The 72,089-nt window shown below is 40.2% G+C and overlaps 1 protein-coding gene across 1 annotated transcript; it reads right to left on the bottom strand.

Annotated features, from left to right (window-relative positions):
- Positions 1 to 31,252: 31,252 nt before the first annotated feature.
- ajap1 (adherens junctions associated protein 1) lies at positions 31,253 to 54,047 on the bottom strand (the record flags this gene model as incomplete). The annotated part of the gene is made up of 4 exons (XM_042492678.1): positions 31,253 to 31,325; positions 35,469 to 35,711; positions 35,847 to 35,934; positions 53,273 to 54,047. Coding segments are annotated over 4 exons (1,179 nt in total), but the record flags the coding sequence as incomplete, so codon positions are not given.
- Between the last annotated feature and the right edge of the window lie 18,042 nt (positions 54,048 to 72,089).

The following is a 72,089-nucleotide window of genomic DNA, read 5'->3' as shown; positions in this document are numbered from 1 at the left end:
TAAGTCGTGCTGCAGAGCACTACTTTCAGCCAAATGCTAACACCGGCATGCTTTACTCACAATGAGGATGCTAACATGCAGATGTGTAGCAGCTAGATTTTTTTTTTTTTACTATATTCACCATCTTAATTTAGCATGGTAGCTTGCTGATATTTGATAATAATTTCGAGATAAAGATGAGTTTGTGTACGAAATTCCATGGCAATCTGTGGAACAGTTGTCGAAAAATTTTACTTTAAACCACAGATGTGAACTTAATGGTGATTGAATATGGCCTGGAGGAATAGCCAGTGGAGCATCAGAGTGATTAGGATACATCATCTGAGCACCATACATTTTTTTACCAAATCCCATGGCAATCGACCCAATAGTTGTAAAGATATTTAGCTAATACCCCAAACGTCAACCCGCTGGTAGCGACACAGGGTATAACCCTTTAGAGATCATCCTCAGCTGGGCATGAATGTCCAAACCAAAGTTCACAGCAATCAATAGAATAGTCATTCAGATATTTCTGTCTGGACAAAAGTGTTGGAACGACCAACGCACCAACATTGCTGTTCATAGAGTCGTGCAGCTACAGTAGCGGGTGGGTGTAATGTAACAAAGAACATGATTTGCTCTGACTGAGAGAGGTCTCTTTCTTTGAAATCCATATAAGCCATGTAAAATCAAAGAAGGCACCGGATTACTTCCTCCCTCTCGCTGACTGAAGAGCTGCTCAGCTGCAGCACTGGTGGCCTGACGATATAATACAGCAGTCCTCCGGATTCCGGTCTCACTTCTGTATATTTCATTTCTATGTCTTTTCATCTGGCACGATCTTTTCAACATTTTTCCTGTAATTAATTTTATGAACCCCTGAGTGACTTAAATGTCTGGGTTTTGTGTTCGCTTTCATTTCATGGTCCTAGACCACGGTTACATTTCATTTCCAATCAACCAGGTTTTTCATCACACTCTGTAAATGTCAGACTGCTGATAAAACAGCCATGACCCTCCAAACTATCCCTCAATTTTTATATGCATTTAGTCTTTTTTTCAAATACAGCAGATTTGAATCAGATGGTTTTAGTGTTAACTTTCTCTGGGTGGAATTATTACCACTGCCTTTATTGTAGCAGAAATCTAACAATAAGAGTAATGCACACCCCTGAATCTGCAACTGCTATAGTGGATGGAAGTGCAGAGGAGTAATATAAGAGGTCTGTTATCTCGTGTAACATATTATGGCTAATATGGAGTAATTAACAATATCATTAAGCAATGTTTCCGCTGAAAACCCAACATTTAGAGCAATATTTAAATTTCCCCGTATATCTTGCCTAATATTCTGCAAGTGTGTAATAACCACATCCGCTCTACTCTTTGTTGCCCCCGCAGATGCAGATCATGTTATTACAGAGCTGAGGGTGTGACAACACAGCTGCAGCTTGGAGGATGGGCCGAGTATATGTATAAACACACACATCTGAGTGTATTAAAAAAAAAGATGCTGCCAACAGAGCATTCAGCTCCCTCTAAATTAGACGCTGTCGATTTGCACTATCAGGTCGCAAATATTCTCGAAACACTCGAGGTGACAGTGAAACCTCAGATTGTGACATCTGAAATCTCCAACAGCAGTGTGAAGGTGGAGCACCAGGAAACACTGCCCGGGGCATGAGTTCTTTCACATTTCCCAAACCTCAGACAGCTATCTATCTCTGACGCTAAAAGATTTCTGAAAGTTAGGAGAGATACTTTACTTTCCATAGTTTTCTCCTGTTTTCCAGGAATTCAAAGAGCAACTTCATCATTCTCAGTCATACTTGGGTCTAGGAATATAACTGATTGATTAAGTGGAATGATAGTCTTGGACACAATACATGCTGCTTTGTATTCTAAGCCCATCAGAGATGTATGGTGCATTGATGCTAATGTTTTCAACCTGCAGAAGATGGATGGGTGGTTATCCTGAAGCATGGTGAGGATGAATGAATGGCTTTTCTGTGGTGCAGAGAGAAGGGATGGATGGTCAGACTGTGCCCGGCATTGAGGAAAGGGGCTGAGGATGGATGATTCACCTTCTCTGTCTTTGTGGACTTCAGGACAGACATGACAAACATATTTAGATAGCTTCCAAAAGACTGGCACCTGTGTGACAACTATTCCAAACCAAGCTTTGTTACGAGTAGTCGTGCAGTTTTGTTACGCTCTGTTGCTGATCAGCTAAAAAAATGATGTTCTTTGTTGGCTTCTGCTTATTATTTGGTTGTAAAAAAAAACGTCAAAGCAAGAAATACTGTACACTGTTAAGAAAGCACTGTGGAAGATGTAGCATCAGACAACAGAAACAGTGAGACAAGAAAATAAGGGGACTACAAAAGTTGTGTTAAACTTTAAAACTCTGAGCAGGGTTGCAAGGAGTCTATAACGTCAATGACTTTGTCAGCTTGACTTGACAAAAGCCAGATTTATGTTATTTCTGCAAAGCTGTCTTGAAAATGTATCTGAAGCTGTTGCCAGATAAGCTGATGCTCCAGATGGTTTGTTACACAAAACCATCTGAGCAGCCTTCATTGGAAACTTTTTGGGAAAGGGTAGACACTTGAAAATAATACTTGGCTTTTGATTGAATGAACCATCTGTTTATCGCAGTATATCATGGGCAAACTTCGGCTAATCAGATCAACTAACCACCAGCAGAGCTAGCTGGAAAATCAAACTTGGCCAAAGCCAGTCGGGAGAAGAGCGAACATCTTTTCCATCAAGAAAAGCCTTCACAGTCTGGTTTTTAGCCTGTCTTTTAATGAAGAAATGCTCTCCAGTGCTGATATAACTGATGCTATTGTAGCATACACTAACGCCTTTAGGAGCTGTCATTGTTCTTTTGAATGAACAGTCGCCTCTCCGTGTCGTTACACACGCTTAAAGCATGCACGTAGCTGCAGTGAATTAAGTTATTTGATATTTCTTTAGGGACATTAAGAGATGTTGATATGACCAAAATTAAAGATGAAAAAATGTTTATGCAGAAATCATCAAGCTCTTTCAGCATAATTATCACAATCTCATTTTCCAAAATGTGATCCAGTAGGCTGTAATACAGAAAACATATACACTTTGAGCAAACTTAAGTCCTATGCTCCCCCAAGGAGCATAGGCCATCGTTGAATGACTTCCATTTCACTCGGCTGTTAGAAGTTTTTTTTTAGATTTCCCCAGTTGAGCCCACCCCTCGACATTTCTGCGTGGACCCTAGCTTGCTGCTAGCTCTTGTGTTATACTTCCTGTACAGACATGACAGTGTCATACATTTTCTTACCTAACTCTGAAAGAAAGCAAAAATGCCCTATGCATAATTTCCAAAATCTTAACTTTTCCTTTAAGATAAGGACTAGTTTGGGATAATATAATCGATTTATCGTCTTCCATTCAAATATATTAAAATAAACTCTTATTGGTATAAACTATACATACCCTGATTGAAGCAATGAATCGGTTTGGGTTCAACTAGTGTGTTTCATCAATTATAGATATCTGATCTATGATTAATTTGTAAACTGCTGAATTTTTAAAATTGAGACTCTGCCTTTAATCTGATGTTTGCAAAAAAAATTGTATATACTGTATGTACATAAAGATACTGTAGATTCTTTAGTTCAAAAATAGCCAAATTTCTATAAAATCCCTCTGTCAAAATTTCTCCATGTTCAGTTTTACCGTTTCACTATAAAACAGGGCAACCTTCGCATAGTATCATGTAGTCATGCATCATTGTAAAGCTTCCTATAATCTATCTACCAGTCACATTTACATGACGTGGGCAGCAACATTTGCCCTTTAGACCTCTGAGGCTGCAATAGGGTTATTCTGAATGCCTCTGCAATTGCTCTCAACTAACTTCACATTGATCTGCTGTGCCCATGAATACTTCCATCATGAACAGCACAAAATATCTCTAAAATGATACATGAATAACAACATAATTTCTTATCAGAATAGACGTAACTCTGCAGCTTGTTTCTGATTAAATGTTCAGAACCTTGCACTGTTGTTGGGGCAGCTATTTAAACGTTTAAACAGCTATTTAAGCAGCAGAAATACATAATAATACAAAAAAAAGCCATTATGTTTTTTTATTTTCCCACTCCATTTATTGTCAAAATAAACATATTACTCAGAGGATTCAGGGACACTCAAATCCATGTTGTAACTCAGCAAAGCCTTTCTTTTACTGTCGGTGCAATACTCTCTGAAAAATCCAACTCAGAAAGCAAATATATCCTTTACGAAAAGAATACAAAAAGAGCTTATTTGTGTAAACAACAGAAGAGTGTGCTTTAAAAGGGGTCAGCCATGATGTTTTATGCACAATTTGTCTTTACTGGGAAATATGGAAAAGCACCAGTATGGTTGTTTTAATTAAGCGAACACATTCTGCATTCCCTTTCATTCCAGCGTAAGATCAGAAAGATGTTTGAATGATTTATGGAGAGACGTTCAAACATTTGCATTGAGCGGCTGTTAGCAGCGATGCAGGCGGGCAGGAGAGCTGGTGAACTGTATAGCATGTGAACTCTCCAGGTTCCAGGCTGATAAGCACTAACAAGAATCTTTAGTAGGATGAAAGCTGCCTTCGGCCACCGTTTGGATGGGGTTGACGTCTCTCCAGTGGCTCTGGCTTAGTACAGCTGCCTTTTAGCTGCATTAAATAATCCACAACTTTTACATTTCCACTTACGCTAAAAGAAAAAGCAGGTAGCAGCAGCTTCAAACGGTTGCTGTAAGTGTTTACACAGCGGGTAACGGCGTGCTCGGCAGCAGTCATCTCATCACCAATCCATAAAGCCTGCAACGCTCCTGCTCAATTTGGTGATACAGCACCACTGGGGAGGAGGTGGCAATGTAGGTGAATTTAAAAAGGCTCCGAGTGTTACAAGCTCCGGGCATGGAGTCAACACTGCAGAAATAAATGACTTATATGTGTTTTTAAAGTCCTTTAAAGCACAGATCTAGGATAACAATTTTCTCTGTAGTGTTTATGATCTCTCAGGTGCTTACATAGCCTCTATGCTTCAGAGCAACTAAATTACAATGTGTTTGGTGTGAGTACAGGAGGCTGATACGCCTCTGCCGGCAGGCATTTGTATAATATGTGCAGGGAGCCGCTTCACTGGATCCAAACTATTGGGGGAAAGTGCCAAATCATTAAGTTATTTAATAGTTCATTGAGTCTCTACAGTTGGCTGGTAATTAAACAACATTCGATCAATGTGAGGAGGGAGAGGCAGTGGATGACATTAAGTAGATGAGATGGTCCTAACCCCTGCAAACTGCTAGGATCAACTGATTGGCAATTAATGTTCTCACCAGCTGCCACCGATGAAACCTGCCGAAATGACTTTGAAAGCTCAAACTTTCCAACAATAGTGACACTGGAGCGCTCAGGTTTTTTTTGTTATACACTGACGGCGCCGTTCTGCAGTGCATGTGTTAATGATGCTCACATCATTAATGTCATCATTAGAAGAAACAGATCACTGATTGGTTTCTTATTCTCCTCATTTTAACAAAAAGTTCCTCCATAAAAGATCCTGCAAATTGACTTTCTGTCATGTCAAGTGTGTTCTCTCTCTAAGTTGGACTCGCTGTGCCAATTAAAAGTATTTATTCTTCTTTAGTACTCATTCAAAAAATAATAGGCTATTTTGTTGAGAGCAGTGACTCATTCTAGCTTTTTATCATTTTTTTCTTGAAGTTTTTTTTGTCTTTATTAGATAGTCTGAATAGAGAGGAAAGTGAAGAAAGAGAAAGAGAAAGAGGACGACATGTTGGCGAGGATTTAAACTACACGGGGCACGTGCTCTATCAGGTGAGCTACCACGGTGCCCCATGCTCCTCATAATACATCACTGCCTTGAATTATACAAATGATGTCATTGTGCCTGCAATTTTAAAACTCTCTCACTTGTTGTTCTTTGAACTCTATTGGGCTTGGTGTTTTTTGTAATTGCAAAATTGTATGACACACCATTTGGTAAGAAATGGCTCAAAATTCAATTTTAAGACCTTAGTTTACATGGACACAGTCATAGTCCCATTCTAGGTCCAAAGTCTTCAAATAGCTCCACTTCATCAGTAAGTTCAGCACAAGACAACAACACCAAAATCCACTTTTTGCAGCGGTATGATATGCTGCTGGGAGGCGTTAGTTTGTAATGCAGTCAAACGGAAACCGTCGCAGTGTTATGATATGAAGCCAGTCAGCCAGATGGCACCTGGCGCTGCAGTGTGAGACGCAGACAGGCAGCATTAGTCGATGATGTGGCTGGACAGAACCTGTCACGTGTGTATGATATGCTGCTGGAGGGCGTAAGGTTGAAATAATGCCTCTGATGAAGTAACATAAGTAGCTGGAAGTCCCTGTGGGGTGGTTGGGAGGGGTGGTGGAGCCTGGTGATCGCTTCCCATATGAATGAGCCAAACCATCATGTTCCTTTCCCAAACCTAATCACGTGCCTTTGTTTCCTAATTTTGACCACATGTTTTTGTTGACATCCCAGCATTGCTTGTAGCATCCTGGATTGTCAACAGCTGACGCAGGAGGATTTAGAGCGTGTAATATTTAGACACAAAATTTCAACAACAAAGTAGGGATCTGTGACGACTTGGGGTGAGAATTTGTTGTCATAGACTGTATAAAAAAAAGGGACGTAGCCACTGTGATGTCATTCATCGGTTTGTAGAGTCTGGTTTTGAAGCTTTGAGTTTGGCACTCTAGCTGTCGCCGTCTTTGATTTTTGGAGCCAGAAGTTACCATGTTTGGATCAGACGGTGGAGCCCCCCAGTGAGGGGTGAATCTGACTAAGAGTACGAGGACACTATCTGCAGACAGCCTGTCACCATTGCTGGTGTTTGGTAAATTGCACAACCCATTGGCTCTTGTCTTGTGATGATGAAGCGTCTCCACACAGACTGTTTATATGCTGCTCAAACGTAATTGGTCAATACCATTTCCAAAATCTTGTCCCGTTTCCTAGATTCTGCAAACACATGCAGATATCTATGAATAGAGACGAGTGTCTGCCAGGTTTAATAACCTCCACTGAAAAGCATGGTGTGAAGTGTTTTCACTCTTTCATTCAGGAATATCAGAAATAGGATGAATATCACTGTATTAGACTTCGCTGTGACACTTTTGACCACTGTAGTGGGATTGTGAAATTTTGACACAGCCACATCACTAATGGGACTAGAAAGGAGCACAGAGTGCCTGTTATCAAGTCTTTGGTAATGATCAGCTGATCACAGTCAGTGTAAAGCCGATCAGAACATTCACAGCATGGTAAAAAAAAAAAAAAAAATGCTCTGATGTGTAAATTCCAAAAAACAGAGCCTTCTAACACACCAAACAGACTGTAAGGCTCAGTTTCACAATGATGATGATGATGTTGTAATGACAGTAGAAGTAGGAGACCGAGAAAAAAAAAAAAAGTTTGCGTGCACATGGCCCAGCCCTCAGCAGGGCAGCTGCTGTATTGATCATAAGCAGGGCAGTCCCATGAAAACAGCTGAAAGGTCAAGCCGGCGGGACGCTGTCTGCAAAATATTAAAATCTCCAACTTATCTGTGATTATAATCACAGTGTGCCACCTCATCTGTTGCCTGCAGGCAATTAGCATCTGGATGGGAATATGTCAGACGGAGCAAATTAATTTCATAATAGAACATGATACACGGTGAAACAGTTCCACTCAGAGACATGCAAGAGACTGACAGAGGAAACTGTATATCTTGTTGTCTATTTACTGCATGTTCCTTATGTAAAGCGGTATAAAACAAATCAGCATCACTGAACATGACAAAAAAACAAACATCTAATTTGAGCTGCCATGTTTCATTTAATCTGTAGACAGTATTTGCATCTGTACAGGAATCCTTTTCTCCTCACTCATCCACTTAATGCCCTCCATAGTTTTACAATGCTAACACACATATGCAATGTTAAGGATTTGTTGCATCAAAGTGCGCAAGTTCAGTTTGCTTAATTCTATCATCCCACAGGATCAGGAGCAGGCGTTACAATGAACAAAACCGACAGGAAAGCTTTCGGCTCATAGCAAAGTGCAATGTCTCTTCCCCGCTCTATAAAATATTAACATCAAGACCAGCTTTGATCTCGTTTACCCCCTTAAGTTGAATCTTGGGTCAACTATGTTCTTTAAAAAAAAAAATCAACCTGTAGACTTTGTTGGATAAGGATAAGGTTTTGTTGTTCTTTAAAGTTCAACCCCTTAATACCGCATGTACATTTCTGTAAGGAAATGTAAAATGTCAAATAAACAGTACATTTTTGCATCTTACATCTGCCCCAACAAATGCTCAAAGGTCTATTTAAATGTGTGGATTAATGTAAAGAAAACACAGTTAGAACGATGGGAAATCCTACTGCCCTTACCTGTCTGCTTAAATAATGACAGATAAAAAGAAATGTATAAAGTAGGTGCTGCATAAACTTTTTTTTTAAGTCAAATCCAAAAATGAGTTTCACTCTCGCTGTCACTTCTGCCTCTTTGATCTCCTCCCACCCGGCTGAAAGAGAACTCAGCCAGAGAAAAAGAAGTCATCTTCCATCAGCTGAAAGAAAACAAGCCGCAGATGGCGAACAAGTGAATCTAGCAGGGAGCTCTCTCAGTCGGCCCTATTCTTCCCCCACTACCCGGCATTGTTAGTTGCACTCCTGACCTGCTGGTCCGGCCATTCAAAGCCACTGGGCCGAGAAAAGGTAATCAAAGTTCTGTGTGGACGAGAGGAGAGGGACATGGGGGCCATGAGGAAAGCGGGCTGTGCCCCGGAGATAGATGGGAAAAGGCGTATCTGGGCTGTCCTGAAGTCAATCTGTGTTTGCTCAAAGGGAGAGAATGAAGTGGTGTTGGTGGTGGGTGGATGTGGGGGGAGGTAGCAGGGAAGGCTGGGGGAGCAGAGTGAGAGGAGAGGATATCGCCTCTGGGCAGCCCGCCTCTCCCGCCGCTGTTTTTCTTTTAATAATCATTTAACATGGGCAGGGAGATAAATCAATACCCTCAAGAGGCGACTTCCCCGTGTTCCCATAAGTTGCTGCCACTGGCTAAGAACATGTTAGGGTGAACATGTAGCAGCAGAAATGTAAGATATTGTCTTCACAAAGTACCAAACTGTCATGGCATATTCACACAACTATGCCTTCTATGTGCTAAAGACAGAAAACTACATGCTGTAATCCCACGTTTATGCTTTCTGGCAGAAGAGCAGACTCTGCTCGTGCAGGTGACTTCACACACCCTCTGGCAGCCATATTGGACGTTACCTTAGGCAACAACAGCTGAAAACAGCTGATTGTATTGTTCAACTAGCATCATAAACCTCCCACCAGGATGAAGTAGACAGCGATCATTTCTGTGCTCTCTGTGCTTCTCCACTAATGACGGGGCTGCAGGATAATAATCATGACATGATATCTCTGTAGACTGAATCACCATGATGTTGCTTTAACAACAATAGTCACTTCCATGTAGAAAACTGGCTACCATTTTGGGAGAAATGAAAATTCAGGAAACTTGTTTATTTCTGTTGTCATTTTCAGTCACAACTGAAAGATATAGAGTTAAACACGGTGGCCGGTGTTGTTGTGCTTCTTTTATTGACTGTGTTGCTCTGTAAATGTCTCTGATAAACGAGTATACTGGCACAGAAACTAAACAATGCACGGCTGTGGATGAGGCCGCAGCAAAACATATTTTAGCCACCAAAAAAATCAATATCAGTTTAACTATTCCGCTTTACCTTACACATAGCTGATTGAGGCAGCGGTGGACCAGCAGCTTTTTCTGTTGGGTGGAGTAAACGGGAATCTCAACAGTCTCAACGATGTTTTTAATGTAACAGCTTCAAATCCTATGGCAAGGTAAAGCAGTACAAAAATATTTGAAATACCGCATATACTTAAACTGAGATTTTTTAGGTGGGCCTTTTTGTAGCTGGCTTAAACTAATCACTTAGGGCAGAGTTTGCTTTGCGCCATTTGAGTTCATGTACATGACGCAGTAGTTTTCTACCAAAAGATTATTGCTAATAAACATTGTGATGTGGTCGAAAGATTCGGGGAGCACTTCAGTTTTCTCTTCTGTGTGACTATTTAATTTTTTTTTCTTTGAAACTTTAATGTTACTTGGTATTCAGGCACAGTCATCTGGATAACTCAGAACCCTAAAGATTAATGTTGTGGCCACCAGTTTGAATAATTTCAACTTTGTGTGTAAGAAATCATATTTTGCCTGTCATTTTAGCATTGTGGACAGCTCTGACTGCTATCGTGAGCCTTGGGTGCCTTTGCTTCGGAGGAGAAGCCAGTAAAGCCAAATTCAGAGCCTTTGTTGTTGGAGTTATTTAACAAAACATGGCGTGAAATTAAAAGTGAAATGATTAAAGCTGCAGAAAAAGAGTACACATTAAGAGAATTTCAAGCTTAGTGAATTGATGTGTCTTGCTGAAATGGACCTCAGGAGTCGTACGTAACTTCTATCCCTTTGTACCATCTAATTTTGTACCTGTTTTTAATGGTAATGAACCTTTCAGTCTATTGGCTGACAAGCTGGAAATTCAGACATTCAGTCTTAATGACAGGCAGCTCTCCTCACCACCATCACATCTGACTTATTTTGTGAAATAACAACACATTGCCTGTACACATGTGACCATTTAGGGCTTTTTTTGTTGTTGTGGTGGTATGTATGAGGCATTCTGGGGCTTTGCGTCTGGGGAGTGGGATAAAATGTGGCATTCTTGTCAACTGCACCCTGGCAAAATCTCATTTTTTCCTTGCCTGTGCTCTTTCGGTATTTTGGTGACTCACCATGAAGGCGAATAAACCTGACTGAGGTGGGACAACAGGCTCAGTGGGAGGTTTCTAGGACGATCAAGGAGTCAGAGCACTTTTGTGTTAAGCCGCAGCGCTGTCTTCTTAAAGAAAATAAAGGTTTAGTTTTTTGTATGATACGATGAAGAACCAGCAGGTATGGTGAAGATAGGTTTGTCATTTCAGTGTAAATAAAGAGTAGCATATCTGTTATTGACGGCTCTGGACTACAGATATATTCAATCAAAAAAATTGCAAACTGGATGTGCCCTTCTTTTGTGCAGAGGGTTCAACAGTCATCTTCATATGACCACTTTTGAGTGTCGGTTAACAATACCAGACAAGATGATACGAGCACTTCTAAATCTCAGCAGAAGCTCAGAGCAGGGTCAGCATTTTGAGAGTAGTATTGAACATCAGTGGGCATTCACACAGGTGCCGTGTAAGATATGTTTTTTAGACCACTTCTGAGTGGACCTTCAGAGCAGAATCAAAATTTAGACTTTTGGGGCAGCATTCACAAAAACATCCTGAGGCTAAAAGTAACTGGCTGAGTTAGCAGATAATCTAATTAAATTGGTGCTTTACGGCTTGTAGAAGATCAGCTCAGTCAAAAAAAAAAGAAGTTTTTGCCTGGATAAGTCAATACTTTGTGTGTATGAAATGTGTAAAACGCAGTATAAAATATTGAAATCTGTCTACATCTAAATTTAAATGGTTCCTACAGCCATATGTACTTCATACAAGGGTTGCACCACCCTCCGATATAGTGTAATCAAACACCATCACAAACCACGGCGTCAGAGTTACTTACATTTATTGTTCGGTGGCGCCCTCTATTAGCCGTCGTGATTAGTAGAGGAGGAAGTAACAGTGATGTAGCATATAGAGCAAAAGTAATGTTCTACAAAGATCAAATAAGCCACTATAGGGTTGGTGGGACAGATGGGGGATGGGTCAAAAGGCACAGGACTTCCATCCGGGAGACCTGTGTTCATGTCGGGAATTCAACATTGACTTCTTTTAATAACATAGCCTAGTATGCTACTTCGTGTAGCATGGTACAAAAGTGTTGTATGTTGCAAAAGTTACGTGACATGAAGTTAGTGAAAAAAAGTTATTTATTACTGATACTTATGTGATGCCAGACCATGATGTTTTTCCTAAACTGAACCATTCAGTTTAGCATGTAGGTGTAAAAGAGACAGAAGCCCCAAAAAAACTGAAATGAGCACTAAGCTAACAATGAAGTGTTGGGTGAAAAGAGAGGCAGTTATGGTAACGATTAGCGTGAGGGTTACATCTCATTATAAGGCAAAATCTGCTGTATGGGGTTTGTGCTGATGCACAATATTAAATGCAGATATGCCGATTTATAACAACTCACATAACCGGTATCGATATATCCACTTTTTTTCTTCACCTAAAATAACTAATTAAGTAATTAGATTAATTAAGTCTCTTCTTTTGTGGAATTATCATCATATAATGCATACTGTTATTTTGATGGCCCACCAGCAGATGGAGACATGAAAAAGCCAATAATAAGCAAAACAATGTGCAAAATCAGAAAAATACTTCAACTCGATGTCTTGTAAATGTTCACTTGATTCATATTTATTCACCACAAGGTCGTGTTGTACTGGGTTCAACAGTTACCTTGGTGGGTTTGTCTTGTAGTTGTGGTGGATGTGTAGAGGTGTGTTGTAGTAGGAAGGGGTAGGCTTAAAACATAACGTGGCTGCAACAGTACATCTCTCAGTTTTGGAGCTGCAACCTTTTATGAAGTTAAGGATGTGTAACCTTTGGAACGTTAATATATGTCGTTTTAGGGCTGGTGATATCAGTCATTTTGGAACTCAGCTGGCAACCTTTTCTGTCATTTAGGTATTAGAGACGGTTGCATACCCAGCTGACCAATCTTTTTTTTTTTTTGACAGTTAGTTATTCATATCCCTAAACATCAGTGAGCAGGTGTGTCTTTATTCCTCAACCTCTGAGCCGTTCATTCCTGCAGCGACTGAGTTCCCCGAACAGATGAGGATGGACCCTGTTTGGTTTCCGTCTGTCTGCTGCATTTACCGTTCTGCTGGATTTAACTCCATGTGATTACCAGTCACTTTTGGTTGGTTGGTCACTTTTATTTTGTTGATCCACACCCTGCATGTTAAAGCACTGGGTGTTTTCTTCTAATGACAAAAAAAAGAAGAATCTATTGATTCAAACATTTACTGATCCACACATCAATTTATTTGACAAATGACTCCGGCAGCGTCAGACACATTCTCAGCCAAAAATCAGAGGCACCTTCAGAGAGGAGGCTCTGCCAAACAGGAGGAGCGGGCAGCTGCTTCGATGTGTTCACTGTCAGCTATTATTATCAGCCACATAACACACTACCAACTTTATTTCTGCTTAATTACATGGAAATCATTGCATTTTGCTACAAAACTAACAGCATTTCCATTGTCATGTACATCACTGTCTCTCATTTGGTGCTTTTGTGTGTGTTTGTACATTTCCGTTTGTGTGAAACTACCAGCAAGATAGAATACCGCAGCTCAACAGTGCAAGTAGTGTGTGATAAAGCTATTCTATCAGCCAGCGAGTCGGCGGTTATTGCATCCGTTCTGCATCTGTGAGCTTTCTCCTTAAACTCTGCAAAGAAGCTCTTGGAGAAGCCCATTTGCAAGGAATTGAATCACTCTTTGGAACACAGAGTGGCCTAGCCCCAGCAACGATGGCAAAAGAAAAAAACTGAAGTTGTTTCGCTTCGGTTTAGAACTTGTGCATGTGTTGTTTTGCTGTATCATGTACAGGTAGTGTTTAGGAGGCTGCCGCGGAGACAGAGAAGGAGCGAGCTCATGCATGTTTAATCAACATTTTCAACGTGCAGTCAAAACAAGCATTTATATTCCTCGAGTCGATATCCAGTGTGTGGATGTGTGGAGGCTGATCTATGTTTAGCCATGCAAATGTGGGGATTAAAACTTCAGGCAAGGCTGGAGAGCGGAGATGCGCTTGCTGCTAAATTAGTCATTCCCACAGAAATGCTTTTCGCAGGCACATGGAGCGCACGCACGCTCACAGACGTGCTCTGACTGAGACCCAATTTTTTATTTTATTTTTTGTCGCTGGTCTTTGACAGAATGTAATGTAAAATCACTTCAACAAAGCGTTTGATGTCAAGAATAAACTGCGAATCTACTGACTTGCCGTGTTTCGATGACAAGCCGCCCAGCATGGTGAGTGATGGCCTCTGCATCTGACAAACAGCATCGCAGAGACATCGCCCATCCGCTTCAGCATCAATCAGCCCCAGGCACAGAAATTACCCCAAAAAAGCCCATTCGAGTTTTTTTTATTGATGTGTTTCCCTCAAAGGTGAGTCATTTGTTCCACACCCAGACACTCTCTAATTGGATTGTAAATCTTTGGTGCCGATTAATCATACGACCTGCTTCAGAGGTGCTAATGAGGAGCTATTTTAGCTGGATGACATCACCACAAATCACCTCTGGCGACTCCAGGCTCTGGGTTTTAACCTGTTTTGGAGAGTTTCTTCCAGTTGTGAGAGGAATTAAATTGTCATTTTTATGCTTTCCCGAGGCTGCCTCTGGTTTCAAGTTTGTTGAAGGAATGGTGAAAGCCCAAACTCTCAGATCTGTGCAGGGCTCTCTCTCTCTCTCTCTCTCTCTCTCTCTCTGTCTCTCTTTCTCTCTCGCTCTCTCTCTCTCGCTCACTCTCTCTCTCTCTCTCACCCCTTGGCATCTCACAGCTCCTCTAAGTGACATATTAAGTTAGTCTGTCACCCGAAAATGTTTTGCCATTTGCAGACTTAACAATGCATTACTGGAGGCGCTAAGGATGAGTGTGTTTTTACTGCATGGCATTTGACCATAAGCGCTGTGTAATATTCTGGGGCTCCTTGTCCTTTTTTAGCTCATTATCAAGGGCTATGAAATATCTTTTTGGTCTCAGTTGGAGGATTAAGCTCTAATCACAGATTTTTGAAAAAGATGAAAGTGGCGACCGTGATGTCACCTCTAGGTTTTTCAAGGAGCATTTTGAAGCTTGAATTTGGGTTTACTGCAGCCATTTTTGCACTTCAAATAGCGAGAAAATCCAAAACTGGTTAAAGAAAACAGAGGATGAATGGACAAGCAGCAGCCAGCCGGCTGACTCTGAAAGGTTGAGATATCAATCATCGTATTAGTTTGCAGCCCCAATTAATATTTAACTAGCTGATCAGTTGTTTCACTTAATAACGGGGCACATAACAAACACATTCTAACCTAACTTTAGTATTTCAGTTGCCTAAATCTCACAACAAAGGACAGAAGGTGTGAAGCCAGATCTCCAGTGTCAGTTGTTTTTGACAGCTTCAGAATGAGATCGGGCTGGCTGTGCTTCGGCATTTTGTCAAAGCAAACATCCTTTGCTACTTTCATCATTTTATTTGTGGGGACAAATGCATGTGTTCCAAATATTAACCTTTTTTGCTAAGGTTTGGTTAGTTTTAGGAACATAAACGTCTTGGTAAGGGTCAGGGAAAAATCTTGTTTGGGTTCAAATAACGATATGTTTCAGGTTAGTTGCCACAGTCATGGTTAAAAGAAACCAATGTTTACTGTCGGATGGAAACAGGAAACAAGCACTCGTCTCCTGTGTTAAAGTATGCGTTTTGTTGTCCCATCTATCCATCCTCTGCGGACATTATGGGTCTCTGAGCCATAATTATAACGGCTGCTAGAGGCCTTTGTTACTTGAGCTTGAGTAAATGTAATTTGGGGTCATTTGCTGAAGCAACTGTGGCTCTCGTTTTTCTTGAGCAGACAGTGTCTAATAAGCATATTCAATTTTTTCTCACTTTTCTCACACTTGACAGCTCCCCTCCTTTTTTCTTTGTGTTGTTAGAAATAACGGTGCCAGTGAACATAGTCCTGGCAGCAATAATATTTTCTCCCAAACGAATTTACAAATGAGTGGTATAAATGTATTTAGCGTGAGATGATTATGTGCTGGAAACCCTTTGTGTCTTTTTGTCCTTTTAAACAGAGAAAACCACATATGTATTTTTAAAGGAAGCTTCTGAGGTTAGGGCAGATTTGGTAAGTTTTATCTGGGTGATAATCAGTGTGTCACTCACTGTACCCTGTGACCTTCAGTCCCACTCTTGCATCGGTTTTGGTGTGAAATCTGTAAACGGGGGAACGGCAGAAGTGCAGCCTTGATGCTGATGCAACACTGTTCAGCTTTGCCTTTGAAGTTCACCCTCTCACAGCAGCTAGCTATTGATGCTTTAGCCAGTTTTTTATTAGCTTTATTGATAGTAAAGGAGAAAATATGATACACACACACACACACACACACACGCAAAACACGATCAAAACATTTAACATTGGGGCTGTGTCTAAAGCATCTTCCTCCTCACACTAAACAAGAGTCAGGGTACACCCTGCACAGCTTATCAGACTACTGTGGGGCTCACACATAAATTATGGCCAATTGTTTTTGGGCATTGGTAAGGTGTCGAAAAAACACAACATTTAAACGGGAAGCAAACACCGCATCAAAGTCCAGGATTGTGGAAGTCACTGGATATAGTCAGTACACAGCGACTGTACATAAATTGCATTACATTACATTAAAACAACATTGACTTTTGGTTTAAAAAGTGACAAAAACTGTGATCTTATAGACGGAAATCTGGTATATCCATCATACCGACATTGACTGTTGGTTTCACACAGGACACAGACTTTGATCTTCTGGATAAAAGTTCAGTTTTGTTTGACCCATCCACTTCTGCTCTCTCCTGCTCTATGCAGACTTTCTGGTTCCTCACACTATGACCATTTTTAGTGTCAAGTTTTCGACGTGATTGCTGTGGAGTTAGACACTAAAGGTTGCCTTTGGCATTGATGTCACACAGCGAGGGGCATAACAACACGTTGGTATTTGAAAATTTGGAAATGAAAATGTGCCGATTCCTGAGAAAAGTAGAGTAACCAGATAAAACCCGTGTAGAAACAGGAAATAGTCCTTAAAATATGACCTGGGATAGGCTTAAAGCTAAGGAAGATCTGCTCTAGCCATAGGCAGAGACACTGCAGTCTGCAAAGTCTTTCATGGAATTCAAGGCCAGGAGAACAATGTTAAAAAAGCATTGTTATAGGGCAAAAGGGCAGATGATATTCTCCCTACAGGGTACTGAGGGCATGAAGGAGAACCAACTGCCCAACTTTACAATCCCTGTTGCACAGTTCTCACACTTCTCTGAGAAGGATGTTACAAAAAGAAGGAAGAGGAGAGCAAGGAATTATCCCCTCCTGCATTAGCACACAGCTGCGAGACACAAGCAGTCTGTCTTTTAACTTTCTACCGGAGAGCGCACGCTACCCGTTTTCCCTGCAGCTAACCCAATTCTTGGACCTGGATTATCTGAATTCTGCAAGCTTACTAGGCAGAGATCCTGCATGACGCTCTGTTAGAGAAGGACAATCACCACAGGATACAGCCAGTTCCATCCTCTGGCTTTCTTGCTATTACTTTAGGTAAAGGCATGACCACGCTATGACTTAGTAAGCCGCCTTAGTCATAAGATTTTGAATTTCAAGTTGTTGAAGTGAACTGAAGTTCGAGGTGTGCTTTGGGCTGAATCTTGATCAGCTGCTATCAGAGAAAGAAGTGTGAGGGGCTATGTGTATGAGTCTCAAGACTTTTTAATGTGTGACCCCAACGTGTCTAGATATCAGGAGTATATTATGAAGGGCACGGGATTATGGGATCCTACTGTGTCTGCTATTTACGTTCCAGGATGCTGCAACCATGATGTTAACAAATGCACATGGTGGGATGATGCTGCACGTGTTTATGTTTAGGCAACAACAGCAACCCATGCCAGAACGTCAACACATGCATATACTGGTATAATTGGTTAAAGGCACCTCTCGCTCCTTTATATTACTTTGTTTCCGGTAGCATTTCAACCTGAGGCCGTCCTGCTGTGTTTCTTGGGCACTTAAGCGTGCGTATCAGGTGGACACGCCATTTGTCGTCCAGCCATCCACTGGCATGCAATATCACCGTGGCCGGTTCTGTCCAGCCACATTCTCACCTGACGCCATCCAGCTGCGTTTCATGCACATGCAAAAGGTGCCTTTCGGTGCCATGCACTTTCAGCAAAGGCACGCACAGAGGGGAGCTATTTTACAAGTTCAGGATAATAACAGGCTGTCAGCCCAAACCTACTGGAGTTGCTCATGCTCTCTGACAAAGAGGACTACTTTATGGCACAAAGCTATTTTTCCAGCACAAATGGAAGCAGCAGAAATTTGGAAAAATGTAATCTTGATCTTGGAAAGGCACTAACAATTCCTTGACCTAAACATACACAACCAGTTACCTCCACCAAGGCCGTACACTCTTAGCTGTTCCATACAAAAAAATGGAACTTTCAGCGGGATAGTTTGGTAGTCTTCTCAGCCCTGCCCACACCTGTTTCAGCTGACAATCAAAAGGTTGCCCCTCCACCCCGCCGCAGACAACCAAGGAGCTAATCAACTTTGACTGTGCTGTCTGAACTTAGTGGTGGCAGAGTCTTTGACAGGTGCAGGTTCGCAGCAGGGATTAATCTCACCGCACTAAAGTATCTCCCTGGCAGCTGTTGGCATGTGTCGTCCATCCCATTGATCGGGCCCGTCTGTGCAGGCAGGGCTGCGTAATTCTATTTAATGTATGAGGAGCGAGGGGGGCTTTAGGCCTGTCACAGTCAGTGCGGACCGATCCAACTGGCCTCATGCTAATGCGGGCTGCCAGGTCTCCCTGCGGACAGAGCCTGGCTTTAGGGAGCACAGAGGAGGACTCATTCTGCCCATGCCGATTCATCAACCAGGAGAGGAGAACTGTATCTCCAGGTGATCCCAAAAACACCCAGACAGCACGAGAGAGGAAGCGAGGGCGAGACAGAGAGAATACGACAACCCAGAGACAGAACGGAAAGGCACGAGAGAATGAGAGAGATGTCTCTGATCTGAAGATAGGTTGTTAAATGGAAAAACACTAACTGGCTGCTTGGGGAAATTAACATTTATTGTCTCATCGATGGAATCAGCTGACTGTGTGTGTGTGTGTGTGTGTGTGTGTGTGTGTGTGTGTGTGTAAGTGTAAGGAATTAGGAACTGTCTCTATCCATTTGTTTGTTGTTATAACACTGGGGAAACTGTGCATCAAATGTTCCAGCATTTTAAAAAATACAGGAATTAGGGATAAGTAAAAAATAAAAAGGGACCTTATATGTCCAGGTCAAAACAATTAAAACAAAATGAAACTGCCTCACTCATGCAGAACAAGAATTACTGTTGAGTTGAAATGAAATATTAATCCATCAAAGCAGTAAGGCAGTCTACTGGAAAACCACTTCACCTCTTTTACATGATACTTTCACATGAAACTCTGAAATGCTCAAAGTGCATGAAAGATTAAACAGTTCTTGTTAGTTTTGACCGCTAGATACATCGCCAGAATCAAAATACTTGTGTTTGCTGGAAGACCAATTTGTAGTGTGAGCAATTCCCTGCTAAAGCAAGATCAGAGCATACGTCACATCAAAGTGAGTTATACTGCACTAAAACTCTTGTTTAAATCGTATTGGACTCCATTTTCATAGATTTGGATCTTCAGATCGTCTAACCCTGAAGTTTCTTTCCAAGTGGCCTGTCTTTCTGATTTATTTTTTCTGCAACGTTGCGGTGTTTCCATATCTCAGCAATTACTTTGATGAAAACACTCAGCAATTACTTTGATGAAAACAATGTCATTGTGGCCAAAACGGATAACTGCATAACAGCATGCACAATCTGTAGACAACGGTGGAGAGGTGCATTGGCAGAGATGCAATCTCAGAACCAGCAACTATTGTTTGTCAAAGCTTTATATTAGCTTTTTGGTAAAATGCTATGCATGTGATATAAATGTGATATGTCTGTTTATAGATATTAGCCGAAATGACTGGTTCGTGGAAGAAGAAGTCTTGGTCCAGATATCTGCTGGCTAAAGTAGATCAGTCTAAAATATTGGCATATATGCCAGAGGCTTTGTTGTCGTCAGATAGTAGCCTACGGATTACGAGATTTGTTGCAAAAAGGAATTATGTGCAATTCTGCAGAAATAAGGTTAAGATCGTATTACACTGCGATTATCAAAATTCAGACATTACCATGGTGATCAATAAAAACTAAATTTGATCTGGTTATAGCTGGTTACAGCTGATGCTGATGGGAGATATTTAGTCCAAAGCATTCAGCAGTCCTTTGACCTGCTGATGGCGTCACATGAAAAAGTCAGGGGATCAACAAAGTCATTATAGTTTATCCTTTAGGAAACCTTGAGTGTGTGTATTAAACGTCACACAAATATATTTAATGCATGTCAGGATATTTCACTCTGAATTACAAATGTCGAACTTGTGGTGTTGCTAGGGGGAAATGTCAAGGAATCACTAAAGTTAGTAGGATTTATCCTATTGGGAACATGACTGTGTGTACAAAAAAAGCAATCTATCAATCAATCTATCTATCTCTATTCAGTATTTGAGGTTGTGCATGTGCCTGAACTTTGTACCTTCTTTTGAGGTGAACATCAGCATGCTAATGTGCTACATGCTAATGTGTTACAAGGACACATTACAATTTTGACCTAACAGTGGTGTTAGATAAGAAGCTATGGAGTCTTCAAGGTTATTACAGATCATCCAATGGGAAAATGACCGTCTAACAAATCCCATTGCAATCTCTTTTCAAGACATTTGAGGCGTAACCAAAATGTCAATGTTATGGGCGTGCCTGAAGAAAAGTAAAGAAATCGTGAAAGTCAGTAGGTTTCATCCTCAGGGGACCATGAATGTCTGAACCAAAAATTAATGAAAATCCAGTAGATTTTGAAATATCCCAGTCCATCCTTACAGCCATAGGGCTAGATTGGCTAAAAGTGTACCATCAATAAGAGAAATAACAAAGTAATGAAGCTCCATGTGAAGAAATCCACTTGGTGTTAGAGATGCCAGTGGCTTTTTCATGTGAGCTGGTCGGATCAGGTTGTAACTTTGAGCGAATGTTAAACAGGATTCTCCACCCAGCCTGCAAAAACCATTGTGAAGCGAATACTTAACAAACAGGGGCTGTGCAGACAAAGCTTTAATCAATGCTATTATTAATGGTTGACTGCTCTAGATAGGAAGAAAAGCCTGCTGAGAAGACATTTCACACCTTAATCAGGTAGAAAAATAGCTATTGCAGCACTTATGGTTCTCCCTACAAACATGTCACTGCTCATTTTATCCAGACAGACTCCTGGTGCCAGAGTTATTTTTGCCAGTTAAGAAATAAACAGTGCATCAAAGCCAATAACTAGATCATAATGACCGTATTAACACTGACAGCAACACAGCATATCATTTTGTCAGATGTTTTGCACTTATTTCTTTTTAAAACGTCATCAAATGTTTCAGTGTCGGTGACCTCTGATTGCTTCTCATTTGATCACATTTATACCCATGAAGAGATAATCTTACATTTACAAGAGAGAATCACAAATTAGGAAATAAATACTGTCAAATTGGAAGAATTTAACTGAAGCAATATGACACTTACAGCATTTGAGCAATGCAGACCTTAGGCAGAGAGGCACGGCAACTTATACCCTTGATATTTATTGAATAACCGTATGATGATTCATATCCTGGGAAAGTCATGTGTTTTATAAGACACACTCATACACACATCCGCTTACACGCACATAAATAAAACTGTAATTATGCAGACAATTATTACAGTTTTTCTTAAGCTGCAGTTTCAATAAAACTATCATGACCATTACATCAAGGAAACACCACCAGACCAGACAGAAGGAGTCTCACGTTAAGAACAGGTTTCATTAGGAATAGCTCCGGTTTAACACAGCTTTGGTCTGATTTTCATAGTTTTGGCCAACATTTTTGATGGTTATGGTAAGAATGCACTCAACAAAGTTAAATTCTGAGATCGAGGAATCATGGATGCATAAAGAGAATTGGATACAGTGTTGGAGGCCAAGCCTTGTTCATTGCTATGAAAGTTGCACAGTGGGACATAAAGCGAAAAAATGGTTGTTGAAATTCCCCGGATCTTCCCCATCGTGAGGCCCACAGAACAAACATGCCAAACTTCAGTTGGCTTAGCCAGCTTACTTCTGGTTGAGCTCTCTGCTAACTTAAATAAGGATAAAACTATTTAATCTTACAGCTCTGCAAGACTTTCAAAATGTTATCAGACTGAGGGGATCAAATGTGAAACAATTTAAATCTTAAGTCTTTTTTGGCCCCATGGCATCACAAACTGACCCCAAACTATAGTTTGGCCACTATTTATTCCTGCACCATTTTTTTGTCTTTCTGCATCAATTTATGGTAGAAATATCTTTAATTCCATTAAAATAAAAGCTCTCCTTCTTCCTTGTATTTGTTGGGTGGGTCGACTTGTCCCGTGCGTACCCTCTGAAATATACACCTATGCCAAGCTTTGAGCAGTTAACTCTGTAAGTGTATCGCTGTATCATATAGAAATGAAGGCCAAAACTTGTTAAAATAGGAGCACGGTTGTAACAAAATGGAATTATCCTTAATAATTATTTTGTCATTTGGCGGAAGCACACACCTTCGGGTTACAATAGTGGTTTCCTGTGAACATGACTTACAGTGATTAGATCTTTTTAGATAATTATAAGAAGATTATAAGAGTCTTGTGTTTATTTTTTGGGGCCGTTAGACTGACATAAGTTTGATTGTCTTGGGACTCAGTTTTATTACCTGAGAACTCCATAATAAATGTCATAACTGTAATATCATAACTGTTTATTTATCTGACATTTATACTTTGCTCTGAGAACAATGAGATTCCATCAAAGGAGACATATTCAATTTGATATCTCGAGATAACATTATATTTCAAGTTTTAAAAATGTTGCATTTTTTTTATTTTGCCCATGGTGTCTTTCATCAGATCTCCACTCTCTTGGTGTTGGAGGAACCATGATCCAGTGTCGCACAGAGTAAAGGCCAGTGCACGATGGTGCTCTCCTCAGTGCTGGCTTCATTTGTTGGCAGTTATAATTCCAGCATATCAAATTTAACAAGATGATTATTTATCGTTTAAAATGCTAACGAAGCATAGCAACTTTAAAATTAGCATGTCATTTGATTTGACAAACGCATACAGAACCCAGCTTGAATTCATATTCAAATCTTTTTATTTTGTGCTGTTGGCCCTGATCGACGCCCTCCCCTCTGACTCACTCCAAGAAACTCCCTATAGCACAGGCCCGTGTTGTTTTACATTTTATTAATAGCAACATCAGAGTACTAAATGTACAGAGGACGAATCCAATGAGAATCGCATTTACAGTGCTTGCAAATACAGAGCTTAGTAGTACAAGAGTAACCAAATCAAAGTCACCTGGAAATCGAAACGTTTACCAATAACTACAAAAGGAAGAGATGTGGTTCATAAGACACAAAATAAAAGTTATACAACATTTAGCCGTCACAGAGACAGACTGGAGTCCCTTTTGTGGAGGTGTGTTGTGTGTGTATGTGTGTTTGTATATACTATAGTCATAGGTCTTATACAAAAGTTAACAGAGGTACTCATTGATATATTAAACACAAATATAAAAAGTTTTTAAGAGTCACAAAGTACAAACTCTTCATTTTTATGGCAACAACACAACTCGAGTCAGGTTCTTTCATGGTAGGTATGGATTGTGATTGTAAGTCAGCTTCGATGAACAGACCACTGTGTGCCCTCATGTGAAAACGCCCTCCCCTCCCCAAAAAACAAAAAAGAAACAAAAATCCTATACAACTTCCTCTAAATTGATTCTGTTCATATAATATTTCTGTTTTTTTGTGGTTTTTTTTGGGACACCTTCGTCCATTCTGATTTTAATCAACTCTCAGGGAACAAGCAACAGATCTGTATTTTCCAATTTTCCTCGCCGTGTCACTCATTCCAGCCCTACGCTTTTGTTTTTTGAAGGCATTGTTCAGCATTGGAGGCCTTCTATGCAAATCAAATGCCGCAACGGCAGATTTAGGTCACGCTGCTCGTCTCCATCTAGCAGAGGGATTATGGGAGAATTGAGATGTCACAAACAAAGTGTTGTTTTCCTTTTTTCAAGTCTTTGACTGTATTGATACGCACTACAGTGACAGTGCCTTAGCTCTTGTGAATAGAAAAGTAAAAACATGACCCGAGAGGAGAGTCGGAGCCCTCCGCTTCAGATACAGTAAGCGCACAGTATGTGATTATCTGGAAACGATGAGGAGAGGCAGAGTGAGGAGCTACAGTTTTCTAACGAGGCTAAAAAAATGGATTCAGTAAGATACATATCAGTCTTGTAAAGATAAACTTTATCTTTTCTCTGAGGTTAACTTATCAAATATTTTCTCCTTCCTTCCGAGTCTCATCTTGCCGTTTGAGCAACCTGCGATCTTGTTTTTAAATGAAAATCACCACCGTCACCATCTGTGAAACATGTTTCTGCGTCTGCACACCCAAAGGCCGTGATTAAACAGAGTCGATACATTGATCCATCTCATCTTGTGAAAGCTTCTGCTGATATGGAAAAAAGCAAACCTTGGCCTTGCAGATGTCCAGCCAACATCTAATTCAAACACATATGTCAATAGGTTCCAATCTGCATGTCTGACATGCAAACAGGAACCACGGTCCCTGCCTGTGAGTGTGCGGCACATCCTTCATCCTGACAGGAGAACCCTCGCTGATTGATAGCTTGTTTGTGCTGAAGGGAGCGTAGGTTTTCGTGGGCTGCTGAGGAGACAGAAACAGGAGCCGCAAAATATTCATTCGTTGTGAAAAAAAGGCATGTCAAGTCTTTGGTGTTTGTTTAAGACTTTTCTCAAGACCCCACCTTCCCCCTCTGCCTCTGCCTGCGCTGTACTCAGATAATGTTTCCTGAATCAAATCTGACCATCGGAGTGGAATCGTTTTCCTCCCTCTTAGCTATACTACACTACACTCATCAGCTTTCCTGAAATATAAACTGAAAAGGCAAGAAAGCAGTAAGGCATTTCTTTACATATCAGTTTGATTTCAGACAGAGGTTAAAGGAGAAAGGGTGATGTATGCCGATGTCTCCAAATACCTTGTTTCGGATATATATCATAGCTATGAGTTACATCTGTCCTTGTCTTAATGTCCTTCAGGAGTGCAAAGTGAATTGCGTTTAGCCCGCAGCTCCCTGTGGTTTTAATGAAGGATGCTACCAATGCAAAGCTTTTCGAGGCTCATTAAGTAAAAACCTTTTCCCACAAAGTATACAACACAAAGAAATTCCAGATGTCAAAGTCTCTCTTAGTTCAATAATGTGATCTTCTAGGTTTTGGAAGAATGAGAAATCAGTCCCACACAATCATTATTAGCTTGGTATCAAATTGCAACCATTTTCAGCAGGGTCTCATTGACATTTTGCAGTTTTACAGTTCACAGGTACAGTGTTAGTAGTGCAGAAACTTAGCGACCACAAGTACCTCCTTTGATTTAACAGTTTTGCAGCAATTCAAAGAACCAGCATGGTCACAAATGGTCAACAGCCCAAATTTCTAAAAGCTGTGGTTGTAAAAGGGAATGACTTCATAATACTTCAGTACAAACCTCCGGCACCCTTCAGTATGCAAACTTAAAGAATAATTCAGGGTTAGCACAACTTGGGGCTTATTTACTCAACTATTTCTGGCCATTATTGCTGTCGAACTAATAATATTGTTCTCAACCAACTTCAGTGTTAAGATGTTTGAACACAACAACATTGCTACCAAAAAAAGTCAAACAAGCAATGAGCAGTCAGGTTGTAAAACAAACTTAAAAGTTACCAAAACTTATTTGGAAGAGAAAATGGAGGTGAAGTAGTGTCTATAAGTAAAGTATAATGATTCTACAAACAGTCCATTTTGAACATCCTCCATAGTTTACAGACATCAGAATTTATCCTCATAGAGTGGTTCGTATGATATCCTACAACAATGCACGCACAATCATTTGTATGGTATCCTATAAATTAGTGCCCCATGACTGACATTTCGTCCTCAATGTGAAGTTACGTAAGTAAACATAACGTTACGAAGGGTTTGGTTTAGGAGGAGAAACATTGTGAGGTCGTACCTTAAAATTACTACAAGTTAACTGAAAGTTCACGCAAACACATTCCTCCGTGAGACAGTCCTGGGGGAAAGTCCGTGGTTTTGTGACCCATCCGCAACCGCAACCTGTCTTCTGACAACACTGTTTGAGAACTTCCTTGTTTACTCCTGTCAGCACATTGGTCTCATAGTTTTCCAAGATATGCGAGTTAAACACAAATTACTCTCATGATTAGGGGGGATATGTAGGAATTTGGGTGCATTGTTGTTCATAGGAAAACTTACAAACAATTATGAGAACAGCCTGGACCCTTAGGGATGAACTTTGACGAACCGTACTTGCCGTTATTTTGCACATGCATGTTTCATGCCATTGGAATTCATTCTAGCGATGTTGCCTTGTTCCAAGATCCCTGCACACTTATTGTGTGAAATGTCTTTACTGATAATCTGGTTGTTGCTTTGGCAAACATTCCTAAGAATGGACAGAAATGCTATCAGCACAGCAGTGCTTTGAGCCAAATGCTAACATCAGCATGCTAACATTCCCAAAATGAGGCCATCCCTATGTTACTCAGGTTCTGTGTCTCCTAATATAAATTAAACTTCAAGAAATTGGTAAGGGCTAGCTTCACAGTTTCAATAGCAAAATAACAAAGGGATATGGATGGTTCAGATGCAGTTTGAATGATAAAAATCTGTTGACATATCTGTGTCTAAATTAAAGAAGACTGCCTTGGCTGCAAATATGTGTACATAGGCTACAGTAAGCTATATGCTGTAGATGGCTGATTTCAACATACTGAACATTTGAGCCATGGAAAAACATTGCTGAGATTATAAAACTTTTTGAAAGGCCTTCTGAATGAGTCATGTTAAGAGGATATTGGACTGGGAATAGCAGGTATAATGTTTATCATGTAAACCACTCTCATTTAGCATGTTAGCATGCTAGTCAAGAGTTCACCAGAGTACATTAGGATTCAGCCTCTGAGCACCTTGGATGTCTCCAACAAATTCCACGGCAATCCATAAAATAGATCAGTTTAAGTCTGCACCAAGGTGATGGCTATAAATAAGGCCCAAGTTGAAATTAACCAGAAATATCCTTTGAAAACTTCCCACATCATTGTGCATTAACACTGATCTTTTTGAACCAGATCAATTTAGCAGTTGCATCAAAAAGAAAAATCCAGACAAAAAGTACCTAACACACCATCTTCCTTTCACTATTCTTTGTTTAGACACCTTCGCTGAATATTTCATCTGCTTATAAATGCTAATATCAGTTGTTTTTTTTTTTTCAGTCGTGACAACAAGTATGTGGCAAATCATACATTTTCTGGGGCAGTTGTAGCAGTATGTATATACAAAATATGACAAATGAATGCAACCCAGTCTGGATCAAGTTTAGTTTGTTTCTTGGCAGCTACTATTGGATTTACACTGTTTTTTTTTATTTATGTGATGAAACACTCAATATCAGAATTCATGTAGAAATAATGTTTAAGAACAGAAAGTCATTGGTTTCCCAGCCAACCATGAACACAGCAGAACCCAAGATATGATCACAACACGTCTGCGAACCACTCAGTACTTTCAGACATTCCACCTGGAAATCACTCCCCACCCCTCTGAACTATTGCAGCGTCTACTGAAGTATTATACTGGTTAGCTAAAGATATAATACAAGTACTGCTTGAAAGTGCAGGTAGGAAGCTTGGCACAAGGTTAGTTTTGTGTTTTAAAAGAAATACTGTAGTTACACATGTAAACAAAGACACTATCCCCGACCTAGCTGAAACCTTCCCAAAAACGGGAGAGGTCCTGAAAAATAGAACACACCTGTACACAAATAGAAGCAAATATATAGAAAATACATTTACACGTGTATAATATACAGTAAGTTTTTGTAACCCTCTGACTATTAAGATAACACTCTTCATTCAAAAAAATATATGTTATGTCAAAGAAGCAACTCCGCAGCCTGACACACACGTGAGGCTGAATTGGTATGGGTCATTCATGAGAGTGATTTTCATGTTGTGAATGGGCAAAAGCAGGAGTTTTGCACCACAGTGTTTAATCCCAGGCCGTCTCGGCTCCTCCTTAATGGCTCACATATACAGATACTGATCACACTGGGACGACCTGTTGTCTTGAATCCTTTAAGGAAGTGAGTACAAGCCTGAAAACAACCCAAGCAAATTACCGGAGATCCTCTGTCGACACGCAATAAAACCAACCTTTTAAATCTGTACATATTGCTGTCTGCAGCCAAAAAACGTTTACAATTACAGAGTTGTATTTGTGCTTTGTACAAACCCGCAGCACAATAAAAGGTAGATTCACAGGCGGCTTGAGCTTTGTAGCACAAAGGTAATCTGTCTTTCAGAGCTTGAGGTTGATAATAAAATTATTGGGGCTAGAAAGCTCTCAGGAGAGCTTTACTGTCTTTCCTGACCACGGAGTTCCCTCACCTTGACTTTAAGAGATAGTTTTAAAGCAATTTGGCAGCGGCTGATTGGCTTGTCATAATCCCCTCACTTCAACAATGCACTGATGGAGTGTTTTGGGCCTTTGAAAGAACAAAATTAAACTCTTCTTTCTCATAAGTCTGTTTTCTACTTTCGTTCTGCTTCTTCAGCACAAATTAAAACAATCTATTTGTGGACCACCCCCCAACTTCCTGGCTGTGATAGCTGAAATTCTGATATGCTAGAAATAGTGTCCTCTAGTACTGAGTGAAGCTGGCTCTGCAGAGAGCTGACTAACCTCCACCACACATTCAGCCAGGGAATTCCTCCCTGCTTGCCTTTAAAAACGCGTGATGCAGATCATTCTTGATCCTGAGGGACGCCTCTTTCACAGCTTCTTCTTCATTCTTAGCTGCAAAACTGAGCATCATTTTTATGTTCCCTCTTTGACAAATTGGTTCATGTTCTTCTCAACTTTCTGACTTTTGCTTAGACTTTTAAAAAATAATAATTTATCAAAAGTGAATCTGGGAGTTGCGTGGGTATATTCATTAACTATCTGTGGAGGGATTAATTTTTCAATCTCTTTCCTATTTATGCAAATTATCACATGAATGACTTGAATCCGAAGCTCAAATTGAATCTGTTCCATCCTTTTTAGCTTTGCAGCTCAGACCTACATCAGAAGCAATCATTGGAATTTATCCCAAACAGCTGCTGAAACTGAGACCAACATAAAGTGTGCAAGAGAGCTAGACAGACCTGAGGCAGTATGAATGTCCTGTCCAGCTCCGTGCAGTCTGTTGTGGCTGTCCTGACTCAGTCTATTCATGAATTTGCTGCCATGGGATTCATTGCTGCACCACAAAAACCTTTTGTTTGTTTTCCATTAAGCCAGATCAGGTACAAATCTTACATAATAAGTATTTGGCGTGGGCGTTGGGTCGGCTTCCACCAGGTGTATTCAGCTGGTTTTCTTTCTTATTATCTCGGCTCGGGTGGGAGGATTTGATTAACAGTGCTGAATCCCAAGTGCTTCGGACCTCCACTGTTAGGGCTGTGGCAGACTCTACCGTGTAAAAAAATAGACGTTACTATTCAGTTTTTAAAATGGGACCTATAGAAACAATGTTTTAAAATCAACTGTTCACTAAAGCATATACCGGTTCTTTTTTTTTTTTTTACCATCTTCTTTCATCCCAAACTAATAGAATAGTGCTCCGTATAAATATCTTTTATACTCTTTTGCAACACATTTCTTAAAACTATTTCAAAACATATTCAAATACATTTGTAACATTTTTTCACATTTCTTAAAAAAAATGTAGTTGGAGTTGATACAGGGTTAATATAGCGCTCTTTGTTAAGTCCATCAGTTGTTGTTGAAACTTCCTTCTATCCAGGTTGTGGCACATAGTGGCATTATTGGCACATTGTTCAGAAATACAGTTCATCTTCCACCCACAGCAGATCCTTGGGTTCCTTTTTCTCCCCCCCCCAAAATGTCAGATGTTTTCCTTGAGACATTTGTGATGTTCACAGTCTTGTCCCACGCATCCTGTAAATATACCTATATATAATCTATATCTAAATGACTGTACGTTCCTGGAAATATGGAGTGGCAGCATTGTGGCTGCTCTGCTTGTCATCTCTAGAAAAATAAATATCTTCACCAAGGTCCAAAGAGTGATCACACTATTTTACAAAAGAAGCTGTTTTTGTGTGTTTCTTGTTTCCAACTGGATCCTGTGGAGAACAAAAATCACAATTATCCCTCAGTATGAGCCCAGCGCGATATAAAAACAATCAGTGCAAGAAACAGAAACAGGCCAGATTCTTAATTATATGTTCAGGGGAATTGGTATCTAGCTCTGACCTGGAAAACATGCAAGCATGCAGATGAAAGGGCAACGCTGTTTTAAAGCTCTGTGCTGTAACATACACTTAAGCCCAAGAAATAATTAGGTATGTGGGATCTTGTGTCTTATAAGGCTGCAGCATACGGGGAAATGCTGCGTAGGGCTGAGCTGACTGAGACTAATGCGTGTCCAGACATCGGCGAGGCGCTGTCCTCTCACTACGCTACCTGCAGGGAATCTATTCCTTTTCAAATCTGGGTCAATAGCAGACGTTACTCCTCCCCCCGGGCTCCCAGCAACACTGTGGGGCCAGAGCATGTGTTTAACTTTCACGCTTTGAATTTCAAATGCAGGCCATTCTGCCGTATATTAGCCATGCATAAAAAATATGTCACAAGTCAAGTGAAAGTGCTCCTACACTCCAGTTCGAAGTGTTCCAAACAATATGCCATTGGTGTACGAATGAGAGTGGCTACATGAATATTAATGAGAATCTTTCAGATATGAGGAGTGAAATCATTAATTGTGAGCATATAGCTCATTAATACTATATATACATAATTAGTTTCGTATCTCAACCCTCTGATACAGCACTGAACTGGAGCTCTCAAGCCTTTTTTCATTTCTGCGTCAGACGATAGAAAGGAGCATTATCATGTCACAAATAAACATATGCCAAGTTGCCTCCTATTCCCAAAGTGGGGCAGCATCACCACGGGGATCGAGGTGGCTAAGGCTCAGGCGATGATTTGCGAGTTGGACAAAGCGCTACGGTACCCACCAGAGCGTGAATTCAGGAAGTCTCTTCCACCCACAGGAAGTGAAAAAGGCCTTCAGCTCGTCAACAAGAGATCTCGAACCATTTCTCTGACACAAAGGCCACAGGGATCAGCTGTCGTTCAGTGGGGGAGGGCCTGTAGGATAAAGAGGTGAGAACATGAATATTGATGGGTAGCAGTTTGACTGGTTATTAATGCAATATCTGTTGTCAATGGTTTTAAAGCTGAGTCCATTCTGAAGTGGCATTACTGCTGAGCAAGTGCATTGAGAGGTTTTGTCAGAGCTAGTGCTGGGTATTAATATTCTGTACCTTTAAGGTGTCGACTTAAACAACTCTGTACCGAGAGGGATCAAAATGTCTCCATTTAAACGTTACCTGCATTTGAATCTTTTTGCACCGGTGTTCTGATCCTGACTCGTCCTGTCTCCCAGTGTAATGCTAACATTTCCCTCAGCCACTGTGTGTGTGTGTGTGTGTGTGTGTGTGTGTGTGTGTGTGTGTGTGTGTGTGTGTGTGTGTGTGTGTGTGTGTGGCCAGACAGACTCTCAAAACTTTTCCCGATGCAACGCTCACACTCAGCAGCTTCAAATTCTCAGTTCGCCAGATGTGAAAACCTAAACAAAATATCAATGTCTAATAACGTTGGTGGGCAGTTAGTTTTTTTAAGAGGATAAAGAGAGGTGTTGTGTGGGTATAATAGGTGCTGTAATCCTCCGGTGTCATTAAACGAGTGTCTTAACACTCTGTCTCTCTCTCTTTTTTCTTTCTCTAGTGACTGAAGAAAATAAATGCCCAATTACTGGAAGTTTTAGGCTATACACGCCACTCAATTCACATTCTGAGTATCGAATGAAGTACATTTGTATTAGTATCTTCAAAGGTACTGGTATTGTCATTTTTTTTAAAACCATGCCCAGCTTGAGTCAGAACACAGAAATTATTTTCCAAATATCTCTACGGCTCCGTTTGCATTACAAGTTAATTTGGGCCATTTTTACAGGTGGTCCTAAAGCCGACACATACCTAACACTGTGAGAGTTGTATCAGAATTCGGGTGTGTTTTTCCTGTACATCCATGTTTACATACTTGGAAGTACATGTGCAGATCACCCACCATACAGTGTTGGAGCAGTCTGCTGAAACAACAGCAGGCTACCGAAACCGTATTGCTGCTGCAGTAGGCTACCCTGGTCGCTAGTAAATAGAGCCTGATGCAGACGCTTTCTGACATGGACAGCTCGCCTGCATGCCGTGACAGCGTTGTCATGAGGCACTGACAGATATATTGGAATGCAGCCCTGGCCATCCTAATGTTTTGGAAGAACTGTTCCTTCGTGAAACCCTCCACATCACGGCCCCACCACTCCTGTTCCCCCTCTCGGCCACACCCACGCCTCTCCCACCACAGAAGTACCCACAATAGCAACTAATAGAGCTAGCGGACAGAAATTATTAGTAACGTTTGACAGCCCGTTATCCCCATGTGCCATTTATGAGACAGTGGGCCCCTGGGTACAGAAATGAAAAAGGCCCCACCACCTTTCCTACATGGGAGCATGACACAGACTTTTTAGCTCTTCAGCCTTGTTTTAGTTGTTGTTTTGCATCTCTTTGTAGTCATTATGCATTTTTTGTTGTTTTATGTCTCTGTGGTCATTTTGTGTGTGGCTATTTTGTATTGCCTTGTTGTTCTTTTGTATACCTTTGGGGTTGTTTTGCCTCTTTTTTTGGTGTGTCTCTCAGTTTCTTAGGATTTCTTTGAGGGTCTTTTTGTGCTGTTTGTAGTCATTTTAAGCCTCTTCCTCGCCAGTATGTGCTAATTTGAGTGGCATTTTGCAAGTGATAGCCAGGGCCTGTGCCCAGTAGTCCCATTCAGTGATTTAATCACAGTTATTCCAAAAACAAATGCCCTTTGCTTCGAGGGGCCATTTCTCCAAAAGTACACTACACACTCTCCCAAATAGAAACACATGACTAATTGTTTAATTGTTAGTTAGTTAGTTGCAGAATGATGTCATCTGGCCATCCTACTATGGCAGTCAGCTTGTGCTGCTATGTCAGTCATTTCCCCCCAAATGCCTTGCTTTGCAAATGCAATGTTTTTATTTTTGTACCAGCATGCGTGTGTGATGTCATTAGCTGCATGCGAGGGGTTTCAGGGCAGAGATCCACTCACAGTGGTGTCAGATTTGAGTCACTTCAAACATGAATGTAAACAGTCTAGCAGGGCCAGGGTGATTTATCACTTTTTGTCGCTTAAACTCCCTGCAGCACCGCCACCTTTCCACCAGGCGTCACTTAATGTTATTATTCGGCTGCTTTATAGTTTCCGTTTACCTTGACGGCTGTGCAGTAATAAGAAAACTGCTTAAAGTGACGCTACATACCAATGTTACAGTTTGTGACAGTTTCTCTGAATCATTTCTATTATGTCACTTGTCCCAAACTGATGCAAAAATACATTTACCAGTAATGATCTAAACTGCATATTACTCCAGTGATTAAATAAATCCATGTCATAAAAAAACTAAAAAAAAAAATTTGATGTACAGTGATGCTTAAGTCACATCAATCCTTTTGAGTTTGAGGTCAATTATTTTTCTGATCAGGCATCTGAGAATTTGGGTCTTTTATAAGTATAATGATAATTATTATTATCATTATTAATATCATGGCACAACAGTGACCTGAAAATTAGACACTGTTATCATTTTCTTAAGGAAAATGATTGAATAAAATCATTTAAAAGTTAATGAGACAAGTTTCTGCAAATGATTTTTGGGTAAATTAATTGTTATATTCATCGAGTAATAAAGAAAAATCTTTATAATATTTGATAAATAACAGCTTCTTTTGTAAATAAAATTGTCAGATTAATTGAGACAAAAATAACTGACAGTCTGGATCTAGCAAAATAATCATAATTGAGCATCAATCCCTGTAATGTGAATGTAGCCTGTGACCTACTCCTATAAAGCTAAAATCTTTTTGAGTCGCTGTAAACAATGCACTGTTGGTCAAACACAGCGGAAATCATTACATGCTGAGACCTCCACTTCTTGGTGGAAGCAAACGTTCAAGATTTATCAAAAATGTTATTGCTAAAAATGTGGCCACCCCTGCATGACTTTATTAACGGATACATCCATACTCTTAGGACTGTTTACAGCAGATGAATGATCTTACCCTCACTGGCAGCATAATGAATCTGTTACAGGGTTTGGATACACGGAGTAAGTGTGACCATCTTTGCTGGCCCCGCAGCTTCCAGGACTGTTACTGTTATCCACTCAGACGCTACGCAATGTCAAAACTCCAGCGAGCTTATTGTCACATTACATACAAATGAAAGTTTAAGGCACAATATGCCTGATTTCTATGCGACACGCACCTACCTTGTCAGGTTATATCACAAAAAGAGATGCATCTTCACCCGCAGAGAGGATTTAAACTCAGAGCCAAATGCAAAACACACCAATGACTCACCAGTGTTACATCTTGTGCCTCCCTTTTGGGAGCAGCTCATGTTAGCTGCGTTGGTAAACATGGCTGTGATGTGTGCAGTTTGCTGATATCACATTGCATGACTTGTGGGCATTGAAGTTCAGTTTTCAAAGTGTATACAGTATCTGTGCACCATTTAAAATGCCGTCGAGAGATCAGTTAGACAGAAAATGGCACTGTAAAAGGCTTCACATCCCGTTGCCCTACATCTTTAAATCGACTCATTACACAACAACATAAATCACTGGTAGCTTTAGATTTTTTCATGTGCAGCTTGAGCGTGCCGAGTCGGCCAGGTGTAAGGCAGATGGACGAGGGATGACGCAATGGACGACAGACGTTAAAAGCAACCAATTTATGTGTGACTGGAGCTGATTGTGGTTCAGGGGAACAGCACACACGCGAGGAGTGTATTCCATGAAAAAAAGAGTTGATTCAAGAGGATTATTTTTATGTACTCTCTGTCAGTTGTTTGTCACCTTTTTTTAAACGCTTTCTAATTTCATGTGCAAGTTTTTAGAACATTTATCCCATCATAAAATTATTATCTGGAAATAGAGATTGATTCCTTAACCCAATTAATATTGATTTGCCTTTCAGCATGGGGTTTCATAATATTTCGGCCATTAAACTCGAATATAATTAATGATAATAACTGCAGAGGACAGAGACATCACTTTGGAAACAGCCTGTGGCTTTTCAGCACTGGCTGACTAAACAAATGTTCCAGTGTGCATCGGGCTCTTGCTGTAAACAACCTGGGCGGGCGTACCTGTTTCCGTTGTAAGCAGTCTTGTAGACAGGCGTCTGCTGGATCATCTCATCAGTGTAGATGGGCACGGCAGTCCGAACGCACTCATGTGAGCACTGCAGGCTGTCATTGTAGGCAGTGAATATATCCACCTTGCTGGGCACTCGGGCCGGGGTGAAGTCTGTCAGGTTTTGGCAGCTTTCTTCCTGCTGGTGGATCTTGCGCTGATGGCTATTGTGGCGGCCATTTCCCGACTGCGCACAGCTACAAAAACACGCACCAAAGACAAGAAACAAACATAAAATCATACCTTGTACCCTTCTCATCATCTGCAAGTAATTGTAACAGAATGTGAGCTCCTATAGCTGAACAAGTAAAAAGTAAAGGAATCTTTCCTACCAGTTTTTAAGGACGAGTGTTGTGATCAAGGCTGCGATAACCATAATGAGAGACACAGTGATTGTGATTATCTGGTGAACTGCCAAACCTGCAGGAACAAAAGAAACAACAGGGAATTACAATTGTGGAGAAAATGGTTTTGCTTTTGTTGCTCACAGCACAGAGCCATGTGCTTTTGTCTTTTGTTTATCGTACTGTACAAACCCGCTGCACTCCACAAACTATCAAGGGCAGCTCACTTGAAAAGCAGAGGATGGCAAACCCAGGACAATTTTGCTCTTCAGTAAGTATTGATGACACTGTCACCCACTGCAATTTATAATTTAAGAGTAATATAAATTATTCCATTACTGTAAAGCCAACTGCAATGGATAACCAAGTTCAAGTTTTCTCTAAGTACTTATCAAACTTATTATTCATTTGTCAGTATTTCTACTTTTGTTTATTTTTCAAAGCAAATGGATCCTCCAACAGCAGACCCACACTCTGAGACAGGGACACTCAATTTGTTTTGCCCGGGGGCCACTTTTTGCAAAATGACAGGAGACCAGGGGCCAGTTAGTAAACAAACATTAATAATTAAAATAAAAATAATTAGCCCAAACCTCTGTCGGTGGATCCTCCCCGGCAGTTTTTTTTTTTTTCTTTTTGATAAACAAGTTCTATTTTGATGCTTCTTCATGCACTCTGGAACCTAATTTACTTTTTTTTTTTTTTAAATCCCTGTGTGAATCAGTTTATTTTTCGTGTGAGTTATAAAATGGTTGGCGGGCCACCCGACACCCTATCGCGTGGGGTCATATGTTGAGCATCACCGCTCTTAGAGCTGGTGTCCTTTAATAACCTTGTCTCACCTGAATGTATCTCAGTTTTTTACCCTAAGGCTTTTTATTTAAACATTAGGTGGGAGCAAATTGTTTGATATGGTATATCAAATAAAATGTTTGATCAAAAGGAGGGCCTAATAGGTAGTCTGAGTGCTTTGAAAAGGGAGGCATGTTAATGCAGAGTAGAGGAGTGAGGACACACAAGCATTAAAACTGGTTTGATAGAGCAATAAATTAGCTGTTGATGCTATTCTTAAAAGCTTTAGAGTGGCATATTATGGACACTGTTAGTGTTATCCATTGAATTTAAACCTCTTTTAAACTAAATGGGCAATAAGACATTCAGAATGATATCAAATTGAATACTTTTATGTAAATCAATTTAATGTGACCAACTTGACGTGCAAAATTGTAGATAGGAAAGGAAATATGATGGCTCTGCTTGCTCACATTTTGCCAAACGGCACCATTCGCAGAATTTGTCCTATACCCTGTTTTACAATTTTGGGTTGATTTTAAATCTAATCAAACTAATATTTTAAAGAAACATTATTCAGAAACGATGTTTTGAAAGTCCTTCACACCTTACAAGAAAATAACAGTATTTGTTTTTCTTCTTTAGGCATCCTAAAGCTGCATCAATTAATTCGTTTTTAGGCCACGTGGGGCTGTTGAATAAAACTGAAAACAACATCTGACAAGTATTATCACCATAAAAATGTCAAAGTGTTATACAGATTAGTCAAAAGAACGATTGCCTATTCATTGGCCAATGACAGAGAGACATTTACTTTATTTGGTGTAGCGTCTGTAGTTTCTGGTTTTGGACTTGGACAATTTGTTTGACGAAATAGGCAATCTTGCACTACAGCATCCAGTACAGCATTAGTATTATTTTTTGCTAATCTAACATTTAACCAAAATCACAATCTTTCTATAACCTTGACTAAAGGCTTTTGTTGCCGAAACGTAAACCAGAGACACGCAGCGTCTAAATGTGAACCTGTGAGTCTGGTGTCACAGTCCCGCACTTTATACATCAGTCATCCACCCTGATAACCTCGCTGCAAATCCAGCGTGGCACATAAATATGTTGCAGAAACATTATCTCTCCGAATATAATCCATGCAGCTATGTGAGTGCTATATGTGGGCCAGTAATGCAAAACAACAAGCTAAAAGAGGCTAAAATGTTCAGTAGAGGTGAGGAGAGTGGGTCACTACAAGTAACCCTTCTCACATTACACACAGTCATTTGTAAATAGAAAAAATGGAAAAGTGCAGCCTTAAGGAACTACAGATGCAATGCAGCCACCTTGACTAGCTTACTGATTTCAGAGTCTCCGTGGTGATGATGGTTTGGACGAAGTAACTGAACCACAGATAATATGCGACAGTGGAAAATAGTAATTCCAGCCAGACTCAACAAGTCACACGCCTTCTTCTCTTCAAGTACTTACGAACTAGCTGTTATTATTCGTAGTGCACAGGCTGTTTAAAATCTACTTGCACTTGTCTACCCCATTATAGAAAATCATTATTGGACAAATTTAACCTTAATTACAATGCTATCCAAAGGACAGCAGAGACACTGGGTGATAAAATGACAACTTTCACAGACTGGACCCTCAGCACTTTACAAGCATTAGATAGAAATAAAAGCCGACAAACTCTTGTAAGGATTGCTGACGTTCGCTGATGACATTTTGAGAAGGATTATAAACCTGCCAACCTCTGTATTACCACACGTCAAACCAGAGCAATGAAAGCCACGTCACCACACACACTCTGTGACAGATTTCTGCTTTAGAGTCTTGTTTTTCTAAGCTATATAGACACCGCAAAGCCGTGTAATTATGTCTTAAAATGAGGAACTATGCAGCCTTTTGCACTTTAACCAGCTTGTAGATATGTATGCGGACCAAAGGCTCGCCGGTCGCTCCCTTTGTTCTTTATGACTAAAAGCATTGTTCTTATTTAAACTCTTCAGACTCCTGTGTGTGCTGATCTCTCACTTTTGCCAGAGGACAGTAATCCACAAGCAAAACTGTGCGGTTCATGTCTAAAGTGAGGATTAGTGTGAGCCTATTCGACTGTACTGTATGGTTAGTGTGTTGTGTGGGTGAGTGATAGAGCATGAGACCGTCTAGGACACAATGACACACTGCAGCAGGTGACATGCAGCAGGAGAGGGGCAGGGGGGGGACAAAAAAGAAAAGCCGTCATGATGAAAATGCCCACGTGGGCCTTATACATCTCACCTCTCCATCAGCCAGCTGCCGAGCTGCTGATCCAAGCCAATTTGTCTTCGGGAAGGCTCAAAAGGAAGTGCCTGCTCGGTCATTCTGGAAAAGCACACGGCCTCTCCTCTGCGTCCTGCCTGCTGCCCGGACAGCCTCCTCTTGGATAATAAACTTCTGCGGGCAGGGCCGCACAAAAGGCAGGCCAGGTCAACCTTGGATTAATGATATCTCCGGCTGGCTCAGGGAAGCCTTACCTTCCCGGCGCAATCAGCGTCCCTTGCCACAGCAAAGGCACATTAACTTATCAGGCGAGTCATTTGCATTTCCCTCATCTCCCCTCTCCATCCTCCCCCCGTCTCCCTCTCTGCCCGTCTCCGGCTGACGTCAAGGCTGTTAAGTTGAAAGTGTTCGGTTATAAATTAACATCTGTCCGAGTTCAGGCATAATAGAGCTTGCCCCTGACCTTGATCAATAGCTGAGGTCCCTACTGAGAACTGTTTCGTTTTACATTGATGTCGGAGTGAAAGGGGGGCACTTCCCAGTCCGGAAAATTTCAAATTAAAAGCTGTACTTGGCAAATACTTCCTGTAAATCCACCACTGATTAAATCACATTATGGCACTGCGTCAGGTTGTGCTCTGTCCCTGCCTTTAATGGACACTCCTCTGCCCATGCACGGGAAACGTCTGAGCGTAATACAAACTGTCATAAAGTGCATTCAACCATCGATTGGCGAATGTGATGTCAGTGAACACAACGCACGCATGTTGAGCAGCCCTGCCAGTCTGTGATTTTATGCCAGAGGAATCCGACCCGCTCAGTGGGTAAACATGAGCATGCTGTGTGTAGTTTACCGATGCTACGTTACATGTTTTCAGGGTATTCAAGTCCAAATAGCTCATTAAGAATTACTTCAGGCTGCCATTCGAAGCCAAAAAATATGCATACTTTCCTACTACAACTCTTCAATGATACAAATGTACCCCAGAACGTGAGGTCTAGCAGCACAAACACCAGCATTAAAACTATTCTAACTTCATTTGCAGGGCCGGTATGTTTAAGGGTGCAGGGATGATAGAGCAGATAATGACATGGGTGACAAATCTGAGCGCAGAGGCCAGTTCTATTCTCATCCAGGACCGCCAGATAGAGGGAGGGGAAATTTTGGCCTGGCTATCTGAAACTCATTGCGTGCTGGCAGTCAGGTTGAAATATCACCTTTGGCAGTCACCTTGCTTTAGAGATACCCGGTTAGGTTTTGTTTGGTCAAATCACTGCCAAACAAAGAGAGGCTGAGAGGGAGATGGATGGAGAGGGAAAGGGACAGATACAGAGAGGAGAGGACAGCTAGTAGCTTGTGCCCTCTGTGGCAGCAGGATTTGAGCCCCTATCTAGGCTCCCAGCAAGAAATAAATGAGATTTTTTTGCCTTCGTGGCCATGACAGTTTGATGAACACGTCAAAGAAAAGCACGGCAGTTAAATGAAATCTCTTCTTGCTACCTGCTTTTAATAAAAGAACCCCGTCTTAGACACAAATACTCAGTGTGGGGTCAATAACTGTGCCTAGAAGGTGCTGTGTGGTCTGTAGGACCTTTAAAAACTCCTCTATATGTTTTTTATCATTCTGACATCACATTATCTCAGCATTTTCAGGCTGAGTGCAATAAAGATATGTGTATTAATCATCTGTGATACAATGTTTGCCTCAGTAGAGTTTAACATGTCGCTCCCAGTGACGATCCTAAAGAATTATTAGCAGTCTGCAGTTTCTTTCAGAGCTTTTCTTCTAACTGTTTTTATTTTAAGACCCTCAACCTCACTGTGTGATTCAGTCTCACCAATCTCTAGGGTCGCTCGATTATGGCAAAAAAATCTTAATCATGAATCTTTTGGGCTATATTGAGATTATGATTATTTAACCGCGATCACTCATTGACTTTTACGCTCACACCTGAAGCGTCATAGCTTCAGAGTCAGAGAAATGTGGATTATATTTCAAACTCAACACATTTCTTGAGGAATGAAATGTTATTTAGTGCTGTGTTTATGAACTACATTACATTATCATAATGTATTTATCTTTAAAGCTTGCCCCAAACAAAGGTGTAATTTGTTTTCCTTGGTTATATAGAAACAACAACACACCGAAAGTAACAAATAAGGCTTAGCAGCTGTTTAATACTGACACAAGATAATCCCTAAATGCCATTTTAGTGTGAGGAACACAGACCTGAGTCTACACAATCATTCCTGCTTGTTTTGGGTGCTAAACCTGAGAGGTCTGCAATAGCTTTGACTCTTATTTCAGAACACTTAGCATTTATGTGCAACGTGAAATTTTCCTTTTCATGAAATAATTACTCGTAAAAAGCAAACAAAAAGGCTTTTTTTTTTTCATAGCAGACATTTTGAAAAGCACAGGTGTTACTAATTACACTAACGATGGCTCTGTTCTATTCAAGCGTCCCAGTAAGTCATGACAGAGTGACAGTGAGCCAGCGTAAACAATACCGCGACCATGAAACTGAAGCAGCTAAATTGAATTCTGCCATCATTAATTTCATGATATACACCTGTGCTTTTCCCGTGACATTTCCAAAAGTCTTCTTCTGTTGCTCGAATATGCAGCTAGCAGAAGAAAATGACAGTAATGTATTATCTTACTCTGCCTGAACACAAACAGACCTCAAAAATAATCTCCTGCCTATTAAACAACAATATCACTAATGCTTAAATTGTCATGACAGACATCGTCTTGCAATAGAAAAAAAAATAACACATCCAATATAAAAATGATGTGCGTGAGGACATATGCTGCTTATGAGCACATATTCTTATAGCCAGCCATAACATTAAGTAACCCAAAACAATCCAGCCTCGGCGTGCAACCATTAATATGACAGATTTGACTTGTCTCTCTCCAATTACATGGTGAATTATGTGACATCTAAACTGCAGGTTTGTCCTCTGAGTAACAATGCCATAACAAGGCAATACTGGAAAAATGATGAGGAAAAGACAATTTCTATTTAATCACTGTGCATGTATGTATGAGTTTTCAGTCTGTGTGTGTGTGTGTGTGTGTGTGTGTGTGTGTGTGTGTGTGAGAACATCGTTGCATCTGTATGAAGCAGTAAGCCCTATTAGGCATCCATTGCAAAGAGCCATTTAGGGCTAATGGTGCCTACACCCACGCAGTGCTGGCTTAAAAGCTCCTGGAAAATGTGGGAAAGGCCCCCCATTTGTAAACCAGAGTTTCAGAGCTACCTCACTCCCACACACCACAAAGCACATTTGTACCGCTGAATTCAATACACGCTAATGCGCCGCACGACCCTTTCGAGATCGCGTCTCCTATATCCAGGCACCTGAACGGGACAGGTTGGGTGAAGACTTCCGTCAAAGGCGTTGTGCTGATAGTTAGGAATTGCCAATTAACGTCGGTGTCAAAGTGTCAATCTGGGCTGATTTCCACTGAGTCACCGAGCAATCTAAAACACTTATTGAAGAGGAAGGTGCTGAGAGAGGAGAGTGGGACAGAGAAAGGAGGGGAAAGTTGAAGACGGAGAGATCAGAAACAATTACTCTTACATGCCTTTTCTCTCCGTGTCAAAGGCATCACTGCATAATTCAGTAAGGCTCGATGATAAATGGTAGAACGCCCCCCAAAAAACGGGTCGGCGAAGTATATTGCCTCAATGATGGGATCCCTTACAGGAGAGTACACTTGTCTTGTGTGCCTGTATTAGAAACAGCAGAGAACACACAGTAGCTCTTCCTGTTAACAACAGACAAATGGAAATGACTGCAATTTTCAGGTGGGTGTAAAATGGCGATGCTGCTACAGCTGCTTCGATCAACCATCTGGAAATCTGTGTGCTGTCATGTCAGAGACAGGAGGCATTTTTTTTACCAAACAAAGCTTAGCTGAATCGTTGAGCAGGTGAATGCAGTGGGAAACATACCATGCACCTGCAATGTTTGAGCTTTCAGTCGAATTCTTCAGCACTCTCTGTCGTCCCCTCTGTCTGTCAAACAGCACCTTGCCACCTTTTAACAAACCTGAAGTATCTCAAAAGTAGAGATGCGCCGTTTTTCTGTGGTGTGGTGACAAGTTTTAGCTTAATCGGCCATGACCAGTGAGTGACCCACCAGTGTCAGGCATCCTGTGCCGATCCAACTGATGTGGATTTGCCACAAGATGGTTCAAGAAACAAAAATAAGCTGCCAATCAGGCTCGATCTGATCATGTCCTCACAGAAACAGTTTTAACCAAATGAGCTGATTTTAAACTAGTTTTTCAAAATTTTGCACCGGTACTGCCCACACGGGCTCCTCATTTGAATGTTTGCTGGGATGTTTGAGTTTGTTATCAATTGTAGTTCTTAATAAAAAGATATAAGAAAAGAAAATCGAAATATGCCAAACTCTGAATTATATAGTCAAACTTTAAAATTTCGGAAGTCAGAATCGACCAAGAAGACTACAGTATGTGCATTCCAAAAGCCAAAATAAATAAACTCAACTAGTTAAACAAAACAATGACAAAAACAACCCCCGAGTTGTATTAAAATTCTGCCCTATCCCCTCTGATTGACGGATACGATCCCCTGTATCCAAAACAGTGTCTCCGTCAACATCTGCACGTCTCTTCCTTTAGGCAGATGTGTCAAGCCATGAAGAAAGAGGCTGAGCAGCGGAGAAACAGAAAGTGAAGCAGCATCTGCTCAGTCTGGCCCCTTCATCTCCTCTTGGCTCGGTTTCCTGTAAATCAGGGAAAGGGGGTTTGACTCTGCACGCCTGTCACCGGGCATCAGCATTTAAGTCCAGATTTAACGCTCGAGAAAAGGGGATTCATTTTTACCCACTTTATTCAGAGTCAATACAGAGAGTAATGGCAAATTTATTGGATTGCCATGGTAACCGTTGGGAAAAGTGGTTTCTCTCTGTCTCTCTGTGTGTCTCTCACTGCTGAAGAGGCTGTATTGTACGCCTCTACAGGTCTACCGCAGGTCAAAATGCTGCATTACAATGTTCACTGAGCTCGCTTCTTTAAAAATAGATTTCAGAGATACTTAACATACATTTTACATGTGCTCACTTTGCTCAACAGTGCATGTAGACTGACTTATTTACTCCACTCATTTAGCCCTTTAACCCCTTCACGAACGTGATAACGTGATGTGAATTGTTTCCAGATGGATCTATTTATTTAAAATACCTTCTAGCTCTGACAGTGGATATCATTTTTTACTTTAAAAGTGCCCTGAACGTGTCTGCTTCAGGAAGCTGCAGGACAGAGCTGTAACACTCTATCAGTAACACACGGTACCTTTTGCTTACTCCTTACGAGCCTGTAACATTTAACCTTGTGACTCCCAGACCGTCTAACAAGACCTAAGTTATCAGTAGTGGCTTTACTGACTGCAGTTTTAATCATCTCATATCCATAATGGAGCTGACAGCTCCATCTGCGTGGAGTAGAGGGGGGTCGCAGTTACGAGCAGCACAATCACCGGGAACAATCAGTGAGCATCTGGAGGCACCACAGCTATAACCCCCCCCCCCCCACCACCACCTCCTCCTCCTCCTCCCTCTCCTCCTCACACCTCGTGCATGATGGCCAGGGCGCTGTGAGAGCAGGATCAACAGGAGGCATCAACTAAGTGCCGCAGCATCCAGACAAACTCTCATCCAAACTAACTTAGATACGCAGGATACATTCTGATGCCCAAAATTCCCACCGCTGTCACATTATCTCAACACAGGAATTTACTTACATCATAACATCATAAACTGTACACCCCAGTAAAATATCAGTAATGTATCAAAAAAATAAATACCCTTCAAGCCAGCTAAGACCCACGTGCCCACAGCTTACACTAATAATTGGAAAATTCTTCATAAAACAGTGCAAAAGGGGAATCAGACTAATTAAATACAGAAAGAGACAGAAAGCGGCAAAATGTGTTTGCTAAAAGACTTTTAACTTACAATAAGCAACATTGGTGTCTTCGTCTCGGTCAAAAGTGTGCACTTGTTGGATTTTCTGCACTAACAGAAGAGTTGTCCCTTTTGTTGTCCTGCACTTTCAATGCCAACACTGAGTGGGAGTAGAGACACATAGCCTGCAGTCAATAAGTGCAACACAGACAAGCTGTGGCGAGCTGTCATGTACTTTCTGTGTCATTACGTAGTTGGTTTTCAGCCAAACCAAACCAGTTGGCGAAATAGCACACAAGACACACTAATGTCACAAACACAGAGCTCATCTATGTGGATATTAAGTCCATGGCTCATTTCTATACATTGATGACTGCTCTATACATTAGTTTAAATAGACACTGACCCCATTTACATTAACAGCACATCAATATTCCACTGTTTTTCTAATTATGGCAATATTATGGCTATATTGATAAAGGTCGTTTGAAGAGCATATTGTGTTTGTATATTCTGAAATAAGCCTTTTTCCAGAGGTAGCATTTTGCAATTATGACATGTGGGATAAAGCACCAGTCACAGTGTTTTTGATATGCCTGCAGACAGCACCTGGTGTGTCTGCCCGTGGGCGTCACTTTACATCGTGGCTGGAGGGAACCTGCCATGTGCTCATGAAACACAGCAGAACAGCGTCAGGTTAAAACATTGCCGCGAAATACATAATACAGGTAACACAAGGGCTCCCTTAGGACAGGTGAGAGGGGAGGTGGGTGGGTCAAACAAACCAGGACTTTGATGTGAGAGTCAAGTGTTTGCTTCTCGTCTGAATGTGATGTTTTTTTTCTTTATCATCAAAATTGTGCCTTCTTTCCTTAATACTAACCATCTGTGACACTGTAGCCTAATTCTAATCATCTGTGCCAGCATGTGTGTGTGTTGACATCTCGGCGTTGGTTGCCATGCACTGCTATTGTCATAAATAGCAGACGCACAGGGATACCTAACTTGTAATAGGTTGACGCGTTGGAATGAAAACGTGTTGAATAAATGACACATTAGAGTAATTTAATCGGTGTATGCATGGCTGCACATGAAGAGAAATATTGTATGTATTCATTTTAATTAGCCATGTAAACAGCTTAGGGTCAATTCGGTAGGAATATTGTCTTTTTCAGAATAACGGCAAAGTCCTAAATATTTTGTGCAAGAAAAAAAAAAAACATTTTGACCTTAGCTGGACCTCCACAAGACATCATTAGTGAATAACATTTTCCACGACATGTTGCTGCTATTGTAATAAATGCAGCGTCCAATGATGGCAAGTTTTGCAGATTTGTTCTAATGTTAACTTATTCCTAAAAACAAAACACATTGATGCTGACCTAATTCACACTTACTGATACAAAGAAAACAGAATATTTGACAGTCAAGTCACTTGGCAGACTTGCTTTCTAAATTATCTGTCATCATTGTACAAAACAAAAAAAAAAAAGCTATTTAGCTGTATTTGAAAAGCAAATACTTATCAAAGGGCATGGAAATGAAGTCAGAATCAAATCACAGCAATATTTTAAAAATGCCTGACACATGTATAACCTTTGCTATACTCGCCGGCTCCACAGGCAGTATATAGAGATCTTAAAAAAATGAGTATCTGCTTATGTAGAGATTCTTCTGCATAGTTGTGAAAACTGGTAATGTCATGCAGTGACTCAGAATGATCAGATTCTGTCTATTAGTCCAAAGTGTGTGTTTACTGTGGAATATAGCTGACTTAATGTGAGGAGACATTTCGTTTTAGGAGGCAGGAAACTTTGGCAGCTTTTCCACTGGGCTCTGAAGCTTGTTGTGTTTCTTTTCTGTGTCCATGGTGAAACAAATGCGTGTATTAATGATTGGCCGCTCATACAGGGGCCAGAAACGAAAAGATTCAGACTACCGTTCAGCATGTACAGCACTTCTGTGTGAGAAAGGCATTTTGGAATCATTTCCCACCCCCCTGCTCTCTGCCTCCTTCCACAAACTACCACTTGCATCCATGCTTGACAGTGATGTGCACACACACACCACAGCACACCACACGCACAGTATGAGATGATTACGGCCATGATACACACACATGGCTTATGTGGCTGATACAAAGTGCACTAATGGCTTGAATTTATGCTGGTTGCCTACAGTATTCATGAGTCATGGTGAATTAGTTCATGCAGACCGTTTATTGCAGGGGTGAATGCGCATGCTGTAATCTCACAGTTCCTGGGAGCCTTACTAGCAATGATATATATACACCATTTTCTGAGCTACAGTGGCTGAAACATTTATGTGTATTATATTATCAAAAAAACATAAATAATTCAGGTCTATAAGGTAAAACGAATAGGTCATATCCACTTAATGTAGCTGGTAATAAAAACCAAACCCGATTTATTTAAAAAAAAGATCAGTAGTGTATAAAGATAGTCATTGTTGGTGGAAGCTCTACATATAATACAGACATATTATGAGTCATCTGTCATTTCTACATCAGCGCTTTTAGATTACAATTAGCTGTGTGCGTTTCTCCCAGAGGTTTTCTCCGGGCTGAGGCATTTCTGTTTGAGACGCTGGATGAGAAAGATGAGAGCGAGACACAGAGCAGCTGACATGCATACTCTGATTACTGGGACTAATCAAACAGCGACATATTATGACAGCATTTAAGAGCGTAATTTTGATGATTTCCCTCCTCCCCCACATAGAGCACAGATCACCTGGGGTTCATGGAGTTGCATGTTTGCACGCTGCCCCACTTGTATTGGAGATACATTTACATCATTCACCTGGGATAGCTGTCACGGTTAAGTTGGCACAGTCAGCGTTAAGCCAGGAGGATGACACGACATTACAATGAAAAGAAAAAGCCACATACAGTAACTGCCAAACAGCTGGGTGCCAAATGCACACAATTCATATTTCACCATACTGTATATTCAGGACTAAAAGTGTGTGAATGCACCAAGATAAACATACAATATGCATGAATGGGTTATGCATTTTTCAGTGTAATACATCTCAATTATCATGACACTATGCATGTGCACCAGCCCAACTCCTACTCTCAAAATCAGCCTTAAATGGAAGTTGACACGCCACAGTTTGAATCTGTTTGAGCAAGAACCAGAAAACCTCTTTCAGCACTGCCAAAGCAGCCCTTTGTCTTCGGCACTGACATATGACATGTTGTAATGCAGCAAGGCAGCTATTTCATGTTTAGAATTTACTGCATAATTTGGATGACTGTGTCAACTCATCTGCCCACTGGAATTATGCTTGTAAAGAGGATGTTTACATTGAAATTTGAACATGCAGCTAACATGCTACTGTAATATCCTGAGATTCAAAGTAACATTTCCTTTACATTTAGTATATCCGCACATCAGATAGCTATCCAAAATGGAAAAGGCTAAGCAACCAAGACACATCCGAGACTGATAATTCCATATATCAAATCGAAATGTAGCCGTGTTATTACACTGGAGAGTGTGATGCTTTCTTATCTGAATGAAGTGATGGCACCGAATCTTCAAAAATACGACTCCAGCTGCCAAAAAAACAAGATATATCCTAAATGTAAGACAGACAAATTCAATAACTCTGTGGAAAAAACATCCAGATCTTGCATGTGTATCTCGGTCTTATATAATAAGTGTGACTTGTGTACAATGTGTCCTCTTTCTTCAGTTGTTTGGGAAACCACATCCCTTGAATTATTCCATAAGGGACAAAGTATTTGAATATGTGCCATCATAAATCACAAGACACAGGCAGAAAGCTGAGTGTGTTTAATTGTTATGTGGGCTCTGATTATCACCTTGCTGTGATTGAGCTCGTCAGCTTAAGATGCTTGATTTTTGTCTATCTACATTTGCATTAATCAGACTAAGACTGAATGTAATGTATCCATAAACACCTTCAAAGACAAAGCAGGAGAGATAAGAGCCAGACACGGAGACAAAGCGAGGAACCTCTCTTAGGTAATAGTTTCATTTCATCAGCAATCTGATGCTGCACTGTCAGTGCGGTAATTATGTCTTGCCTTGAGGCCAATGTGAGGCAGACATGGGTTAATGTGTTGTGAAGGCAAAAGGAAAGTTTTCTGCAGCATTTAAGCACCTGGGCTTTGAAAAGTGATTCTATTCATCTGCTCTGATGAGACGCAGTCTGCTTATTGCAGTCAGAAAAAGCAGACCACCTTTTTTTTTTTTTTTTTTTACCCTCATCAGCTTTCAGTTAACTGTGGTGACTGATTTCCTCCAGGATACAATATCAAGCCATCATCTTGAATCACTGCTGGTCTCACACTCACCTCCCAATCAAGAGAAAATGAAGACATCACAACAACGCTGACAAGACAATTACATACTGCCATTTCATTTCACATTCACTACGTACACATCAGTCACCACACTAACAACATATATTTATACTACCTACTTTGATAGTCACTTTTTCCCAGCTTATATGGCTGAGGGTTTCTCTAATTTAGACATGAATAGTACAGAGAAGCTACAGTAATATCATCTTCTGCTGTCAAAAATACCAGCGTATCGATCGATATGTAATGTATCGATATATATTGATTCTGAATGATTGAAAAGATGTCAATATATATTTCCCACAGTGACGATACACCGGTACCAGGTGGATTAAAGGAATACTTCACACACAATTTGTATATCTATTAGTCATGTGGTTTTAACTCGTATTTATTTAGAAAACTGTTTTTCTCGCATGCCTTCATGGAAAACGATGCACACATTGATTTATTGATTGCGAACCATGCTGAACACCTGCAAAACTATATCAAAACATCTGTTTACAAACTCACTGTAAAAAAAAAAAAAAAAAAAAAAAAAAAAAAACACATTTTGGAGTCCGGCTTCAAAAGAGCATAGATGAGTTTCACATTTTGAGTTCAGTTTTGAATAGTAAGTTTTAATCAAAAGTGTATGTGTTTGGAAAGCACTGAGCAATACAGCTGAATAAATGAGGCTTGGATTTTTCTGCACGAGTTGTGTGAGACTTTGTAAACAGATGTTTTGATATAATTTCGCTGTTAAAAGTAGTCCCCAAACAATTAATGTGTTTGCTGTTTTCCATTGAAGCACACAAGGAAAACAAAGTTTTCTGCATGGTAATTCAAGGTAACACAACGTGACTAATTTATATACAAATGCTTATTTTGTGGATTATTTTTGTGCACTCCTCAATATTTACAACAGTAAATCGCTGTTCTCTGCTGCAAACCAAGAAAGGGGCGTTGTTGTCATGTTGTAGCACTGTTAGATCGTATGCCCTCAATGTCATTTTCCCCTGTGGTATCAAAAATGATATTGAATATCACATTTTTTTGCAATAGTGTATCAAAGAAATTCCAGTATCTTGGGACTAGCTGCAACAACTTGATGATTGATTAATCGCTTTGATCGCTTTGTTTTCTTTTTCTTTTTCAAGAAAAAAAAAGTCAAATTCTGTAATTCAGCTTCTTGGATGTGAATATATTCTGGTTTCTTTACTCCTCTGTGACAGTAAACTGAAGTAATCAATAGAGTAATCAGTAATGTACGCATATAGGACCACCAAACACACAGCTTAACAGGCGGGTCGTCTCAGTACATCTCCACAAAACCTAAAGACTATTCAGGACTTCTGTCCAAACAGCATAACTCAAGTGTATTTATTATCTGTTCTGTAATTTTGTTACAGTGAAGGATACTTTCTGTCAGCAGGAATTATACTGTACATACATTTTCACAATACTGTGTGTTTTAAGACTTTTTTATTGTAATTGTGTGGGAGGTGACCAAGAATTATTAATGCACTGAATGGAAAAGCTTCAATTAGCATAGTACTCGCTTCATAAAGTTGTTAAACATGACTTATGTTTTATGAGTACCTATGTGGTCCATTTAAAAAGCCGTGTTCCTCGTGGACTTAATGAAATGGTAAATCTAATATTCTGGCCGGGAGGTTTGTGTGTTCACGACACAGAGGGACTGTCCATAAAAATCACATATGCTCATGTACATTATTTCATGCATTAGGGCCACAGTGTGGTCAAGGACATCACAGCCACGGTCTGTAAATTAGGTGCTAGATCCCTAAACTGCAATAATCTATTATGAAAAGCAGATCATTACTCTGGATCATTAGTCATGCGGTACAGTGAAGAGGTAAAAAGAGTTTGTGATGTCATTAGAAAAAACAAGCAGGAGAAAACTTTGCATGATTGTTTTATATTTGATTTATTCTTTGCAGTTTACGCAGTTTGGAATGGCTTATTTCCTTTGCATCCTTTGTCCCTGTTGACCTAGGGAGGGAGTTAACTGCCAAATGCTAGCTTCATGACACATACTGTTGCCAGGTGCTTCTTTTCGCCTGCCAATAAGTGATTTTTCACACCACCACCCCAAAATGTGTTTGTTGGTCTGCACAACCATGCTGGTGGAGGTACCCTAGTCTCTGTGGAAGTAAGAACTTTGCCCCCATGTGCCCTCTAAACCAGTACTAGTTTGTTCAAGTTTTCTCTTATACATCAACTTTTCTCAATTTTAAGACTACTCTTTGTTTGTTTGTCCAACCTTTATAAAGGGAACACACTCAGTTGATGCCCTGAACATTTCTGATTCAGTCATTTTGTCTTATGTATTATAAGGCCCATTTGTGTAAATTCATTATGTTGCTATCTCAGCACATGAAAAACGAGGGTCCAGTGCCCAGTTATCAGAGCAGTGTGTATCATTAGTAATGGGTTACTTTAATCTTGTTACTCTTCCTAGTTACCCGCCCAAAAAAATAATAATTCATGAAAACATTACCCCTGCTTGTCACCTGCCTTGTGAAGGTCCAACAAATGCATCTTGAAAGTTTTTTCAGAATTGTCACACGTGCACATCACAGGCTGGTAATATTTCCATTATTTGATTTTGTTGGAGAAAATATGCTATTCCAGGTAGTGTTACTTAGACTCTTTGCACTGCAAAAAAAACACAATCAAACTTCCTAAAATGCATACCAAGACAGCACAGCAATGTGAAATTCCAAGAAATACCCTTCCAAAAGTGTGCCCTCCTCGACTGCGGAGCATGGCTGTAGCTCAGCAAGCAAAACAACTAAAACTGGGTTTTAATTGGGGACAGCTGCAGGCTACAAGTGGCATAGAACTAATGAAGCTTGAGACTGGATATATGGTGGATGAAATGTTGCTTCAAGTTTGACTCTGTTTTTCCCTGTGGATGTGTCTGAAAGACAGTCACAAGCAACATACTGCAGGGTAAAATATCATTTGTAAGCTATCTAGCCTTGCACCCACTTAGGGGAGATTACACTGACATTCACACTGAGACGCACATTCGAAGTCGGAATTTCGAGGAGAAAGGACGCGGTTTTGTTGGGGTGTAACCAAAAAGTAATATAACGAGTTGTATAATGAATGAACTTTGGCAGAAAGTAGAAAAGCGATATTACTTTAGAAAAGAATAACGAGTTTAAATTAAAAGAGAACAAATACAATTTTTTGTGAAGCCTATTTATGTAAATACCAAACACTTGAGACACTACTCTATGCTGTACAGGTTTTCAACTTGTTTTCAATACCGATTTCATGAATTTGTTAACTGTCTTATTTTAAAGGCAAACTGAGCTCTTGTTTTCATCAAATTACAACATGCAGAACAAAACTGGGATGGGGTTAGACACTGCTGGCTTTGAGGGAACATCTCTGTATTGAAGGTATTAGTTGAGTCTATAAACAAAAGCAACTAAAGCACTGACTTGTTAAGTTTCCACGCTAACCATGAAATTCAACCCTAAATGATGATGGTGTGTTTAACCCTTTGACACCTGATCAAATTGGCTTAAATTTTTTCAAAAATATGGGAATAATGCAGAGCAACTTAAGAAGAAGTGACCAAAAAAACTAACAGGAAAATTAAAAAAAATAAATAAAAAAAAAAAAAAAAAAAATTAAATTAAAAAATACATAAATAAAAATACAAGGAAATTACTGGAAATTAGAAAAAAAGAAGTGGAAAAAAAGGAAATGATCTGGTGTTTAAAAATTGCAATAATTTTCTGTAAGATTATATCAGTGTGTCATAATATTAATTATAAATAGAGTTGTAGTTATAATAATTTTCCAAAACTTTTTTTCATTTTTCCCTGGACATTATTCCCTAGTTGTTGTTGTTGATATCTTGAAATTTATGGAACATTTCTTACAAAGTTGCTAACTGCCTTTTTCCTCACCTTTCTGAAAGACATCGAACCAATTTGCTTTGGGTTCAAAGTTTTACATACTTTTCAAAGGCAACTGAAACTAGCACAAGAAAAGTGATGTCACTCCAGGTTTCAAAGGTTTAATGTGTCTTACCTGGTGTGTCCCCATATGGCTTTGGTGGTTTGACAGTCTCCCCGAAGCTGACAGTGGCCTTGGTGGTGCTTACCCTCTTGGGCTCTGGTGTGGTCACCACAGTGAACGTCCTTTGGGAGAGCCTGGGTGTAGTGCTAGTGGTTGTGGCCACTGTGGTGGATGAGACCTTGGTAGACAGCGTTACGTTGAGCTCCGGTTTGCCGTCGTCATCTATGCTATCTGTCCCTGTGGGTCCCCAGTCGATAAATCCGGCAACTGTGGTAGTTCGGCCCTCCTGAGACTTGTCATAGCTGTCCCATTTGAGCTGTCTCCTGGCTCTAAGTAACAACCTCACTGTGTCTCCTCTGCTCCCGCTGGGTAAAGCTGCCGGAGCTTCCGCTATTACAGCCAAAGGATCGCCTGTCTCCTTTTGAGAGTATCTCAACCGGCACTCCTTACATGCTGCTTGTCCTTTATGCGCTGGCTTCCGATGCTTTTGCCCCTTGACTTTTGGCCCTATCCCTGCCCTGTTGTCTTGGGGTGGAGGGATAGGGTTGAGAAGCCGGCGTGCCAACGGGCTCACTGTTCTCCAGTGAAGCTTGTTGGGCGTGTCCCAGAGCGGCTGCCAGCGAGGTCGTGAGCGAGGCACCGATTTAGGCGTGAGTTTGACCCCCATGCCCTGACTGAGGGGGCTGCACACAGAGAAGTCCAGGGTGAGGTGGGTCATGGCCAGCAGGATCCACACCCGGTGCCCCACACAGCTGCCTGGCCTCAAAGCAGACGGACTGCGGAGAAGGGAGAAAGTAAATGAGAGAAAATGTTTTAGATTCAGACCCAGTTAGCGACATGTTCACACCATACAAATCAGGTTCTCCCACCTTCAAGTTAACCGCCTGTTGTAAAGATTCACATCTGTATTCACCCCCCATTTTCACACTTGGCGAAGTTTGACTCCACAACTTCTTAAACTCCCACTCAATTAAGCTTCAATAATAATTAGCTTCGCAGAGCACCTCTCGAATTACAGTCTAAAGGTCAGACACAAAGTAAATGTTGTAGAACATGTGAAAGATTATGGATTTGCACTCTTTGCTCTCAGCTGTCAAACGCAGGGAGGACTTATCCTTGATGTTACAGATTCATATCAATCCAGGGATGATTACAGCGACACACAAGGTCGGGCCTGGTTTAGCTGATCATCATATTCTGCATTATCTCCCTCAGACTCAAAGTCATCTGATTCCCAAAGGGCAATTTGATTATGCAGTGCAATGATCAGGGAGGTAACACGCAATGCCAGCAGATGACACAGCATGACAAGTATATCACAGAAATCTTCACCTACACAGCTACAGCATTAATGTATTCACAGCCAAAGTATGTCCAAAAATGTCCTTTGTTACTGCATCAGCCACCACACTGCTCATCAACAAGATGGCAAGGTGACAGATCGGCTGGCTGTTCAGGCCAGGACCCTGCAGTAGACTAATTTTACAGACAACCTTCAGTGGCCCCTGGGACAAAGCTACACATTGATTCCTAAGGGAGAAACCTCATTATGGGCTATCTTTCATCTCTGCTGTCCTTGGCCAATTTAAGCCCACACGTTGGACTCATTTTGGAAGCATCACCGAGGTGATGATAGATGGAAAAGTGTGAATGAGTTCATCGACTGTCCGAGGCGACACGAAGATGTTCGTTGTTCATATAATCACCAAGTTCTGTTTTTACAAGTCTCTAACTATCATCCAGCTGTACTGAGTGACATTTACAAGACAAACTGGACTTCTGTTGGGAATGTTACGATTACAATGCAGGTCATGAGTGATTCTTCTCACACGCAAATCTGCATTGTTGTGTTCAAATGCAAATGTTCAGCAAATGGGACCATGACAGAAGAGATTGCACTAAATCCAGTGAAAGCTCACACCAAGTGATTTGATGGATTATGACTGCTCTGCTGTTGTTTTAAAGTATTGTTGGATGTCAATTTTAATCAGAAATTCAATCTGTCTGACCCCTTGCATGCCCTGTTATCCTGTCAGTAAACAGGCTTATTTTTGATCTCTTTGCTTGCACAAAGTGGAAAAAAAATGTGATTCTGGACTTGATGAATAACAAGGATAAAGCTCAAACTGTTAGAAGAGTTTGTAAAATACAACTGCCTGACAGTAATGTTAGCACTTAAAGGGAATAGTTCACGTCCTTTAAAGCCGGCTTGTATGCGGTACTTCGTGTATTACATCACACTCAATTTGAAAAAGCATTTTAGCCCCTAAAAAAATCCTACCTAAAAAATCAATATCAGTTGAAGTGGACGCTGTATTGAGAAAATTGTCACTGCTTTACATTACCACTGGACAGCCCTTTCAGATGAACTGGCTGTTCATGGCTTTAGTTCCCCCTAATTGACAAATACTGTAATTTTGGCTTGCTGAGCAGTGGAGGAAATCATCTACCACTGCCTAAATAGTTAGTTTGTGTTTACTGTCTTTGGTGTATCCTCATTAACTCATTAACCAAAGTCACTCAATAACCCAAACTAACTCACTGATCAGTGCAGCAGTATAGCAGTAGCTCCTGTGTTCAGCAATGATAAATCCCTTTTCTTCTCACGGAGTCTGGCTTTGAAGAGAGCAGCTTCAGCTCCCCATCAGAAATAGTCTGACTCCAAGGTAAAGGGGAGAAAATATTGTAAATATAGTGTACACTTAAACTGTTATTGATTTTTTTTTCTGCAGCCCCTTTCTGCAGCAGTACCTTGCTTAGCTTCCATGACAGCACTTCTGCCTGCTTCATCACAGTATTTATTATTTATCTATTTAATCTTTATTTAATCAGGTTGGTCCCAGATTAAGAATCTCTTGTCCAAGGGAGACCCAGCCAAGATAGTCAGCAGTGAGAACATGAAGTTGCACAATTCACAATTCACAAGCACTAAAATTTGTATTTAAAGAGAACTATCGGGAATCGGCTGTACAACCCGGCAGGGTAAAAACATCGACATCCTATAGAATCTGCTTTAAGTCTTTCATTTTCGATTTCGATTTAACGTCACCAGCTCCTTGAGTTTCAAGTCTTTCTACAACAGATTCCAACAGGGGTTTGTTAATTAACATCTGCTGTTTAATACAGTGACAATGACTATGGCTAAGTACCTCACACAGCCCGACCTCAAAAGATCCTAACTTAAAGTAAAGTGGCAGACTGTAGTTCGGCGACATAGTTTTGGTTTATAACTTCTAGGTTGTATTTAAATCAGTCTAAACAAATTATGTTAGTCCTTTTTCCCAAAAAAAAGCCCTGCTACTTGATGCAGCTTTTTTCTGCATGCAATATCTTTATTTCAGCTTCACAGCACCGAGTTTGACAGTGTAGTGAGTCGTTACAAAATACTGTTTGACATTTATGACAAGTTAAAACTGACTTGTGCTCTCATCCATCATTGACACGCAGCTACATTAAAACCCATACTTCAGCGCACTTGTAAAAGAACAATAGGACTTTAGATGACCAATTCAAGTGAAGTTCAGTCAACATTTTCACAGACACTTACACTGACCACGAGTGATTTGGAAGCATGTTTTTATCATTGATTCCACCTTTCATAGGATTTGTGAGGGATCAGCAAACCACTAACTAATAAATAATTTAGAATGGCATTTTAATTGCGCCATAAATGGTGACTGATGTGGTCATTAAAGAGCAGTGACAAGGTCAGGGTATTATTGACAGTTAAAAATATGGGTAATAACTTGTCGTGTGAGAGTTTTGGCTGTGACCTCAGAATGAGATCCTGGCACTTCCCCAATCAACACTCGAGGTGACTCAAGTTTAACTCTCTGGGCCACATTAATGCAAAATCTGATAAGGAGAGCGGTGTTACTCATCAGGAATAATATGATGTGGAGCAGGGCGAAAAAGAAGAGCTGTAAAATGTTTTACGACCATGTTTGTTGAGCGCTGTGTTTTTCACCCTGCTGGGCTCAGACATAGCCACAACAATGAGGAAGAGTTCAGAGCAGCCATTGCAACGACATTTGTCTGACCAGAGAAAATCCATAATAATACAGATTTGAGGTGAATCACGCGCTGTGAGGAAGTTGAGTTGATTATATGGTTTCTGTAAGATGGCTGAGTCTGTTCTGTGGATGTATCAGACGCAGAGCTGCTTTACACATGAATGAGCAGCAAACAGCAGAATGAAGACCGCAGATCACTGACATTCAAGCTGGGTGCTAATTTTCTAAAAAAATGGGTGCATTTCCTTATAAAAAATACATCAGGAATCTAACACTAGAATGATCAAACCCATTCTCAAGAGAATATTTCCAAACAGCGTCCCTTGAACACATCAAAGTGCGACGCTTTGATGCATGTTTTTCTCCCCCAACAGTAAACAGAGATATAAAATGTTAATTATGGGTTTTTTTTTTTACAGCTGCACCAACATCATTTTTAGTATCACAATCAATCAAGACTAACTTTCTTAAGAAGCCTACCATAAAAAGATGAATAATGTGTCCAACAATGTTAAAAGTGTTGCCCAGCACAGAGCACCCTCAGCAGTGCCTGGTTTCTAATAAACCTATTCAATCTGCTAGTTTGTTAAAATAACGACAGCTGTTTTGTTCTTTCGGCTGAACGTCATCAGTGTCGTAAAGCCTGATCAATCAAACAGTTCTTTTAAGATTCCCCATTCATCTGTTAACCTAATCTAAGTAATCTCATTTAATCTGTTCTTCATATTCCAAACGTCTAATGGCGGCTGTCGTTTGCCCCCTAATTGTTAAAGACAATGTTAATTAATGAGCACAAACACAGTCTGAGGTGATTAATTAACATGACATTTAAATAACACAATTATTGAAACTCCTAATAAACCAGATGGTTTATTAATTTGTCATTTGTCATTCAGATGTTTCTTGTCATAATTCCATTTCAACATTGCGTCTTTAAGTAATGTGTTTACATTAGGGAAAATATACATAGACTCAGTTGTGTTTTTATTATTTGTTATTTATCTCACACCAAACATAAATGTTGGTTTTGTCGGAGGCTTAAGTACATGGTGCACATTTTAACTGTATTTTAAATAAACTGTCTGATCAATATGAAAAGTAAGAAGCTAAACCTACTGCAACTACTTTCTTTTTAACCATCGTAAATAATCCTTTTCTTTTGTTCAAAATATTTATGTACATAGCAGAAAATCATCAATTGGTATGGAAGCCAAGAACGTCCGCCCTTCCAAATAAATTTTTTTGATGCTGTTATGTCAAAATCACAAGTCAATTATTCTGATATCTCCAGAAAATGAGTTTCGTTATCATGTGACAATGTGATAATCAACCTGCTATTGTGGAAAAAAAAACGTAAGGTTGTTTTCTTTCTTTATCTCAAGAAAACAAGCTTTGTTAGCTACAGATAACGAGATAATTATCCCCCGTGCACACTCATTACCATTACCATCTGACGTGATGAATAATATCAATGATAGGCACTCCCTGAACTGACATTTTCCGATTAAATCAGTTGCTGCAGTTGTCAAGACGCCATCTATGTGTGCTGGCATGTCACTCCTCATTTCTGATAAACATAACAAGTAGCCTAATAAGAAGAAAGAGCCTTTCTGTTTTTATCTTAGTACTTCGAGATAACAAACTTGGTTTCTTGAGATACTAAAATAAACAACCTTTTATTTTCTCGTGATAACAGGCTGGTTATTTCATAATCACAAAATAACAATGTTCATTTTCTCGAGATAACAAACCAATTAACGTGATTTTGCGATAACTGCATTGAAAATATAACTGGAAGCACGGCCAGTCTCCACTTTGGTAAATTATAAATGATTCAGTATTGTGTCTTAAAATAATGCAAAATAAGCCAGTACATGGCAGCATTGGTTCATGGTTCATTCAATGGTTACTCATATTTTCACTTGTGTTGACCAGTCCACAAAATAATGTACTTTCTTGGCACTTACAGTGACATGGAGTACGATTATGGACATTACATACAACTGATAGAATTCCAGCTGGAATAGCACGCGCAGCAGACAAAACAAACCGGAAATAATCATTTCTAAGACCTGAAGTTTCATAATTTAAGAGGGACTCTCTAATATTCTTTGACATCCCACATAATGAAAATATAATTTGGAAGTACACTGCACAGATGGTAGATGAAGTGCAGTATTCACAGCGTGAATATACCAGATTGCTTTCTGGTGGGAATGTGTGTCTGGTGTCCTATTTTATAAGCACATGCTCCATCATGCCGTCATTACTAACTTCAGTATATAGTTAAGCCTCAACAATATGGCAGGAAATCCCTTTAGTGGAGATTGTGACATCTCCTGATTCTGAGCTGGTACTGTCCCCGCCTCATATTTCTATCATCACAAAGCATTGTGGTGATTGTACATGCAGTCGCTGCGGGGCACGCAGGCAGATGGATTTTCATGGGAGAACCACATTTAGATGAAAAATTGAAAAACTGGTCGATTCGTGGAGGAAGGTACATTCCTATGCACATGTTTATTGGAAGACTGGGGGAAGTTAAAGTTGACTGTAAGCTACTTTATATGCATTATTCAGGCGGTATTCATTGACCCAACAGGCTACTTTTAAGTCCTGGATCTCAGTATGCCAAGTCCATTCTGGAGCCAGACATACAAGGAATGAAATTACTTTGTGAAGTTATGGAGCGAACCGTTAATTAGCGTGTCTGTTGGCCTGGAGGACTCGGGTTTGAAGGTCAGCAAAAGACTTGCTGGAATGATGATTTTAACCAGGACTTGACAGACAGCAGATGAAAGAGGCAGCCTGGGCTTTCTGCTCAGAGACACACCACACAAAACAAAATCTCTGTGCATCGCACGTACACACACTCCTGGAGTGTTTATCAGCGAAATACACACCGACACAACACAGTATTTTTTGTATAAGCTTTGTTTGCTGTTATCTGTCATTGTTTCTTGTACCTATTGATCCAGGGGGCACTATGCCTGCCTATGTACAATTATACATTGGCAATTACAGCCAGAACGGTGTGTGTCTGTGTGTGTGTGTGCGTGTGTGTGAGTCCAACCTCGGCTGTCCTTCATCAACCTCAGCAATGAAGACTTTCAGCAGAAAGCAAGTGATGTAACAGTGTATGTGAGATGTGATATTTCAGAGCAATATATTTGGATTATGCTTCTCAGCCCAAATACGAAAAAGCGCTGGAGGAGGGTTCACCGAGCTTCACTTCTCTCTCTCCTCTGTGCCAGTTTAAGCTGTACTATATTGAGCAAATCTACTTCCAACTTATTCTGCAGCTTCCTACAAATGCAACTGTCATGGGGGTTAGCATTAGGCCCTGACAGTCACTGCAAATTAAACATATGATCTTCATGCTTGAGAACCACAGTCTGCTGGCTTATAATTACGGTTTCCCATTATATGAACATGTCATTGGCATATGACTCAAGCACTGATTTCTACAGCTCAATTGCATTTTAGAATTAGTCATGATTAAATAACATTCTGAAATTATGTTTACAACATGCCTATGGCCAAAAAGGCTGTCCAAAAAGTGCAGAGTTGCAAACGAAAAAAATAAAACCCACTGAAAATAAGGTTTACAAAGTTGAACTGAAGACTTTGCCAGCAGAGTTGAAGCACACAGCGTCTGTCTTGCTAATGCTGGAACCAAAGCGGACATTTTTATAATTTCCTGTCACTTTCCTCTTTAAAACCCACGCGTGCACTGCTGTGCAAACAGCGAAAACATTAGACTGAGTAATCCATCGCACACAGCACTTAATGCAATTTACCTGCCCTTGAAAATGGAAACCTCACATAACCAACATAATGCCATCAAAAGACCCAAATGAATGAAGAGCAGCCTTTGAAGTCTGTGAAAAAGATTCATAGCATAATCCTGAATGAAATGCTTGAGCAAAGGGTGAGCGCGGTTAATAAAAAGGCCATTCACACAGACTGCTATGCCTTGAAGATACAGGTTGCTTTGCATAAGAGGATGTTGCCCGCATCCCACATGTCAGATTGTTGACACGTGAAGTGCTCTACTGTGGTTTGAGCTGTTTTATGATCACTGGATTTCTAAGCCTATTGTTTTTCACTCTTTCATGATCTGTGAATTCGGCCATAGCACTTTGAGGGCTGTTGTTCTTGGCAGCGCAATGACTTAGGCACTCCAGATTAAGTAATTACATTTCCCTCCCTCTGCATCGTATGTAGCATCGGCTCCAGACTCTTATATGGAGATGTTGAAATGGATTTGAATCTACCTAAGCGGCAACAGCCTGTGGATACTGTGCAGTGAGAGGATGGCTGGGTCAGTGCAAAGTGAATGTTAGATTTGACAGATACAACACAAATACGCTACATCACCAACAGTGGAAATGCCAAGGAGAGCATGGACAGCTCAGGGTTTAAAATCAGGCCCGGTCAAGAGTTACAAACTGGCTGCTATGAAAATTCCCACTATGACCTAAGGCTTACATCATCTTACTCATAGTTCACTCATAGTTCACAGTCAACACTGTTCACTGTATATCACTTTGTACTGATATGGCTGTATCATCTGTGTATTTACTTCACTGGATGACTCAGATTGCATGTTAAGTAAGGAGTGATATGATACAATGTTGGCTAATCTTTGTGTGCAAGTGCTAATTGAAGCAGAGTCATACTTGCAGAGGCATTTACTGTACAAATGTTGACCGTGCATGCACATTAACACACAAACTTAATAACGTAGGTATGCAAACACCAAATATTTTTGGAGCTTTTAACTTTGTGTCATATTTTGACCTAAGTGTGGAGTGGCGAGCAAGGCAGATAGATGTGTGGATCATAACCTCTGTCTTTGTACAGAGAATGCCAGTGACTATCAGTAGATGTTGTGACTAGTTTTGGGCTGGTGCTCAGATTTCACATTTGTAATAGTGTTCCACTTATGTTAAATAACAATCTCATTTGTGTTTTTATGAAGTTGGTTTTCATACCTGATACAAACCAGTTCCGAGTGCTCGTGCACCATACTCAAAACCACCTTTGTAAGTGGACTCAGGCACGATTCATCAATCCATGCATGGGTACAGTAAACAGTGGTCACACTAGGCTTGACCAATACTTAGAATTTTATACCTTCATACCTTCCTGACATTTCGCAGGGGTATACAGTATTTGACAGAAGTTTTGTTAAAACAAATAAAGCATTTTCTGAATACCTTGCAGAGCTACTCAGTTGTCAAGCATAGGCTCTAAATTGGATTCATTTTACTAACTGAAATGTACTTGAAGTGTGCACTGTGCAGCTGTATTGTCCAACAATATAGGAGTACCAGATTGGGAATTGGTATCAGCAGATACTCAATATTATATGACTTGGATTTGGATTGGTGGCTAAAAAACTAAAACAAAAAACTAAAAAAAAGAAAAGTTGAGCTTCTGCTGAGAGATGCCATAGTAGCATTGTGTTTCTAAAAGCAATTTGCCTACATAGACAAGTCTGGCTTTGTCTATATACTTATGGCCCATAAAGTAATAATTAGAAAAAACAACCAACAGAGAAAGACAAGAGAAGAGAGGGACTTGCTGTTGCTGGGAAAGGGGTGACCCGTTGTGTTATTTAGTCATACTGTCCTTACATTTCACTGGATTAGTGTACATAATGGTATTTGTGTTACTAAAATAATAATAAAGAGAAGTCATTGTAGCCTGTATTATTGTCTAACCCACAATGCTGTGTTTCCAGTATGCAGTTAGCCTTTTTAGACAAGTCTCAAGTGTGCTTCTTCCTGGAGGAACCAATAACACTATGTGCCATGGCAGATACTGTCATTTCAGTCATCTGAACAGAGATATTGTATAGATTAAAATGCTTTTGTATTGAAAAGAAGTAATCTAAATATAAAGTGAAAGAAATATTTTTCTTTTTCAGGAGTTCTGTAATGTTATCCCCACCACTCACAGTCGCCATTTTTCTCAGCTTAGCCGCCTAATCCAACAGTAGAGACTGCCCTCTGGTGGCACATGCTGTGCACTACATCACTTCAATACAGCATCTTTGTGTCAGGTTGATATAAAGCGGAGCATCTGAATCTTAGACTGTATTGAAAATGATACCTTCAGAGGCCTAGTTCATAATAATTAAATGAAAGGGTCCTTGTGGTCAAGTGTACTCAAATCTGGGCCAGGGTTCCTGACAACCTTGGGCGGGGTCACGGTTTTACAGTATGCCAGGGTATTTAGAAATCCCAAGAGTATGTTTTTCAATACCGCCATAAATGCAGACACTCCTCTTTCTTTTGTGAAAGGCTCCTAAGGCCCCCTGAGGAGCTCAGGGGATTATTTGTTATCACACATTCTTTTGCTTTTGTTAATAAATTCTTAATGTTTTTTGGTTAAAATATTGTTTGTAAATAGAGGCATTATACTAATTTGAATCAAAAACAGATCAAATCAGAAATATCTAAATATAGTGCATTGGCGTATGTGAAGCATTTAACCAGTGACAGTCACCATTTTATCTCCAAGGAGAGGAAGCTCATCACATACTTAAGGCTTGCAACATGTCAAGCATCTTGAAAAAGCGAGCAATGCCCGGTGCTTGATGATTCTGCTCTTCCCCTCGAAAAAGATCAAAGTAGTTGAGTGCTGTGTAGGCTATTATGTGCAGCAATTCTGCAAACCATGTGCCAGTGGGGCATAGATAAGCAAAGAAACAAAGGGCAGGATATCGTCTCTGTGAATGAGGCCAACTTTAAAGGCTCCTCTGAAGCCTTTTTAAAATGCTTCACAGAGCCTCGATGTTTTAGTAATCATAAGAAGTCAAGCTTAACAAAAAGTGGCAAAACAGTACAGAATATATTAAAGTAGCACCACACATAGGGGCTATTAAAAAAAATATCTAAATTTAGCACCATCCTTGCTTCCTTATAGTGTATATAAATGATTGTCATGAGAGTACAAGGGGCTAATGAAGGATTATCTGACACTTTGAACTCTTCCTTTGCGTCATGTTAGACCCAGTAAAACAAAACTATTATCTTGGCAGCTAATCAGATATTGCACCTAATTATTGTGTTCTGCAGTGTATCTCTGGCCCACTTCTTGTGTCACCATCACACTGTGATCACTTGTGCAAAGTAGGTCTTAATTAGAACTTCTTGGGAGTTTGCAGAAGTGAGGCCTCGGCAGATGGGCTTCCCACCTGAGGGAGGTGAAAAAGGCATGCCTTCTCCAATCCCCTCGCCCTACGTCCCCAGGCTGCCATCAATAGGAATTTTATCAGCATGGTCTCGACAGCTCTGCCACTGAGTACACATAATTTCCCGGCCAACATGGCCATTGAAAGGTGGCTCGTTGAAGGTGACTCCACCTCTGATGAAAAGCTGGGTGTGATGGCAGACGCTATCTTCCAGGCAGGATTTAGACTGAATCAGTGGTTTGGTTTTCTTTTTTTTTTTTTTTTTAACCTCTCAGTGGGGTTTTTTCCTGCCCCGGGGAAAGTTGCTGCTATTCAGCCTTGTGTTAACAATTTCAGAGTAAAAAAAATAACCAGTGTTTTTATTCAGGGGTAGTGCTAGCAATTGACAGAGCATGTGCACACTGAACTATGTTATCCATGTCTCTCCCACACACGGCTAAAAACGGCACTTGGAAGAAAAAAAAAAGATCCACTAGGGGAAAGGTTCACCAGCTACAGTTCATGAAGTTTCAAGCTGCAGTGGGTGGTTTTCTCTGGTGGGTCCAAACAGACACAGCAAGAGGTTAAAATGAGACTTATAGTGCATACAGTGTACAGGAGGACTGCATCTCAACAGCAAACTTGTTTTCACTAACTTGACTTTTTCTTTTTCACATTTTATTTGTTCGTGTTGCGTGGACTCTAAGAACATGACTACATGCATCAGCTTTCTGGAATTCTTGTAACTGATGTTGTGCCTGTTCAAAACATACTTGTGGTATTCCTGCTTGCGGCTTTCTTCGGAAACGCTCATACAAACAACTTCAAACTCGACGCTGCACTCCCCTGGGTGCTCAGCAATACATCTGTCACCTGCCGTGACATAGTTTCATCACACACCCAAGTCTGGGCTACTCACGGTCAGAAACACATGTAAAAATACACTCTGGTTCACAGAAGAAAACAAAACGCCAGGGGCAGACTTTACCATTAGGTAAGGTAGGCTCCTGCCTGGGCCCCCCCACTTAAAAAGTATATGACTCAACTGTTTACAACCAACTTACTGTGTTCTTCTAAATCAGAGGCAAACAATTATCTGGTATAGACGTGCTACTAGTTATGTTACAGATTTATATTTTACAAAAAAATATAAAACAATTAAAATATAATACATTTTTATTTGTTTAACTGTCCAGAAACAATCAAAATTGAAAGCAGCACCTTGAACAGACGTTTAGCAAACTTAAGTACTTGGTGCTGATGGTGCTTTTCTTTTAGTCTTCACTTTGAGTAGAAGTTTGAATGCAGGACTTTGACTTTGCAGTGTAACAGTTTTATGATTTACAGAGTAAAAAGTTTTGAGTAATTCCTCTACCACTGCCAACATTCCCAGTTAAAAAAGGCTGAAAACCAGTTTGCCTGGGTCCCCAAATAACTAAATCTGCCCCTGATAAACAGTCCTGAGGTCAGAAACACTGGTGAAATACACTAAGCGAAATATTAATTTCTAAACAGGCATATTAGTCGCTTGCTTTGATCACCACAGTTATAAAGTAGAATATGGATTTAATTAGTGGAGGTATTGTAGCGGCTGTAACATTATTAGAGTTACAAGTTTGTGTGACAAACTTATACAGTTTCGAATTGCAATGCTATAATGCTCGTTGACTCCAGAGATGTGAAGAAGAGTTTGGATGTAACATTAATATATCTGGCATCCAGCAGCAACTTAAACTGCACTCAAAGCCCACCTCAGACGACATGCTCATTCAGCCTGTCCTGAAGTCCCAAGGACCCGCCCCACCTCTGTTTGCTATGCTTTCATTTATTCAGAGTTTATTAATACTGAAAGTCTTGCATGTCCAAACTGCACCAAATTCAAAAATGCACATCCTTGGGTACCTGACAATATACCTGCCAAGTGTGAAGCAGATCAGATGAACAGTTCATAAGATATGTAAAGGACAGACAGACAGATATTCCTCGCTCTGCAGTTAGATAAAGGATATACAATAAATATTAAATGATGATAATCTCTAAGACTAGTAAATGAGATTTTGCCTCAGCACAGCTGACCTGTTTTTTTTTGTTGTTTTTTTTTTCCCATCACAACCAATTTTATGCTTTTACAGACACGGATTTTTGGCAGAGACAGACTGAACACTGTCCTAGTTGAGGCACTCTTTAGCTGTGCGAATAAAATCTTAAACAGAGAACATTTACAGACACATACATTAAATACTAATGTGTTACTTAATTTGATCCCAGCAGGCGTCTTTGTAATATATTTGACAACAGAAAAATCATCGTCAGTATGTTATGATGAATTATTTGATTCACAAAAGAAACTGTTTTACCTTGTTTGGAGGAGAATTTATGCAAAATAGAATAACTCCCGTCTAGTGACAGCATGCCATTGAGAGGAGCACTGTAATTGTCAAAACAAATTATTCTTTAGAGATCATTTTGCCCTGCCTCAATGTTATCTGGCTGTAGTCCAACCATTGAAAATGCCCACAAAGATGGAATAAATGTCCAGTGGAAGAACAAACAGTAATGAGCCAACAAGTTAGAAAATCTTTTCACTGCTGCAGATCACTGCCACCAGTGCAGCCAGCGACAGAGACAGGAACGCAGTCATTCTGTGTGAGCTATATAGCACTGGTTCCCAACTGGTCCAGCCATGGGGTCCAGACTTCTCCAGTCAGTACTTCAACTTCCATGCATTAGATAAATTGCCACATATTCAATTTTATGTCATAAAATGTAAACTACACGTTGGCTTTGAACACAAAGAAATAAAACATACTGCAAGAATAAATAGAAACAGCACTTAAAAAAAAACAAACCTTCACTGTTACTTCAAAATAAAGTATGTCTTTTAAAATCTTGACATGAGTCACTTGCAGTCCTCTCAGACTGGACCCTTGACCCAACAGTTGGGCACCACTGCTATATAGTCATACCACAGTTGTTCTGTAGTATTTCGTTGCAGCTGTCAGTCTAATAGCTTTATAAAAATGCTAGGACACACATGGCGGTGGGTTGCCAGTGGTCATGTTCAATATTTTCTTTAAGGAAAGGGGAGATATCCTGTCTTCAATGTTTCAAGGAAAAAAACAACCTTTTAAGAACATACTACAAAGGAACTTTCCACCTGTGATTCATGCTTTTGTGTTGAACTGTTGTAACCACTTTCACTTGCTGGAGCCTCTGGGCTTAACCAAACACTTGAACTGAACAAAACACAGTCTACTGCTGGTTTAAGCACAATAAGGATTACCTAGTCAGCATCTCCGGCGTGCACACAGTCGCTGTGTTTACATTGGAAATAGTCTTACTCAGGTTTAGATGTGGGTAACTGCTGCCCCTAAAATAAGATCCCTGCTCTCTCACTGAACAGCTGTAGTTTATTTTAATAGATCAAATAAATGCTGAAAATCAGAAAACATTGATGTTTCCATGCCATGGTAACCTGTTTTATACAAGACAAACTGCTTGTTCTTCCCTGTTATAATGATTATCATATTACAACTTAACATCTGCTCAGTGGGTGAATGAACATTTCATATTTACAAAGCAGCTTTGCACAGTAAAACCACATACTGCATTTGCACTATGGGGTGAAATCTGAACAAATACAATCTTTTCTTTGAAAGTGTCTGACCAATCAGATGTTTCCAGTTTGAGAAATTCACTGTGGCATTCAGTGCCTGTGTGGATCATTGTTTTGTGTGTTATTTATAGCAAAGTGGTCTAAAACATGACACTGACATGGCTTTACTCAAAAGCCTCCGGGGTGTGTGTGGGTTGGTTATGTCTTTCTTTAAATTCATACACTCTGAAGCATACTATGTAGTGGCTCCAGTAGCTGTTTTGCTACGTTGAACAATGTTAAAGGATTATGGATTAAGGATACACTAAAGACAGTGGCATGCTGGTGAGCGCTCATACAATGGGTTTCCATTCATTCCACCTTCCCTGATTCTGCCAGCCCCGAGCACAGCCCGTTCACACAGGGGAGAAGACTCTTAAAATAGATGTGAGGGGGATATGGAGTATGCATTTGCATTACCCTCGGAGAGCGACAGAGATGGAGAAAGAAAAGGAAGAACAGGGAAGAAACTGTGTGGCAGTCTTATCCCTCTGGGGGCAAAAACTCTCTGATAACATCCAGGCCATAGAACAAGGACACTTCTCCTTTCAAATGACTCACTGTGAAGGCAGCACGGACAGGAGTGCAGATTGGACCCCACTGGCAATGCAAGCTGCATTTGACTGCTTCATCAAATTACAACAATGGCCCCTCGAGTGTATGTGAGAGAGAGAGAGGGAGAGAAAGAAAGAGAGGTATATACAGTATACATACAGTGCCTATTGTTTATTACTGAGATCAATATTAAGAATATATTTACGATATAAAAAATGTGTGCAAAATCACATTTAATAGAGAGCTGGGGCCCGAATGTCACCTCAGGGCCATCCGCAGTTCCATTAGCTACAGTAACTCAATGCCATCTCTTATTGAGTCTTTCTATTTGTTTAAAAAAACATTTATCAAATGTTTTTTTTTTTTTTACTGCTTATAAATATTTAATAGAAGGCATTAAAGCAAAGTGTTACCATTTTTTTTTCATTTGCCTCTCCGATAAAAAGTCAAACTTGTTTCAGGGGTTTAGTATTCTAATCCAACATAAATGATTATCTCGTGCCACACTTGCTGCCATTGGAGCCTTTCTAAGCAGTTAAACATCCTGGCTCCTTACGTATCATGATATCCAAGAATGCTCTCTTTTGAAGGAATACTTCACCCACTTAATGACCATTTTCTAAATCAATTAGTCATGCTGTCTCATACTGAATTTGTGAGGAACACTTTTCCCGCGAGCATCATGAACAGGATTAACAACGGCAAAACTTTATCAAAACAACTGTTTAAAATCTCGCATACAACTCATGCAGTGTAATTTGAATCTCATTTATCCAGTCGTATGCTCGGTATATTTCCCAAAACGCATGCATTTTCACTAAAAAAAAGAAGTATTGAAGTCTGGCTTTGAAAAGAGCATAGATAAGTTTAACTTTCAGTTCAGTTTTAAGTTCTATGTTTTTAGTGAAAATGCATGCATTTGGAAGTAAACATATAACTGAATAAATGATATATATATATTATACTGCATGAGTTTTGAGAGAGTTTTTAAATGGATTTACTATCTCAACTTATCAATATGTTGGCCTTTTCCTGTGGAGCCATGCAAGAAAAAAACAAATTTGTCCTCACGAATTCCAGGCAACACAGCATGACTAAGTGATTTATAAATGGTCATTTTGTGGGGAAAGTATTTATTTAATGTCACTTTTCAAACATTTTTAGCTGTAATTGATGAAATATTGCTGTTATTATTTAATCACTGATGCTTAACCCATGATGGTTAAGAGGCTATGAGAAATCGTGTTTGTTAAAGGCTGCTGCATGTAGAAAAAATCTATGAATAAACAAAATACAGTGGTTTTGAAAAGGGAAAAAAAAGACTACCATCCTTGACAAATTGAATGAATTGCACGGCAGACTGTTTTTTAATCTGTTTCAGGGGTGGCCTTACTTTTGAACACAACCCCGAAGTTCTGATTTTACACTGACGCTCTCTCTCTCTCTCTCTCTCTCTCTATATATATATATATATATATATATATATATATATATATATACATACATAAAACCAACTGCCCAAACTCTTCACGAATATAAAATATAAAATAAAATTAAAGACTTATTTAGTAGATTTTCAATTGAAATTAGCTCAGAACCATTAGGTTGGACATCAGCATTTAACAAAATGATAACATGAAGTTATTGTGTCTCATCACAATATGATTCAAACACAAGTGATAATCATTTCACTATTTTCAAGCCCCGTACTAACTTGTGTATGTCACTATGACATTGTATTGTGGCCCACTTCACCCAAACACTCTACATGCGGCTGTAACAATGTGACGGTGCGATTGTTTTGGTGCATCAGCAGCTCAGAGAGCTTTCACAACCTGTCATGATATTAGTGCTGAGCACTGAAAATAATATCCCAGTGAACTCTCCATGTCCGCAGTAAGTGCACCTCTCCGCTGTCCAGGAAACACATCCATCTTCTGCCCCCCAGATCACTGCTTGGTCAGCTGAGACTGATGAATGTACAGTGCATAGATGACATCATGTGCTGTCACACTGTGATAACAGATCTGAGATTTTAACAATAGAGGAGGGTTCATGCCGTATTAGCATCGCTGTAAAATCACAAGCGCATGAAGCCTTGGGGAGAGGAAAATGCCACTTAATCTCCCCAAAGACTGGACTGACCTCTAAAAAAAACATGAACCACAATGCTGACGCACAGTAAATAATTGCATCACTCTCACTTATTGGAAATGCCTCTTATACACTGGTAATTGCCTTGCTGTCTTATAAAAACATAAATTGACATCATATGGAAATGACTCTGACCCCTCCGGGATTAGTGAGGGAACAGCTTTTTTTTTTTTTTTTTTTTTTTTTTTTTTTTCCTCTGCTGCAGCATATTGAGAAAACGAGGGCATGATAACAGTCCTTCTCTGCCCTTCCCAGTTCCATTAATTCCAGCATGTTGCTTTAAGAGAGTCTGACCCAGAATAATCACTGTTTTCAAGAGGAGGTCAGCAGAGATGCACTGTAAAGCTGAGACAGCCTCAAGTAGGGAAGTGCCAAACAATTGAACTTAACTACGGCTCTCTTTGTAAAACCAAAGCGTCACAAGCAAAGATACTACACACTATCACAATAGTAAGGTCATTAGAGATGTATTACTGAGGTTAAAACTGAAACATTAGCTTCCAGATGAACAACTATAAAGGGCTGCAATTCCTTGCTGAGGAGCAAAATAGTGAACAAGTTGCATTCATCCTCTCTTCGAGTCAGGTTTCTCTTCCAAACCTTAGTTATGAATGAGCGACTGACAGATTCTGAGGCAAAGGGTCATGATGGTGCCCTGTTACACTTCTGCCATATGCACCTCAACAGGAGAAAAAAAAGATGGCTACAACCTGCAGTTCAGGAGGCAGAAAGTTGCGGAGTTTAAACTGCAATCGCAGTCCTTAGTCATAGGTAACCTCTAAACTGTATGGACACGTTTTGTAGCAGCTTGCATGCCATGTTTACTAAGCAACCTTAAAGTTTGCCGTCTTGGATCTTGTTTTTGAGCTGTCAGTAAATAAACTGTCTCAGGACACGGTGACTGACTTTAAGAGTAATAAATCTGTAGTGCTATTGACTAAGATTGATGGGGGACTCGGTGAAAGAGTTTCAGCTTTTCAATATGTAGGCATTAAGATTGACAACAATCTCTAAGCACTGATCACGCAGCTTCAGCAGCCCAAAAACTCCAACAGAGAATTCATTTCTTTCAACAGATGAACCAGTTTAATAGGGATCATCAAGTCCTTTTTTACACATCAAAATGTCAGAGATTCTACAAAATTTAAGCGCATCATAGTGACAGGGAGTAGGGTCATTGAATTTGAACAGGCATCAGTGACGTAACGTCTTAAGATCTTAGGTATGGGTGATATGGCTTGTAAATGTTATCTATATTTTTATGCAATA

This window comes from Plectropomus leopardus, chromosome 8, assembly GCF_008729295.1.
Source record: "Plectropomus leopardus isolate mb chromosome 8, YSFRI_Pleo_2.0, whole genome shotgun sequence".
Lineage (NCBI taxonomy): Eukaryota > Metazoa > Chordata > Actinopteri > Perciformes > Serranidae > Plectropomus > Plectropomus leopardus.
Note: the sequence above shows the minus strand (reverse complement) of the source record. Positions and strands in the feature narration are given on the sequence as shown.